This window comes from Notothenia rossii (genome assembly GCF_949606895.1).
Source record: "Notothenia rossii genome assembly, contig: scaffold_41, whole genome shotgun sequence".
NCBI lineage: Eukaryota > Metazoa > Chordata > Actinopteri > Perciformes > Nototheniidae > Notothenia > Notothenia rossii.
Window position 1 is genome coordinate 414,148 of NW_027639660.1, and position 72,089 is coordinate 486,236.

At 47.1% G+C, this 72,089-nt stretch overlaps 2 protein-coding genes across 2 annotated transcripts; one reads left to right on the forward strand and one right to left on the reverse strand.

The window, feature by feature from the left end:
• Positions 1-29,666: 29,666 nt before the first annotated feature.
• LOC307027549 (uncharacterized protein) lies at positions 29,667-30,814 on the forward strand (the record flags this gene model as incomplete). The annotated part of the gene is made up of 2 exons (XM_079695822.1): positions 29,667-29,796; positions 30,114-30,814. The coding sequence occupies 2 exons, from the start codon at positions 29,667-29,669 to the stop codon at positions 30,704-30,706; spliced, it is 723 nt and encodes a 240-aa protein (XP_079551948.1). The 3' UTR covers positions 30,707-30,814.
• A 150-nt stretch (positions 30,815-30,964) lies between these two features.
• LOC307027548 (uncharacterized protein) lies at positions 30,965-32,746 on the reverse strand. The gene is made up of 2 exons (XM_079695821.1): positions 32,295-32,746; positions 30,965-32,057 (listed from the first exon to the last, which is right to left on the reverse strand). Exons 1-2 carry the CDS (start codon positions 32,588-32,590, stop codon positions 31,142-31,144), a joined length of 1,212 nt encoding a protein of 403 aa, XP_079551947.1. The 5' UTR covers positions 32,591-32,746; the 3' UTR covers positions 30,965-31,141.
• Between the last annotated feature and the right edge of the window lie 39,343 nt (positions 32,747-72,089).

The following is a 72,089-nucleotide window of genomic DNA, read 5'->3' on the forward strand; positions in this document are numbered from 1 at the left end:
ATCTACAGATCAAGACGAAGCGAATGGAAGCGGTCCCAGCCTCGTAGCTGTGAACAGCTGTGATCGCAGGAAAATGCTGTTACAAAGATTTCTCAGTATATCTCCGGGACATTTCCCTGGCTTTCCCACCGACACAATGGACAAACGAGACATGAAATAACATCAACAGATCAAGACGAAGCGAATGGAAGTACCCCCGGAGTCATAGCATGTGTAAATCGAGACGAAACATCTCTCTCTCCCCCGCCTGCTTGCGAATGGGAGGGGCAGTTTACACACACACACGCAGTTGCTGCATGCAGCAACGCACACACAGGGAGGAGATGGCAGAGAGAATGCACTCACCTGAAAACTCCCCTTGAATTCCTCCAGACTCAGAAAATGTAAAAGTTCACTTTTTGGAGATCCATAGAAAAAGGGTGAAAATGGAAAAAAGTATTCGAAAATAGTGCATCATAAGGCGGGTAGAGTCCCTTGAAAACTCCCCTTGAATTCCTCCAGACTCAGAAAAAGTCAAAGTTGACTTTTTGGAGATCCATAGAAAAAGGGTGAAAATGAAAAAAAGTATGCCACAGCATGGATTCGAACACGCGACCAACCGCATCCAGGGGCGAGCGTTAACGCTGTGAGCCACTGGACCTGAGTACCCAAATATGCCTACTTGTGCATCTTAGACACTCTGAATTCACTAAATGTACAACTTTTTCTCCATCAAAATGAACAAATGAGACATGAAATAACATCTACAGATCAAGACGAAGCGAATGGAAGCGGTCCTAGTCTCGTAGCTGTGAACAGCTGTGATCGCAGGAAAATGCTGTTACAAAGATTTCTCAGTATATCTCCGGGACATATCCCTGGCTTTCCAACCGTCACAATGGACAAACGAGACATGAAATAACATCAACAGATCAAGACGAAGCGAATGGAAGTAACCCCGGAGTCATAGCATGTGTAAATCGAGACGAAACATCTCTCTCTCACCCGCCTGCTTGCGAAGGGGAGGGGCAGTTTACACACACACACACACGCAGCTGCTGCATGCAGCAACGCACACACAGGGAGGAGATGGCAGAGAGAATGCACTCCCCTGAAAACTCCCCTTGAATTCCTCCAGACTCAGAAAATGTAAAAGTTCACTTTTTGGAGATCCATAGAAAAAGGGTGAAAATGAAAAAAAGTATGCCACAGCATGGATTCGAACACGCGACCAACCGCATCCAGGGGCGAGCGTTAACGCAGTGAGCCACTGGACCTGAGTACCCAAATATGCCTACTTGTGCATCTTAGACACTCTGAATTCACTAAATGTACAACTTTTTCTCCATCAAAATGAACAAATGAGACATGAAATAACATCTACAGATCAAGACGAAGCGAATGGAAGCGGTCCTAGTCTCGTAGCTGTGAACAGCTGTGATCGCAGGAAAATGCTGTTACAAAGATTTCTCAGTATATCTCCGGGACATATCCCTGGCTTTCCAACCGTCACAATGGACAAACGAGACATGAAATAACATCAACAGATCAAGACGAAGCGAATGGAAGTAACCCCGGAGTCATAGCATGTGTAAATCGAGACGAAACATCTCTCTCTCACCCGCCTGCTTGCGAAGGGGAGGGGCAGTTTACACACACACACACACGCAGCTGCTGCATGCAGCAACGCACACACAGGGAGGAGATGGCAGAGAGAATGCACTCCCCTGAAAACTCCCCTTGAATTCCTCCAGACTCAGAAAATGTAAAAGTTCACTTTTTGGAGATCCATAGAAAAAGGGTGAAAATGGAAAAAAGTATTCGAAAATAGTGCCTCATAAGGCGGGTAGAGTCCCTTGAAAACTCCCCTTGAATTCCTCCAGACTCAGAAAAAGTCAAAGTTGACTTTTTGGAGATCCATAGAAAAAGGGTGAAAATGAAAAAAAGTACACCACAGCATGGATTCGAACACGCGACCAACCGCATCCAGGGGCGAGTGTTAACGCAGTGAGCCACTGGACCTGAGTACTCAAACATGCCTACTTGTGCATCTTAGAAACTCTGAATTCACTAAATGTACAACTTTTTCTCCATCAAAATGAACAAATGAGACATTAAATAACATCTACAGATCAAGACGAAGCGAATGGAAGCGGTCCCAGCCTCGTAGCTGTGAACAGCTGTGATCGCAGGAAAATACTGTTACAAAGATTTCTCAGTATATCTCCGGGACATTTCCCTGGCTTTCCCACCGTCACAATGGACAAACGAGACATGAAATAACATCAACAGATCAAGACGAAGCGAATGGAAGTACCCCCGGAGTCATAGCATGTGTAAATCGAGACGAAACATCTCTCTCTCCCCCGCCTGCTTGCGAAGGGGAGGGGCAGTTTACACACACACACGCAGCTGCTGCATGCAGCAACACACACACAGGGAGGAGATGGCAGAGAGAACGCACTCCCCTGAAAACTCCCCTTGAATTCCTCCAGACTCAGAAAAAGTCAAAGTTGACTTTTTGGAGATCCATAGAAAAAGGGTGAAAATGAAAATAAGTATGCCACAGCATGGATTCGAACACGCGACCAACGGCATCCAGGGGCGAGCGTTAACGCAGTGAGCCACTGGACATGAGTACTCAAACATGCCTACTTTTGCATCTTAGACACTCTGAATTCACTAAATGTACAACTTTTTCTCCATCAAAATGAACAAATGAGACATGAAATAACATCTACAGATCAAGACGAAGCGAATGGAAGCGGTCCCAGCCTCGTAGCTGTGAACAGCTGTGATCGCAGGAAAATGCTGTTACAAAGATTTCTCAGTATATCTCCGGGACATTTCCCTGGCTTTGCCACCGTCACAATGGACAAACAAAACATGAAATAACATCAACAGATCAAGACGAAGCGAATGGAAGTACCCCCGGAGTCATAGCATGTGTAAATCGAGACGAAACATCTCTCTCTCCCCCGCCTGCTTGCGAAGGGGAGGGGCAGTTTACACACACACACGCAGCTGCTGCATGCAGCAACGCACACACAGGGAGGAGATGGCAGAGAGAATGCACTCCCCTGAAAACTCCCCTTGAATTCCTCCAGACTCAGAAAATGTAAAAGTTCACTTTTTGGAGATCCATAGAAAAAGGGTGAAAATGGAAAGAAGTATTCGAAAATAGTGCCTCATAAAGCGGGTAGAGTCCTTTGAAAACTCCTCTTGAATTCCTCCAGACTCAGAAAAAGTCAAAGTTGACTTTTTGGAGATCCATAGAAAAAGGGTGAAATTGAAAAAAAGTATGCCACAGCATGGATTCGAACACGCGACCAACCGCATCCAGGGGCGAGCATTAACGCAGTGAGCCACTGGACCTGAGTACTCAAACATGCCTACTTTTGCATCTTAGAAACTCTGAATTCACTAAATGTACAACATTTTCTCCATCAAAATGAACAAATGAGACATTAAATAACATCTACAGATCAAGACGAAGCGAATGGAAGCGGTCCCAGCCTCGTAGCTGTGAACAGCTGTGATCGCACGAAAATGCTGTTACAAAGATTTCTCAGTATATCTCCGGGACATTTCCCTGGCTTTCCCACCGTCACAATGGACAAACGAGACATGAAATAACATCAACAGATCAAGACAAAGCGAATGGAGGTACCCCCGGAGTCATAGCATGTGTAAATCGAGACGAAACATCTCTCTCTCCCCCGCCTGCTTGCGAGGGGGAGGGGCAGTTTACACACACACGCAGCTGCTGCATGCAGCAACACACACATAGGGAGGAGATGGCAGAGAGAACGCACTCCCCTGAAAACTCCCCTTGAATTCCTCCAGATTCAGAAAATGTAAAAGATCACTTTTTGGAGATCCATAGAAAAAGGGTGAAAATGAAAAAAAGTATGCCACAGCATGGATTCGAACACGCGACCAACCGCATCCAGGGGCGAGCATTAACGCAGTGAGCCACTGGACCTGAGTACTCAAACATGCCTACTTTTGCATCTTAGAAACTCTGAATTCACTAAATGTACAACTTTTTCTCCATCAAAATGAACAAATGAGACATGAAATAACATCTACAGATCAACACGAAGCGAATGGAAGCGGTCCCAGCCTCGTAGCTGTGAACAGCTGTGATCGCAGGAAAATGCTGTTACAAAGATTTCTCAGTATATCTCCGGGACATTTCCCTGGCTTTCCCACCGACACAATGGACAAACGAGACATTAAATAACATCAACAGATCAAGACGAAGCGAATGGAGGTACCCCCGGAGCCATAGCATGTGTAAATCGAGACGAAACATCTCTCTCTCCCCCGCCTGCTTGCGAGAGGGAGGGGCAGTTTACACACACACGCAGCTGCTGCATGCAGCAACACACACACAGGGAGGAGATGGCAGAGAGAACGCACTCCCCTGAAAACTCCCCTTGAATTCCTCCAGACTCAGAAAATGTAAAAGTTCACTTTTTGGAGATCCATAGAAAAAGGGTGAAAATGGAAAAAAGTATTCGAAAATAGTGCCTCATAAGGCGGGTAGAGTCCCTTGAAAACTCCCCTTGAATTCCTCCAGACTCAGAAAAAGTCAAAGTTGACTTTTTGGAGATCCATAGAAAAAGGGTGAAAATGAAAAAAAGTATGCCACAGCATGGATTCGAACACGCGACCAACCGCATCCAGGGGCAAGCGTTAACACAGTGAGCCACTGGACCTGAGTACTCAAACATGCCTACTTGTGCATCTTAGACACTCTGAATTTACTAAATATACAACTTTTTCTCCATCAAAATGAACAAATGAGACATTAAATAACATCTACAGATCAAGACGAAGCGAATGGAAGCGGTCCCAGCCTCGTAGCTGTGAACAGCTGTGATCGCAGGAAAATGCTGTTACAAAGATTTCTCAGTATATCTCCGGGACATTTCCCTGGCTTTCCCACCGTCACAATGGACAAACGAGACATGAAATAACATCAACAGATCAAGACGAAGCGAATGGAAGTACCCCCGGAGTCATAGCATGTGTAAATCGAGACGAAACATCTCTCTCTCCCCCGCCTGCTTGCGAGAGGGAGGGGCAGTTTACACACACACGCAGCTGCTGCATGCAGCAACACACACACAGGGAGGAGATGGCAGAGAGAACGCACTCCCCTGAAAACTCCCCTTGAATTCCTCCAGACTCAGAAAAAGTCAAAGTTGACTTTTTGGAGATCCATAGAAAAAGGGTGAAAATGAAAATAAGTATGCCACAGCATGGATTCGAACACGCGACCAACGGCATCCAGGGGCGAGCGTTAACGCAGTGAGCCACTGGACATGAGTACTCAAACATGCCTACTTTTGCATCTTAGACACTCTGAATTCACTAAATGTACAACTTTTTCTCCATCAAAATGAACAAATGAGACATGAAATAACATCTACAGATCAAGACGAAGCGAATGGAAGCGGTCCCAGCCTCGTAGCTGTGAACAGCTGTGATCGCAGGAAAATGCTGTTACAAAGATTTCTCAGTATATCTCCGGGACATTTCCCTGGCTTTGCCACCGTCACAATGGACAAACAAAACATGAAATAACATCAACAGATCAAGACGAAGCGAATGGAAGTACCCCCGGAGTCATAGCATGTGTAAATCGAGACGAAACATCTCTCTCTCCCCCGCCTGCTTGCGAAGGGGAGGGGCAGTTTACACACACACACGCAGCTGCTGCATGCAGCAACGCACACACAGGGAGGAGATGGCAGAGAGAATGCACTCCCCTGAAAACTCCCCTTGAATTCCTCCAGACTCAGAAAATGTAAAAGTTCACTTTTTGGAGATCCATAGAAAAAGGGTGAAAATGGAAAGAAGTATTCGAAAATAGTGCCTCATAAGGCGGGTAGAGTCCTTTGAAAACTCCTCTTGAATTCCTCCAGACTCAGAAAAAGTCAAAGTTGACTTTTTGGAGATCCATAGAAAAAGGGTGAAATTGAAAAAAAGTATGCCACAGCATGGATTCGAACACGCGACCAACCGCATCCAGGGGCGAGCATTAACGCAGTGAGCCACTGGACCTGAGTACTCAAACATGCCTACTTTTGCATCTTAGAAACTCTGAATTCACTAAATGTACAACATTTTCTCCATCAAAATGAACAAATGAGACATTAAATAACATCTACAGATCAAGACGAAGCGAATGGAAGCGGTCCCAGCCTCGTAGCTGTGAACAGCTGTGATCGCACGAAAATGCTGTTACAAAGATTTCTCAGTATATCTCCGGGACATTTCCCTGGCTTTCCCACCGTCACAATGGACAAACGAGACATGAAATAACATCAACAGATCAAGACAAAGCGAATGGAGGTACCCCCGGAGTCATAGCATGTGTAAATCGAGACGAAACATCTCTCTCTCCCCCGCCTGCTTGCGAGGGGGAGGGGCAGTTTACACACACACGCAGCTGCTGCATGCAGCAACACACACATAGGGAGGAGATGGCAGAGAGAACGCACTCCCCTGAAAACTCCCCTTGAATTCCTCCAGATTCAGAAAATGTAAAAGATCACTTTTTGGAGATCCATAGAAAAAGGGTGAAAATGAAAAAAAGTATGCCACAGCATGGATTCGAACACGCGACCAACCGCATCCAGGGGCGAGCATTAACGCAGTGAGCCACTGGACCTGAGTACTCAAACATGCCTACTTTTGCATCTTAGAAACTCTGAATTCACTAAATGTACAACTTTTTCTCCATCAAAATGAACAAATGAGACATGAAATAACATCTACAGATCAACACGAAGCGAATGGAAGCGGTCCCAGCCTCGTAGCTGTGAACAGCTGTGATCGCAGGAAAATGCTGTTACAAAGATTTCTCAGTATATCTCCGGGACATTTCCCTGGCTTTCCCACCGACACAATGGACAAACGAGACATTAAATAACATCAACAGATCAAGACGAAGCGAATGGAGGTACCCCCGGAGTCATAGCATGTGTAAATCGAGACGAAACATCTCTCTCTCCCCCGCCTGCTTGCGAGAGGGAGGGGCAGTTTACACACACACGCAGCTGCTGCATGCAGCAACACACACACAGGGAGGAGATGGCAGAGAGAACGCACTCCCCTGAAAACTCCCCTTGAATTCCTCCAGACTCAGAAAATGTAAAAGATCACTTTTTGGAGATCCATAGAAAAAGGGTGAAAATGGAAAAAAGTATTCGAAAATAGTGCCTCATAAGGTGGGTAGAGTCCCTTGAAAACTCCCCTTGAATTCCTCCAGACTCAGAAAAAGTCAAAGTTGACTTTTTGGAGATCCATAGAAAAAGGGTGAAAATGAAAAAAAGTATGCCACAGCATGGATTCGAACACGCGACCAACGGCATCCAGGGGCGAGCGTTAACGCAGTGAGCCACTGGACCTGAGTACTCAAACATGCCTACTTGTGCATCTTAGAAACTCTGAATTCACTAAATGTACAACTTTTTCTCCATCAAAATGAACAATTGAGACATTAAATAACATCTACAGATCAAGACGAAGCGAATGGAAGCGGTCCCAGCCTCGTAGCTGCGAACAGCGGTGATCGCAGGAAAATACTGTTACAAAGATTTATCAGTATATCTCCGGGACATTTCCCTGGCTTTCCCACCGTCACAATGGACAAACGAGACATGAAATAACATCAACAGATCAAGACGAAGCGAATGGAGGTACCCCCGGAGTCATAGCATGTGTAAATCGAGACGAAACATCTCTCTCTCCCCCGCCTGCTTGCGAAGGGGAGGGGCAGTTTACACACACACACGCAGCTGCTGCATGCAGCAACGCACACACAGGGAGGAGATGGCAGAGAGAATGCACTCCCCTGAAAACTCCCCTTGAATTCCTCCAGACTCAGAAAATGTAAAAGATCACTTTTTGGAGTTCCATAGAAAAAGGGTGAAAATGGAAAAAAGTATTCGAAAATAGTGCCTCATAAGGCGGGTAGAGTCCCTTGAAAACTCCCCTTGAATTCCTCCAGACTCAGAAAAAGTCGAAGTTGACTTTTTGGAGATCCATAGAAAAAGGGTGAAAATGAAAAAAAGTATGCTACAGCATGGATTCGAACACGCGACCAACCGCATCCAGGGGCGAGCGTTAACGCAGTGAGCCACTGGACATGAGTACTCAAACATGCCTACTTTTGCATCTTAGACACTCTGAATTCACTAAATGTACAACTTTTTCTCCATCAAAATGAACAAATGAGACATGAAATAACATCTACAGATCAAGACGAAGCGAATGGAAGCGGTCCCAGCCTCGTAGCTGTGAACAGCTGTGATCGCAGGAAAATGCTGTTACAAAGATTTCTCAGTATATCTCCGGGACATTTCCCTGGCTTTGCCACCGTCACAATGGACAAATGAGACATGAAATAACATCAACAGATCAAGACGAAGCGAATGGAAGTACCCCCGGAGTCATAGCATGTGTAAATCGAGACGAAACATCTCTCTCTCCCCCGCCTGCTTGCGAAGGGGAGGGGCAGTTTACACACACACACGCAGCTGCTGCATGCAGCAACGCACACAGAGGGAGGAGATGGCAGAGAGAATGCACTCCCCTGAAAACTCCCCTTGAATTCCTCCAGACTCAGAAAATGTAAAAGTTCAGAAAAAAGTATTCGAAAATAGTGCCTCATAAGGCGGGTAGAGTCCCTTGAAAACTCCCCTTGAATTCCTCCAGACTCAGAAAAAGTCAAAGTTGACTTTTTGGAGATCCATAGAAAAATGGTGAAAATGAAAAAAAGTACACCATAGCATGGATTCGAACACGCGACCAACCGCATCCAGGGGCGAGTGTTAACGCAGTGAGCCAATGGACCTGAGTACTCAAACATGCCTACTTGTGCATCTTAGAAACTCTGAATTCACTAAATGTACAACTTTTTCTCCATCAAAATGAACAAATGAGACATTAAATAACATCTACAGATCAAGACGAAGCGAATGGAAGCGGTCCCAGCCTCGTAGCTGTGAACAGCTGTGATCGCAGGAAAATACTGTTACAAAGATTTCTCAGTATATCTCCGGGACATTTCCCTGGCTTTCCCACCGTCACAATGGACAAACGAGACATGAAATAACATCAACAGATCAAGACGAAGCGAATGGAGGTACCCCCGGAGTCATAGCATGTGTAAATCGAGACGAAACATCTCTCTCTCCCCCGCCTGCTTGCGAAGGGGAGGGGCAGTTTACACACACACACGCAGCTGCTGCATGCAGCAACGCACACACAGGGAGGAGATGGCAGAGAGAATGCACTCCCCTGAAAACTCCCCTTGAATTCCTCCAGACTCAGAAAATGTAAAAGTTCACTTTTTGGAGATCCATAGAAAAAGGGTGAAAATGGAAAAAAGTATTCGAAAATAGTGCCTCATAAGGCGGGTAGAGTCCCTTGAAAACTCCCCTTGAATTCCTCCAGACTCAGAAAAAGTCAAAGTTGACTTTTTGGAGATCCATAGAAAAAGGGTGAAAATGAAAAAAAGTATGCCACAGCATGGATTCGAACACGCGACCAACCGCATCCAGGGGCAAGCGTTAACACAGTGAGCCACTGGACCTGAGTACTCAAACATGCCTACTTGTGCATCTTAGACACTCTGAATTTACTAAATGTACAACTTTTTCTCCATCAAAATGAACAAATGAGACATTAAATAACATCTACAGATCAAGACGAAGCGAATGGAAGCGGTCCCAGCCTCGTAGCTGTGAACAGCTGTGATCGCAGGAAAATGCTGTTACAAAGATTTCTCAGTATATCTCCGGGACATTTCCCTGGCTTTCCCACCGTCACAATGGACAAACGAGACATGAAATAACATCAACAGATCAAGACGAAGCGAATGGAAGTACCCCCGGAGTCATAGCATGTGTAAATCGAGACGAAACATCTCTCTCTCCCCCGCCTGCTTGCGAGAGGGAGGGGCAGTTTACACACACACGCAGCTGCTGCATGCAGCAACACACACACAGGGAGGAGATGGCAGAGAGAACGCACTCCCCTGAAAACTCCCCTTGAATTCCTCCAGACTCAGAAAAAGTCAAAGTTGACTTTTTGGAGATCCATAGAAAAAGGGTGAAAATGAAAATAAGTATGCCACAGCATGGATTCGAACACGCGACCAACGGCATCCAGGGGCGAGCGTTAACGCAGTGAGCCACTGGACATGAGTACTCAAACATGCCTACTTTTGCATCTTAGACACTCTGAATTCACTAAATGTACAACTTTTTCTCCATCAAAATGAACAAATGAGACATGAAATAACATCTACAGATCAAGACGAAGCGAATGGAAGCGGTCCCAGCCTCGTAGCTGTGAACAGCTGTGATCGCAGGAAAATGCTGTTACAAAGATTTCTCAGTATATCTCCGGGACATTTCCCTGGCTTTGCCACCGTCACAATGGACAAACAAAACATGAAATAACATCAACAGATCAAGACGAAGCGAATGGAAGTACCCCCGGAGTCATAGCATGTGTAAATCGAGACGAAACATCTCTCTCTCCCCCGCCTGCTTGCGAAGGGGAGGGGCAGTTTACACACACACACGCAGCTGCTGCATGCAGCAACGCACACACAGGGAGGAGATGGCAGAGAGAATGCACTCCCCTGAAAACTCCCCTTGAATTCCTCCAGACTCAGAAAATGTAAAAGTTCACTTTTTGGAGATCCATAGAAAAAGGGTGAAAATGGAAAGAAGTATTCGAAAATAGTGCCTCATAAGGCGGGTAGAGTCCTTTGAAAACTCCTCTTGAATTCCTCCAGACTCAGAAAAAGTCAAAGTTGACTTTTTGGAGATCCATAGAAAAAGGGTGAAATTGAAAAAAAGTATGCCACAGCATGGATTCGAACACGCGACCAACCGCATCCAGGGGCGAGTGTTAACGCAGTGAGCCACTGGACCTGAGTACTCAAACATGCCTACTTGTGCATCTTAGAAACTCTGAATTCACTAAATGTACAACTTTTTCTCCATCAAAATGAACAAATGAGACATTAAATAACATCTACAGATCAAGACGAAGCGAATGGAAGCGGTCCCAGCCTCGTAGCTGTGAACAGCTGTGATCGCAGGAAAATACTGTTACAAAGATTTCTCAGTATATCTCCGGGACATTTCCCTGGCTTTCCCACCGTCACAATGGACAAACAAGAGATGAAATAACATCAACAGATCAAGACGAAGTGAATGGAAGTACCCCCGGAGTCATAGCATGTGTAAATCGAGGCGAAACATCTCTCTCTCCCCCGCCTGCTTGCGAGGGGGAGGGGCAGTTTACACACACACACACACACAGCTGCTGCATGCAGCAACGCACACACAGGGAGGAGATGGCAGAGAGAACGCACTCCCCTGAAAACTCCCCTTGAATTCCTCCAGACTCAGAAAATGTAAAAGTTCACTTTTTGGAGATCCATAGAAAAAGGGTGAAAATGGAAAAAAGTATTCGAAAATAGTGCCTCATAATGCGGGTAGAGTCCCTTGAAAACTCCCCTTGAATTCCTCCAGACTCAGAAAAAGTCAAAGTTGACTTTTTGGAGATCCATAGAAAAAGGGTGAAAATGAAAAAAAGTATGCCACAGCATGGATTCGAACACGCGACCAACCGCATCCAGGGGCGAGCATTAACGCAGTGAGCCACTGGACCTGAGTACTCAAACATGCCTACTTTTGCATCTTAGAAACTCTGAATTCACTAAATGTACAACATTTTCTCCATCAAAATGAACAAATGAGACATTAAATAACATCTACAGATCAAGACGAAGCGAATGGAAGCGGTCCCAGCCTCGTAGCTGTGAACAGCTGTGATCGCAGGAAAATGCTGTTACAAAGATTTCTCAGTATATCTCCGGGACATTTCCCTGTCTTTCCCACCGTCACAATGGACAAACGAGACATGAAATAACATCAACAGATCAAGACGAAGCGAATGGAGGTACCCCCGGAGTCATAGCATGTGTAAATCGAGACGAAACATCTCTCTCTCCCCCGCCTGCTTGCGAGGGGGAGGGGCAGTTTACACACACACGCAGCTGCTGCATGCAGCAGCACACACACAGGGAGGAGATGGCAGAGAGAACGCACTCCCCTGAAAACTCCCCTTGAATTCCTCCAGACTCAGAAAATGTAAAAGATCACTTTTTGGAGATCCATAGAAAAAGGGTGAAAATGAAAAAAAGTATGCCACAGCATGGATTCGAACACGCGACCAACCGCATCCAGGGGCGAGCATTAACGCAGTGAGCCACTGGACCTGAGTACTCAAACATGCCTACTTTTGCATCTTAGAAACTCTGAATTCACTAAATGTACAACTTTTTCTCCATCAAAATGAACAACTGAGACATTAAATAACATCTACAGATCAAGACGAAGCGAATGGAAGCGGTCCCAGCCTCGTAGCTGCGAACAGCTGTGATCGCAGGAAAATGCTGTTACAAAGATTTCTCAGTATATCTCCGGGACATTTCCCTGGCTTTCCCACCGTCACAATGGACAAACAAGACATGAAATAACATCAACAGATCAAGACGAAGCGAATGGAGGTACCCCCGGAGTCATAGCATGTGTAAATCGAGACGAAACATCTCTCTCTCACCCGCCTGCTTGCGAAGGGGAGGGGCAGTTTACACACACACACACGCAGCTGCTGCATGCAGCAACGCACACACAGGGAGGAGATGGCAGAGAGAATGCACTCCCCTGAAAACTCCCCTTGAATTCCTCCAGACTCAGAAAATGTAAAAGTTCACTTTTTGGAGATCCATAGAAAAAGGGTGAAAATGGAAAAAAGTATTCGAAAATAGTGCCTCATAAGGCGGGTAGAGTCCCTTGAAAACTCCCCTTGAATTCCTCCAGACTCAGAAAAAGTCAAAGTTGACTTTTTGGAGATCCATAGAAAAAGGGTGAAAATGAAAAAAAGAATGCCACAGCATGGATTCGAACACGCGACCAACCGCATCCAGGGGCGAGCGTTAACACAGTGAGCCACTGGACCTGAGTACTCAAACATGCCTACTTGTGCATCTTAGACACTCTGAATTTACTAAATGTACAACTTTTTCTCCGTCAAAATGAACAAATGAGACATTAAATAACATCTACAGATCAAGACGAAGCGAATGGAAGCGGTCCCAGCCTCGTAGCTGTGAACAGCTGTGATCGCAGGAAAATGCTGTTACAAAGATTTCTCAGTATATCTCCGGGACATTTCCCTGGCTTTCCCACCGTCACAATGGACAAACGAGACATGAAATAACATCAACAGATCAAGACGAAGCGAATGGAGGTACCCCCGGAGTCATAGCATGTGTAAATCGAGACGAAACATCTCTCTCTCCCCCGCCTGCTTGCGAGGGGGAGGGGCAGTTTACACACACACGCAGCTGCTGCATGCAGCAACACACACATAGGGAGGAGATGGCAGAGAGAACGCACTCCCCTGAAAACTCCCCTTGAATTCCTCCAGACTCAGAAAATGTAAAAGATCACTTTTTGGAGATCCATAGAAAAAGGGTGAAAATGAAAAAAAGTACACCACAGCATGGATTCGAACACGCGACCAACCGCATCCAGGGGCGAGTGTTAACGCAGTGAGCCACTGGACCTGAGTACTCAAACATGCCTACTTGTGCATCTTAGAAACTCTGAATTCACTAAATGTACAACTTTTTCTCCATCAAAATGAACAAATGAGACATTAAATAACATCTACAGATCAAGACGAAGCAAATGGAAGCGGTCCCAGCCTCGTAGCTGCGAACAGCTGTGATCGCAGGAAAATGCTGTTACAAAGATTTCTCAGTATATCTCCGGGACATTTCCCTGGCTTTCCCACCGTCACAATGGACAAACAAGACATGAAATAACATCAACAGATCAAGACGAAGCGAATGGAGGTACCCCCGGAGTCATAGCATGTGTAAATCGAGACGAAACATCTCTCTCTCACCCGCCTGCTTGCGAAGGGGAGGGGCAGTTTACACACACACACACGCAGCTGCTGCATGCAGCAACGCACACACAGGGAGGAGATGGCAGAGAGAATGCACTCCCCTGAAAACTCCCCTTGAATTCCTCCAGACTCAGAAAATGTAAAAGTTCACTTTTTGGAGATCCATAGAAAAAGGGTGAAAATGGAAAAAAGTATTCGAAAATAGTGCCTCATAAGGCGGGTAGAGTCCCTTGAAAACTCCCCTTGAATTCCTCCAGACTCAGAAAAAGTCAAAGTTGACTTTTCGGAGATCCATAGAAAAAGGGTGAAAATGAAAAAAAGAATGCCACAGCATGGATTCGAACACGCGACCAACCGCATCCAGGGGCGAGCGTTAACACAGTGAGCCACTGGACCTGAGTACTCAAACATGCCTACTTGTGCATCTTAGACACTCTGAATTTACTAAATGTACAACTTTTTCTCCGTCAAAATGAACAAATGAGACATTAAATAACATCTACAGATCAAGACGAAGCGAATGGAAGCGGTCCCAGCCTCGTAGCTGTGAACAGCTGTGATCGCAGGAAAATGCTGTTACAAAGATTTCTCAGTATATCTCCGGGACATTTCCCTGGCTTTCCCACCGTCACAATGGACAAACGAGACATGAAATAACATCAACAGATCAAGACGAAGCGAATGGAGGTACCCCCGGAGTCATAGCATGTGTAAATCGAGACGAAACATCTCTCTCTCCCCCGCCTGCTTGCGAGGGGGAGGGGCAGTTTACACACACACGCAGCTGCTGCATGCAGCAACACACACATAGGGAGGAGATGGCAGAGAGAACGCACTCCCCTGAAAACTCCCCTTGAATTCCTCCAGACTCAGAAAATGTAAAAGATCACTTTTTGGAGATCCATAGAAAAAGGGTGAAAATGAAAAAAAGTACACCACAGCATGGATTCGAACACGCGACCAACCGCATCCAGGGGCGAGTGTTAACGCAGTGAGCCACTGGACCTGAGTACTCAAACATGCCTACTTGTGCATCTTAGAAACTCTGAATTCACTAAATGTACAACTTTTTCTCCATCAAAATGAACAAATGAGACATTAAATAACATCTACAGATCAAGACGAAGCGAATGGAAGCGGTCCCAGCCTCGTAGCTGTGAACAGCTGTGATCGCAGGAAAATACTGTTACAAAGATTTCTCAGTATATCTCCGGGACATTTCCCTGGCTTTCCCACCGTCACAATGGACAAACGAGACATGAAATAACATCAACAGATCAAGACGAAGCGAATGGAGGTACCCCCGGAGTCATAGCATGTGTAAATCGAGACGAAACATCTCTCTCTCCCCCGCCTGCTTGCGAAGGGGAGGGGCAGTTTACACACACACACGCAGCTGCTGCATGCAGCAACACACACACAGGGAGGAGATGGCAGAGAGAATGCACTCCCCTGAAAACTCCCCTTGAATTCCTCCAGACTCAGAAAATGTAAAAGTTCACTTTTTGGAGATCCATAGAAAAAGGGTGAAAATGGAAAAAAGTATTCGAAAATAGTGCCTCATAAGGCGGGTAGAGTCCCTTGAAAACTCCCCTTGAATTCCTCCAGACTCAGAAAAAGTCAAAGTTGACTTTTTGGAGATCCATAGAAAAAGGGTGAAAATGAAAAAAAGAATGCCACAACATGGATTCGAACACGCGACCAACCGCATCCAGGGGCGAGCGTTAACGCAGTGAGCCACTGGACCTGAGTACTCAAACATGCCTACTTTTGCATCTTAGAAACTCTGAATTCACTAAATGTACAACTTTTTCTCCATCAAAATGAACAAATGAGATATGAAATAACATCTACAGATCAAGACGAAGCGAATGGAAGCGGTCCCAGCCTCGTAGCTGTGAACAGCTGTGATCGCAGGAAAATGCTGTTACAAAGATTTCTCAGTATATCTCCGGGACATTTCCCTGGCTTTGCCACCGTCACAATGGACAAACAAAACATGAAATAACATCAACAGATCAAGACGAAGCGAATGGAAGTACCCCCGGAGTCATAGCATGTGTAAATCGAGACGAAACATCTCTCTCTCCCCCGCCTGCTTGCGAAGGGGAGGGGCAGTTTACACACACACACGCAGCTGCTGCATGCAGCAACGCACACACAGGGAGGAGATGGCAGAGAGAATGCACTCCCCTGAAAACTCCCCTTGAATTCCTCCAGACTCAGAAAATGTAAAAGTTCACTTTTTGGAGATCCATAGAAAAAGGGTGAAAATGGAAAGAAGTATTCGAAAATAGTGCCTCATAAGGCGGGTAGAGTCCTTTGAAAACTCCTCTTGAATTCCTCCAGACTCAGAAAAAGTCAAAGTTGACTTTTTGGAGATCCATAGAAAAAGGGTGAAATTGAAAAAAAGTATGCCACAGCATGGATTCGAACACGCGACCAACCGCATCCAGGGGCGAGTGTTAACGCAGTGAGCCACTGGACCTGAGTACTCAAACATGCCTACTTGTGCATCTTAGAAACTCTGAATTCACTAAATGTACAACTTTTTCTCCATCAAAATGAACAAATGAGACATTAAATAACATCTACAGATCAAGACGAAGCGAATGGAAGCGGTCCCAGCCTCGTAGCTGTGAACAGCTGTGATCGCAGGAAAATACTGTTACAAAGATTTCTCAGTATATCTCCGGGACATTTCCCTGGCTTTCCCACCGTCACAATGGACAAACAAGAGATGAAATAACATCAACAGATCAAGACGAAGTGAATGGAAGTACCCCCGGAGTCATAGCATGTGTAAATCGAGGCGAAACATCTCTCTCTCCCCCGCCTGCTTGCGAGGGGGAGGGGCAGTTTACACACACACACACACACAGCTGCTGCATGCAGCAACGCACACACAGGGAGGAGATGGCAGAGAGAACGCACTCCCCTGAAAACTCCCCTTGAATTCCTCCAGACTCAGAAAATGTAAAAGTTCACTTTTTGGAGATCCATAGAAAAAGGGTGAAAATGGAAAAAAGTATTCGAAAATAGTGCCTCATAATGCGGGTAGAGTCCCTTGAAAACTCCCCTTGAATTCCTCCAGACTCAGAAAAAGTCAAAGTTGACTTTTTGGAGATCCATAGAAAAAGGGTGAAAATGAAAAAAAGTATGCCACAGCATGGATTCGAACACGCGACCAACCGCATCCAGGGGCGAGCATTAACGCAGTGAGCCACTGGACCTGAGTACTCAAACATGCCTACTTTTGCATCTTAGAAACTCTGAATTCACTAAATGTACAACATTTTCTCCATCAAAATGAACAAATGAGACATTAAATAACATCTACAGATCAAGACGAAGCGAATGGAAGCGGTCCCAGCCTCGTAGCTGTGAACAGCTGTGATCGCAGGAAAATGCTGTTACAAAGATTTATCAGTATATCTCCGGGACATTTCCCTGTCTTTCCCACCGTCACAATGGACAAACGAGACATGAAATAACATCAACAGATCAAGACGAAGCGAATGGAGGTACCCCCAGAGTCATAGCATGTGTAAATCGAGACGAAACATCTCTCTCTCCCCCGCCTGCTTGCGAGGGGGAGGGGCAGTTTACACACACACGCAGCTGCTGCATGCAGCAGCACACACACAGGGAGGAGATGGCAGAGAGAACGCACTCCCCTGAAAACTCCCCTTGAATTCCTCCAGACTCAGAAAATGTAAAAGATCACTTTTTGGAGATCCATAGAAAAAGGGTGAAAATGAAAAAAAGTATGCCACAGCATGGATTCGAACACGCGACCAACCGCATCCAGGGGCGAGCATTAACGCAGTGAGCCACTGGACCTGAGTACTCAAACATGCCTACTTTTGCATCTTAGAAACTCTGAATTCACTAAATGTACAACTTTTTCTCCATCAAAATGAACAACTGAGACATTAAATAACATCTACAGATCAAGACGAAGCGAATGGAAGCGGTCCCAGCCTCGTAGCTGCGAACAGCTGTGATCGCAGGAAAATGCTGTTACAAAGATTTCTCAGTATATCTCCGGGACATTTCCCTGGCTTTCCCACCGTCACAATGGACAAACAAGACATGAAATAACATCAACAGATCAAGACGAAGCGAATGGAGGTACCCCCGGAGTCATAGCATGTGTAAATCGAGACGAAACATCTCTCTCTCACCCGCCTGCTTGCGAAGGGGAGGGGCAGTTTACACACACACACACGCAGCTGCTGCATGCAGCAACGCACACACAGGGAGGAGATGGCAGAGAGAATGCACTCCCCTGAAAACTCCCCTTGAATTCCTCCAGACTCAGAAAATGTAAAAGTTCACTTTTTGGAGATCCATAGAAAAAGGGTGAAAATGGAAAAAAGTATTCGAAAATAGTGCCTCATAAGGCGGGTAGAGTCCCTTGAAAACTCCCCTTGAATTCCTCCAGACTCAGAAAAAGTCAAAGTTGACTTTTTGGAGATCCATAGAAAAAGGGTGAAAATGAAAAAAAGAATGCCACAGCATGGATTCGAACACGCGACCAACCGCATCCAGGGGCGAGCGTTAACACAGTGAGCCACTGGACCTGAGTACTCAAACATGCCTACTTGTGCATCTTAGACACTCTGAATTTACTAAATGTACAACTTTTTCTCCGTCAAAATGAACAAATGAGACATTAAATAACATCTACAGATCAAGACGAAGCGAATGGAAGCGGTCCCAGCCTCGTAGCTGTGAACAGCTGTGATCGCAGGAAAATGCTGTTACAAAGATTTCTCAGTATATCTCCGGGACATTTCCCTGGCTTTCCCACCGTCACAATGGACAAACGAGACATGAAATAACATCAACAGATCAAGACGAAGCGAATGGAGGTACCCCCGGAGTCATAGCATGTGTAAATCGAGACGAAACATCTCTCTCTCCCCCGCCTGCTTGCGAGGGGGAGGGGCAGTTTACACACACACGCAGCTGCTGCATGCAGCAACACACACATAGGGAGGAGATGGCAGAGAGAACGCACTCCCCTGAAAACTCCCCTTGAATTCCTCCAGACTCAGAAAATGTAAAAGATCACTTTTTGGAGATCCATAGAAAAAGGGTGAAAATGAAAAAAAGTACACCACAGCATGGATTCGAACACGCGACCAACCGCATCCAGGGGCGAGTGTTAACGCAGTGAGCCACTGGACCTGAGTACTCAAACATGCCTACTTGTGCATCTTAGAAACTCTGAATTCACTAAATGTACAACTTTTTCTCCATCAAAATGAACAAATGAGACATTAAATAACATCTACAGATCAAGACGAAGCAAATGGAAGCGGTCCCAGCCTCGTAGCTGCGAACAGCTGTGATCGCAGGAAAATGCTGTTACAAAGATTTCTCAGTATATCTCCGGGACATTTCCCTGGCTTTCCCACCGTCACAATGGACAAACAAGACATGAAATAACATCAACAGATCAAGACGAAGCGAATGGAGGTACCCCCGGAGTCATAGCATGTGTAAATCGAGACGAAACATCTCTCTCTCACCCGCCTGCTTGCGAAGGGGAGGGGCAGTTTACACACACACACACGCAGCTGCTGCATGCAGCAACGCACACACAGGGAGGAGATGGCAGAGAGAATGCACTCCCCTGAAAACTCCCCTTGAATTCCTCCAGACTCAGAAAATGTAAAAGTTCACTTTTTGGAGATCCATAGAAAAAGGGTGAAAATGGAAAAAAGTATTCGAAAATAGTGCCTCATAAGGCGGGTAGAGTCCCTTGAAAACTCCCCTTGAATTCCTCCAGACTCAGAAAAAGTCAAAGTTGACTTTTCGGAGATCCATAGAAAAAGGGTGAAAATGAAAAAAAGAATGCCACAGCATGGATTCGAACACGCGACCAACCGCATCCAGGGGCGAGCGTTAACACAGTGAGCCACTGGACCTGAGTACTCAAACATGCCTACTTGTGCATCTTAGACACTCTGAATTTACTAAATGTACAACTTTTTCTCCGTCAAAATGAACAAATGAGACATTAAATAACATCTACAGATCAAGACGAAGCGAATGGAAGCGGTCCCAGCCTCGTAGCTGTGAACAGCTGTGATCGCAGGAAAATGCTGTTACAAAGATTTCTCAGTATATCTCCGGGACATTTCCCTGGCTTTCCCACCGTCACAATGGACAAACGAGACATGAAATAACATCAACAGATCAAGACGAAGCGAATGGAGGTACCCCCGGAGTCATAGCATGTGTAAATCGAGACGAAACATCTCTCTCTCCCCCGCCTGCTTGCGAGGGGGAGGGGCAGTTTACACACACACGCAGCTGCTGCATGCAGCAACACACACATAGGGAGGAGATGGCAGAGAGAACGCACTCCCCTGAAAACTCCCCTTGAATTCCTCCAGACTCAGAAAATGTAAAAGATCACTTTTTGGAGATCCATAGAAAAAGGGTGAAAATGAAAAAAAGTACACCACAGCATGGATTCGAACACGCGACCAACCGCATCCAGGGGCGAGTGTTAACGCAGTGAGCCACTGGACCTGAGTACTCAAACATGCCTACTTGTGCATCTTAGAAACTCTGAATTCACTAAATGTACAACTTTTTCTCCATCAAAATGAACAAATGAGACATTAAATAACATCTACAGATCAAGACGAAGCGAATGGAAGCGGTCCCAGCCTCGTAGCTGTGAACAGCTGTGATCGCAGGAAAATACTGTTACAAAGATTTCTCAGTATATCTCCGGGACATTTCCCTGGCTTTCCCACCGTCACAATGGACAAACGAGACATGAAATAACATCAACAGATCAAGACGAAGCGAATGGAGGTACCCCCGGAGTCATAGCATGTGTAAATCGAGACGAAACATCTCTCTCTCCCCCGCCTGCTTGCGAAGGGGAGGGGCAGTTTACACACACACACGCAGCTGCTGCATGCAGCAACACACACACAGGGAGGAGATGGCAGAGAGAATGCACTCCCCTGAAAACTCCCCTTGAATTCCTCCAGACTCAGAAAATGTAAAAGTTCACTTTTTGGAGATCCATAGAAAAAGGGTGAAAATGGAAAAAAGTATTCGAAAATAGTGCCTCATAAGGCGGGTAGAGTCCCTTGAAAACTCCCCTTGAATTCCTCCAGACTCAGAAAAAGTCAAAGTTGACTTTTTGGAGATCCATAGAAAAAGGGTGAAAATGAAAAAAAGAATGCCACAACATGGATTCGAACACGCGACCAACCGCATCCAGGGGCGAGCGTTAACGCAGTGAGCCACTGGACCTGAGTACTCAAACATGCCTACTTTTGCATCTTAGAAACTCTGAATTCACTAAATGTACAACTTTTTCTCCATCAAAATGAACAAATGAGATATGAAATAACATCTACAGATCAAGACGAAGCGAATGGAAGCGGTCCCAGCCTCGTAGCTGTGAACAGCTGTGATCGCAGGAAAATGCTGTTACAAAGATTTCTCAGTATATCTCCGGGACATTTCCCTGGCTTTCCCATCGTCACAATGGACAAACGAGACATGAAATAACATCAACAGATCAAGACGAAGCGAATGGAGGTACCCCCGGAGTCATAGCATGTGTAAATCGAGACGAAACATCTCTCTCTCCCCCGCCTGCTTGCGAGGGGGAGGGGCAGTTTACACACACACGCAGCTGCTGCATGCAGCAACGCACACAGAGGGAGGAGATGGCAGAGAGAATGCACTCCCCTGAAAACTCCCCTTGAATTCCTCCAGACTCAGAAAATGTAAAAGTTCAGAAAAAAGTATTCGAAAATAGTGCCTCATAAGGCGGGTAGAGTCCCTTGAAAACTCCCCTTGAATTCCTCCAGACTCAGAAAAAGTCAAAGTTGACTTTTTGGAGATCCATAGAAAAAGGGTGAAAATGAAAAAAAGTATGCCACAGCATGGATTCGAACACGCGACCAACCGCATCCAGGGGCGAGCATTAACGCAGTGAGCCACTGGACCTGAGTACTCAAACATGCCTACTTTTGCATCTTAGAAACTCTGAATTCACTAAATGTACAACTTTTTCTCCATCAACATGAACAACTGAGACATTAAATAACATCTACAGATCAAGACGAAGCGAATGGAAGCGGTCCCAGCCTCGTAGCTGCGAACAGCTGTGATCGCAGGAAAATGCTGTTACAAAGATTTCTCAGTATATCTCCGGGACATTACCCTGGCTTTCCCACCGTCACAATGGACAAACAAGACATGAAATAACATCAACAGATCAAGACGAAGCGAATGGAAGTACCCCCGGAGTCATAGCATGTGTAAATTGAGACGAAACATCTCTCTCTCCCCCACCTGCTTGCGTGGTGGAGGGGCAGTTTACACACACACGCGCAGCTGCTGCATGCAGCAACACACACACAGGGAGGAGATGGCAGAGAGAATGCACTCCCCTGAAAACTCCCCTTGAATTCCTCCAGACTCAGAAAATGTAAAAGTTCACTTTTTGGAGATCCATAGAAAAAGGGTGAAAATGGAAAAAAGTATTCGAAAATAGTGCCTCATAAGGCGGGTAGAGTCCCTTGAAAACTCCCCTTGAATTCCTCCAGACTCAGAAAAAGTCAAAGTTGACTTTTTGGAGATCCATAGAAAAAGGGTGAAAATGAAAAAAAGAATGCCACAACATGGATTCGAACACGCGACCAACCGCATCCAGGGGCGAGCGTTAACGCAGTGAGCCACTGGACCTGAGTACTCAAACATGCCTACTTTTGCATCTTAGAAACTCTGAATTCACTAAATGTACAACTTTTTCTCCATCAAAATGAACAAATGAGATATGAAATAACATCTACAGATCAAGACGAAGCGAATGGAAGCGGTCCCAGCCTCGTAGCTGTGAACAGCTGTGATCGCAGGAAAATGCTGTTACAAAGATTTCTCAGTATATCTCCGGGACATTTCCCTGGCTTTCCCATCGTCACAATGGACAAACGAGACATGAAATAACATCAACAGATCAAGACGAAGCGAATGGAGGTACCCCCGGAGTCATAGCATGTGTAAATCGAGACGAAACATCTCTCTCTCCCCCGCCTGCTTGCGAGGGGGAGGGGCAGTTTACACACACACGCAGCTGCTGCATGCAGCAACGCACACAGAGGGAGGAGATGGCAGAGAGAATGCACTCCCCTGAAAACTCCCCTTGAATTCCTCCAGACTCAGAAAATGTAAAAGTTCAGAAAAAAGTATTCGAAAATAGTGCCTCATAAGGCGGGTAGAGTCCCTTGAAAACTCCCCTTGAATTCCTCCAGACTCAGAAAAAGTCAAAGTTGACTTTTTGGAGATCCATAGAAAAAGGGTGAAAATGAAAAAAAGTATGCCACAGCATGGATTCGAACACGCGACCAACCGCATCCAGGGGCGAGCATTAACGCAGTGAGCCACTGGACCTGAGTACTCAAACATGCCTACTTTTGCATCTTAGAAACTCTGAATTCACTAAATGTACAACTTTTTCTCCATCAACATGAACAACTGAGACATTAAATAACATCTACAGATCAAGACGAAGCGAATGGAAGCGGTCCCAGCCTCGTAGCTGCGAACAGCTGTGATCGCAGGAAAATGCTGTTACAAAGATTTCTCAGTATATCTCCGGGACATTACCCTGGCTTTCCCACCGTCACAATGGACAAACAAGACATGAAATAACATCAACAGATCAAGACGAAGCGAATGGAAGTACCCCCGGAGTCATAGCATGTGTAAATTGAGACGAAACATCTCTCTCTCCCCCACCTGCTTGCGTGGTGGAGGGGCAGTTTACACACACACGCAGCTGCTGCATGCAGCAACACACACACAGGGAGGAGATGGCAGAGAGAATGCACTCCCCTGAAAACTCCCCTTGAATTCCTCCAGACTCAGAAAATGTAAAAGTTCACTTTTTGGAGATCCATAGAAAAAGGGTGAAAATGAAAAAAAGTATGCCACAGTATGGATTCGAACACGCGACCAACCGCATCCAGGGGCGAGCATTAACGCAGTGAGCCACTGGACCTGAGTACTCAAACATGCCTACTTTTGCATCTTAGAAACTCTGAATTCACTAAATGTACAACTTTTTCTCCATCAAAATGAACAAATGAGACATTAAATAACATCTACAGATCAAGACGAAGCGAATTGAAGCGGTCCCAGCCTCGTAGCTGTGAACAGCTGTGATCGCAGGAAAATGCTGTTACAAAGATTTCTCAGTATATCTCCGGGACATTTCCCTGGCTTTCCCACCGTCACAATGGACAAACGAGACATGAAATAACATCAACAGATCAAGACGAAGCGAATGGAGGTACCCCCGGAGTCATAGCATGTGTAAATCGAGACGAAACATCTCTCTCTCCCCCGCCTGCTTGCGAAGGGGAGGGGCAGTTTACACACACACGCAGCTGCTGCATGCAGCAACGCACACACAGGGAGGAGATGGCAGAGAGAACGCACTCCCCTGAAAACTCCCCTTGAATTCCTCCAGACTCAGAAAATGTAAAAGTTCACTTTTTGGAGATCCATAGAAAAAGGGTGAAAATGGAAAAAAGTATTCGAAAATAGTGCCTCATAAGGCGGGTAGAGTCCCTTGAAAACTCCCCTTGAATTCCTCCAGACTCAGAAAAAGTCAAAGTTGACTTTTTGGAGATCCATAGAAAAAGGGTGAAAATGAAAAAAAGTATGCTACAGCATGGATTCGAACACGCGACCAACCGCATCCAGGGGCGAGCGTTAACGCAGTGAGCCACTGGACCTGAGTACTCAAACATGCCTACTTGTGCATCTTAGAAACTCTGAATTCACTAAATGTACAACTTTTTCTCCATCAAAATGAACAAATGAGACATTAAATAACATCTACAGATCAAGACGAAGCGAATGGAAGCGGTCCCAGCCTCGTAGCTGCGAACAGCTGTGATCGCAGGAAAATGCTGTTCCAAAGATTTCTCAGTATATCTCCGGGACATTTCCCTGGCTTTGCCACCGTCACAATGGACAAATGAGACATGAAATAACATCAACAGATCAAGACGAAGCGAATGGAAGTACCCCCGGAGTCATAGCATGTGTAAATCGAGACGAAACATCTCTCTCTCCCCCGCCTGCTTGCGAGGGGGAGGGGCAGTTTACACACACACACAGCTGCTGCATGCAGCAACGCACACACAGGGAGGAGATGGCAGAGAGAACGCACTCCCCTGAAAACTCCCCTTGAATTCCTCCAGACTCAGAAAATGTAAAAGTTCACTTTTTGGAGATCCATAGAAAAAGGGTGAAAATGGAAAAAAGTATTCGAAAATAGTGCCTCATAAGGCGGGTAGAGTCTCTTGAAAACTCCCCTTGAATTCCTCCAGACTCAGAAAAAGTCAAAGTTGACTTTTTGGAGATCCATAGAAAAAGGGTGAAAATGAAATAAAGTATGCCACAGGATGGACTCGAACACGCGACCAACCGCATCCAGGGGCGAGCGTTAACGCAGTGAGCCACTGGACCTGAGTACTCAAACATGCCTACTTGTGCATCTTAGAAACTCTGAATTCACTAAATGTACAACTTTTTCTCCATCAAAATGAACAAATGAGACATTAAATAACATCTACAGATCAAGACGAAGCGAATGGAAGCGGTCCCAGCCTCGTAGCTGTGAACAGCTGTGATCGCAGGAAAATGCTGTTCCAAAGATTTCTCAGTATATCTCCGGGACATTTCCCTGGCTTTGCCACCGTCACAATGGACAAATGAGACATGAAATAACATCAACAGATCAAGACGAAGCGAATGGAAGTACCCCCGGAGTCATAGCATGTGTAAATCGAGACGAAACATCTCTCTCTCCCCCGCCTGCTTGCGAGGGGTTAGGGAATGTTCCGGTATTTGGACAACATTAACATGGGATCACTCCGGTCAATGTACGTACTTCGTCTCACTGGAATATTAATGGCCAGATTGAATACAAAATCGACCCAAATTCTCCGGTCAATGACAGGAGAGTTTTGAAAGTGACAAAACACTGTTCCACACATTTAAAAACACTTAATCAATGTTTACCCAGGATCCATGCACCTTTCCTGGCTTGTAAAATGTGGTGATGCGCCCTGGAGGTAGCGGGTAGGCTCTGTGCGTGGTGCTGAACCCCAGCCTGTCTATGTGGAATACAAAAACAAACAAAGACAAACACCTTTAAGGTCACCAGGGTCGTGAGGTTCTGGTTCTGGCGGTGGGCATGGAGGGGTTTAGTCCGAGTGAGGAGTGCTCGAGCGTGGGAGGATGTGTAAGGCAGAGGAGGGGAACAAAAGGTGTGTGCAGGAGCAGGGAGAAAAGAGAAAATAAAAAGACTCAAAGTGTTCCACCTTCCAGCAGCAGCAGCAGCAGCAGCGGGCCCGCGGTGCTGAACACCTGCCTGTCTATGTGGAGTACAAAAACAAACAAAGACAAACACCTTTAAGGTCACCAGGGTCGTGAGGTTCTGGTTCTGGCGGTGTGCATGGAGGGGTTTGACCTGGCTCCCCGACACAATGCACATAGTCTGGAGCAGCGGAGCAGCGGCTGGGCCGTGTTCCCCCTTCTGTCCATTTGCCTTTCAGTTTGTTAACGAAGTGGACAGAGGCTGTTTTTTGCCCCTAAAAGTGACTTTTAATGGTGTTTTTGGCATTTAAATGATGTGTTTTATCTTTCTCCAGGGTCCCCGACGCAATGCACATAGTCTGGAGCTCGCTGGGGTCCCGCAAAATGCTTTAATCACGATTTTGTCCTTTTCCCCATCACTTTGTTAACGAAGTGGACAGAGGCTGTTTTTTGCCCCTAAAAGTGACTTTTAATGGTGTTTTTTGTATTTAAATGATGTGTTTTATCTTTCTCCAGGGTCCCCGACGCAATGCACATAGTCTGGAGCTCGCTGGGGTCCCGCAAAATGCTTTAATCACGATTTTGTCCTTTTCCCCATCACTTTGTTAACGAAGTGGACAGAGGCTGTTTTTTGCCCCTAAAAGTGACTTTTAATGGTGTTTTTTGTATTTAAATGATGTGTTTTATCATTATCCAGGGTCCCCGACACAATGAAACTAGTCTGGAGCTCGCTGGGGTCCCGCAAAATGCTTTAATCACGATTTGGTCCATTTCCCCATCAGTTTGTTAACGAAGTGGACAGAGGCTGTTTTTTGCCCCTAAAAGTGACTTTTAATGGTGTTTTTTGTATTTAAATGATGTGTTTTATCTTTCTCCAGGGTCCCCGACGCAATGCACATAGTCTGGAGCTCGCTGGGGTCCCGCAAAATGCTTTAATCACGATTTTGTCCTTTTCCCCATCACTTTGTTAACGAAGTGGACAGAGGCTGTTTTTTGCCCCTAAAAGTGACTTTTAATGGTGTTTTTGGCATTTAAATGATGTGTTTTATCATTCTCCAGGGTCCCCGACACAATGAAACTAGTCTGGAGCTCGCTGGGGTCCCGCAAAATGCTTTAATCACGATTTGGTCCTTTTCCCCATCACTTTGTTAACGAAGTGGACAGAGGCTGTTTTTTGCCCCTAAAAGTGACTTTTAATGGTGTTTTTTGTATTTAAATGATGTGTTTTATCTTTCTCCAGGGTCCCCGACGCAATGCACATAGTCTGGAGCTCGCTGGGGTCCCGCAAAATGCTTTAATCACGATTTTGTCCTTTTCCCCATCACTTTGTTAACGAAGTGGACAGAGGCTGTTTTTTGCCCCTAAAAGTGACTTTTAATGGTGTTTTTTGTATTTAAATGATGTGTTTTATCATTATCCAGGGTCCCCGACACAATGAAACTAGTATGGAGCTCGCTGGGGTCCCGCAAAATGCTTTAATCACGATTTGGTCCATTTCCCCATCAGTTTGTTAACGAAGTGGACAGAGGCTGTTTTTTGCCCCTAAAAGTGACTTTTAATGGTGTTTTTTGTATTTAAATGATGTGTTTTATCTTTCTCCAGGGTCCCCGACGCAATGCACATAGTCTGGAGCTCGCTGGGGTCCCGCAAAATGCTTTAATCACGATTTTGTCCTTTTCCCCATCACTTTGTTAACGAAGTGGACAGAGGCTGTTATTTGCCCCTAAAAGTGACTTTTAATGGTGTTTTTGGCATTTAAATGATGTGTTTTATCATTATCCAGGGTCCCCGACACAATGAAACTAGTCTGGAGCTCGCTGGGGTCCCGCAAAATGCTTTAATCACGATTTGGTCCATTTCCCCATCACTTTGTTAACGAAGTGGACAGAGGCTGTTTTTTGCCCCTAAAAGTGACTTTTAATGGTGTTTTTTGTATTTAAATGATGTGTTTTATCATTATCCAGGGTCCCCGACACAATGCACATAGTCTGGAGCTCGCTGGGGTCCCGCAAATGCTTTAATCAGGCGTTTTAACACTTTTCCCCACGAAAATGATTTTTAATTATTTTTTGGGGGCTATATAAATCAAATTCCGGTTAATGCCGAGCACAATCGTACCTTTTACTATTTTAATGTATTTGCATGATATATCTTTGGGCGATAAAAGCGACATATTTGGATGACTTTGTCAGTTTATGGAGCTTATCCCACAAATCCCGGATGATCCGGGCCAAATTTGGGAGCTCATAGGCAGCCTGCCATAGGCCCCCACCCGTGGAATGAAAAAAAAATGAAAGAAAACGGTCAATTATATGTTAAAATAATCAAAAAATGAACTTTTAAAATTACATGGGAGAGGGGATCTGAAAAATTGGAGAAGGGGAAAAGTGTTCGGCGCTTCGGGACGAAGCGCCGAACACTTTTCCCCTACCCCGTTGCAAGGTACAACGGAGAGGGGAATCCAGACTTCCCCTCCTCCGTTGTAAAAAACCGTTCATGTTTTACAAGCTACCTTCTGCACGAAATCGGAAACCCGGTTTTTGAGAGGACTCAGAAAAAAAACGGCTGTGTAACTTCATGGAGGAATTCATCCGCTGTATGTGCACTTTGGCTCGGATACATTTTGTTGCCTGGAGACCCCCCAGCATGGTTCTTACCAAACTTAAAGTTTTTGAACTGGGCTCTGGAGGAAGGTAAGGGGAGTTGACAGGGGACTCAATCCGCCTCATGAGGCACTATTTTCGGATACATTTCAACACTTTTAGCCCTTTTTGATGGTTCTCCAAAAATAACTCTGACTTTTTCAGAGTGTGGAGGAAGGTGAGGGGAGTTGACAGGGGACTTTATCCGCCTTATGGGGCACTATTCTCGGATACATTTCAACACTTTTAGCCCTTTTTGATGGTTCTCCAAAAAATAACTCTGACTTTTTCAGAGTGTGGAGGAAGGTAAGGGGAGTTGACAGGGGACTCAATCCGCCTTACGGTACATCTACACTACAGGCATCAAAAAATGCTTTCAACGCTTCGCCCATTCACTTGAATGGGGTGACGTAGGAGATTTTGAATCTTCGCCGAACTGCATTGTGGGGAGCATGGCATGGCTTTGCAAGCATCACGAGCATCTATCGGCATCAAAAGTTGAACATTGTTCAACTTTTGAGGCTTGATGCTTGGCATCAGCCAATCAAATCCCGTTTATGCAATTCCCGCCAGTACAAGCGCAAGCCAATCAAACCGCGTGTATGCTGATACCGCAGGTCTTGACTATTTTCCATATGTCATAAAATGGAGGATAAATTAATCATTGCCGTGGCAAGTGTCCCAGTACTGTATGACTGTACTCTGTTCACATACCGGGACCTAAACCGGAGGAACCAGGCATGGCGGGAGGTGGCAGAGACAGTTGGTGAAACTGGTAGGTTTTCAACTCTTTGGGGAGTTTATATCCAGTTTACTTCTTTTTAACATTGAATGGACAGCTAGTAATGTAGCATAACATATAATATATATTAATATAATAATAAAATAATAATATATATAATATATATATAATATAATAAGTATAAGCAAAATATATAACATAACGTATAATACATGCACAGCTATCAAGCATAGACAGTATATTTAGCCAGCATGTAGCATAAAAATAGCATTCATTATTGGAGGAATAATTTAGTAAATTCAAGAAATTAACTTATTTATTAACTTTATTATTTTATTTCATTTTATTAGAGGATGTGTGCAAAAAGAGATGGAAGACTCTGAGGGACAGGTTCCGCAAGGAGAAGAATATGGAGAAGGAGGCAAAAAGAAGCGGGGCAGGGTCTGCAGGGTGGTACAAACCCTGGCGTTTCATGGCAGTGATGGGGTTTTTAACCCCATTCATCATAGACCGTGCGACGTCCAGCAATGTCCCCCGGCAGACCCTGCCTCCATCCACCCTGGTGGAAGAGGAAGAGAGCCAGGTAGAGAGTGAGCCAGCCAGCCAGTCCACCAGCCAGTCCACCAGCCAGTCCACCAGCCAGTCCACCAGTCAGCCCACCAGTCAGCCAGCAGCAGCCAGCCAGGAGGAGAATGCTGAGGTCCGGGGCAAAAAACGGGGGAGGGAGAGGGAGATGTCCTCGTTTGAACGAAGTCTGCTGTCTGCTGTCAGCAATTACCCAGCAATTGCCCAGCCAACCCCACCAGTGGTGGAGGAGGACGAGGACTTGCAGTTCTTTAAGAGCCTCTTGCCCACCATGAGGCTGATGACAAGGGGACAGAGGGCAAGAGTCCGCCTCGGGATACACCAGCTAATTTTTGAGGTGGATCAGGACAATTTATAATTAAAAAATTTTTTCACACATACTGATCCACATTACATTTTTTTACACTCATCACACACACTTCACTCACAACATTACCAAATAAAACATTAAAGTATGTTATGACTATACTGTTTCTTCACTTGTTCATGTGGTTTGTCAGTTGCAACATACCAGAAGCTTCATGTATGTCGGTATATATATGTATATATATATATATGTGCTTTCTTCTGTAATTTTTCTTGTGAAAACCTATTGAAATTATGAGTGGTTTATCAGTAAAAACAGGGCTGAAAGAAAAAGGTTGTTAGTCATCTCATAATATAATAATATCAATTCAAGAAACATGTTTATTAGGAATGTTTGATTTTAAAATGGCTCATTTGGAATATTTGCTCTTTAAAGAAAATGGGTAGCTCTTAAAAGAGCTTTTGGTTTGGAGGAGCCATGGTGACCCTACACAACTTTATGCTGCCATGACACTACACCCTCCTCATTCAAATAGGAGCAGAAGGTCTCCCGCAGTTGGATGGATCGGCGTGTGGCGTTGTTTGAGCCCATCCTAGGTGCATCGCGCAGGGTTGGAGCGTCATCACTCGACTCTGCGACTACAGGGACGACAGGTGTGCGTGATGGCTTTCCTATTGTCTTCCTGCGGAGGAAGTTGTGCAACACACAGGTGGCCTTCACACACAACTCTGTTACCTCCGGGCTGGTGTTGATGACACGCCGGAACATTCTCCACTGTGATGCAAGGACGCCAAACGCACATTCAACAACCAACCTGGCCCGGCTGAGGCGGTAATTGAACAGCCTCCTTTCACGCGTGAGCTGACGTCCAGGGAATGGACGCAGCAGGTTGTCCAGCAGCGGAAAAGCCTCATCCCCAACAAACACATGGGGAAGAAGGCCCAGCCGCTCTGCTCCTGGGATGACGCTGTCAGCTGGTAGCTGCAGACTGCCATCTCGGAGGCCCTCTCCAAAAGCGGAATTTCGCAGGCTCCCACCGTCGCTGCTCCTTCCAAAACCTCCGACATCCACTACCGTGAAGAGGTACTGGGCATCCACGACAGCCAGCAGTACCAAGGAGTGGGAGGACTTGTAGTTGAAGTAGAGGGACCCAGAATTTGCCGGAGCCTGGATCACCACGTGCTTCCCATCAATGGCACCAACGCAATTCGGAAAGTTCCAGCGCTCCTGGAACCCAGCAGCGATGGCTCTCCAGTCCTCCGTCTGTGGTACTGGCATGGTCTCCTCAACCAGCGCGGTCCAGATGGCACTCGCAACCTCCTTCACGATGACAGCCACTGTTGCATGCCCGACCCGATAGCTGAATGCTATGGTCCTGTACGAGTCACCGGTTGCCAGGTACCTGAGAAAAAAGTAATATACATGATTAAAAAAAAAAAATGTCACACACACACACACACACACACACACACACACACACACACACACACACACACAATACTGTGTTTACCTAGCTATCTTAATTAATGTCATTCATCTGAACTAAATCACAGACTTCATTCATAATTCATCCATTGCATGCATTCTCTCTCTTTATATACAGAGTCATATTAAAGAAGTAGAAATACACAAAACGTACCGTAGGCAGATGGCGAGTCGCTCGGCGGGTCGGATTGACAAACGCATACGGGTGTCTGCCTTTGCAATCAGTGGACCCACTTTCCCGAGCAACTCGTTGAACACGTCTTTGCTCATCCTGAAGTACTGCTGAAACAGTACACCATCCAGGCGGAGCTCTTGGACAAGAACGTGGTATTCCCCCCGTTCCAGACGTTTTCTGAGTATCGGATGTACCCAACAGCGACGCACAATACGTGGCCTCCTGCGAGACATTGCATAAACCAACGCTACCCTTCCTACAAAACCGGCATCCATTTTGGCAATAGTGGAGAAGAAGAGGGCTTTTTTTTCGCTTTGTATGCCGGGGGCGGGCGGGAGATTCCTGATTGGCTGTTGGTCGCTTTGGGCGCGAGAAATCGCCAAGCTTCAGACACGCCCAGCTTCAAGATTTTTTGATGCCTGTAGTGTAGATGTACCGTTATGGGGCACTATTCTCGGATACATTTCAACACTTTTAGCCCTTTTTGATGGTTCTCCAAAAAATAACTCTGACTTTTTCAGAGTGTGGAGGAAGGTGAGGGGAGTTGACAGGGGACTTTACCCGCCTTATGGGGCACTATTCTCGGATACATTTTTTCATTTTCACCCATTTTTGATGGTTCTCCAAAAAATAACTCTGACTTTTTCAGAGTGTGGAGGAAGGTGAGGGGAGTTGACAGGGGACTTTACCCGCCTTATGGGGCACTATTCTCGGATACATTTCAACACTTTTAGCCCTTTTTGATGGTTCTCCAAAAAATAACTCTGACTTTTTCAGAGTGTGGAGGAAGGTGAGGGGAGTTGACAGGGGACTTTACCCGCCTTATGGGGCACTATTCTCGGATACATTTTTTCATTTTCACCCATTTTTGATGGTTCTCCAAAAAATAACTCTGACTTTTTCAGAGTGTGGAGGAAGGTGAGGGGAGTTGACAGGGGACTTTACCCGCCTTATGGGGCACTATTCTCGGATACATTTCAACACTTTTAGCCCTTTTTGATGGTTCTCCAAAAAATAACTCTGACTTTTTCAGAGTGTGGAGGAAGGTGAGGGGAGTTGACAGGGGACTTTACCCGCCTTATGGGGCACTATTCTCGGATACATTTCAACACTTTTAGCCCTTTTTGATGGTTCTCCAAAAAATAACTCTGACTTTTTCAGAGTGTGGAGGAAGGTGAGGGGAGTTGACAGGGGACTTTACCCGCCTTATGGGGCACTATTCTCGGATACATTTTTTCATTTTCACCCATTTTTGATGGTTCTCCAAAAAGACAAGTTAGTCTTTTTTCTTCCCCCTTCCTCTTCTGATTTCTCACTGATCGAATGGCAAACGCGACCCGCCATCGGAGGGCCTCCGCCGGCCCGGCCTCGTGCCGGTGCTCTGGCGGTCGGTTCCTCCGAACTGCGGGTTCGACTCTGATGGCCGGGAGGGACGAGGGAAACGTCGGGGGGGTCTGCTGGAGGCTCCTGCTGGAGTCTTGCGTTCACTGGGACCTGGCTCGAAAAACTCGAAACCCTGACTCCAGTGCGGTGTTGCGGCCATGCGCCTCCGGGTACCAGACTCCCCTGCCTCCTCCGTGTTGCGTGGGCTGCGTGGGGGTAACCCTGCGTGTCCGTTACCCTGCGTGTCTCTTACCTCCCAGGCCGACCGATATGAAGCGTTTCCAAGACGAACCGTCTGACTCAGGGGTCCCACCACAGGTTCCGTAGCGGGGTGGAAGTTCCACCTCCCCTCTTTGCCGCGGAATGCAAAACAAACACCTGTTTCTCTCATCCTCCACTGTGGCATAGCGGCCTTAGTCGGCTGTGGCATTCAGCAATTGGCCTTGCTCCGGGCACAGGACCCTACTTCATCAAACTACCTATTTGATCCTGCGTAACAACCACATATATGCTTGTCTGCAAAGACATTGATCGAATGGCAAACGCGACCCGCCATCGGAGGGCCTCCGCCGGCCCGGCCTCGTGCCGGTGCTCTGGCGGTCGGTTCCTCCGAACTGCGGGTTCGACTCTGATGGCCGGGAGGGACGAGGGAAACGTCGGGGGGGTCTGCTGGAGGCTCCTGCTGGAGTCTTGCGTTCACTGGGACCTGGCTCGAAAAACTCGAAACCCTGACTCCAGTGCGGTGTTGCGGCCATGCGCCTCCGGGTACCAGACTCCCCTGCCTCCTCCGTGTTGCGTGGGCTGCGTGGGGGTAACCCTGCGTGTCCGTTACCCTGCGTGTCTCTTACCTCCCAGGCCGACCGATATGAAGCGTTTCCAAGACGAACCGTCTGACTCAGGGGTCCCACCACAGGTTCCGTAGCGGGGTGGAAGTTCCACCTCCCCTCTTTGCCGCGGAATGCAAAACAAACACCTGTTTCTCTCATCCTCCACTGTGGCATAGCGGCCTTAGTCGGCTGTGGCATTCAGCAATTGGCCTTGCTCCGGGCACAGGACCCTACTTCATCAAACTACCTATTTGATCCTGCGTAACAACCACATATATGCTTGTCTGCAAAGACATTGATCGAATGGCAAACGCGACCCGCCATCGGAGGGCCTCCGCCGGCCCGGCCTCGTGCCGGTGCTCTGGCGGTCGGTTCCTCCGAACTGCGGGTTCGACTCTGATGGCCGGGAGGGACGAGGGAAACGTCGGGGGGGTCTGCTGGAGGCTCCTGCTGGAGTCTTGCGTTCACTGGGACCTGGCTCGAAAAACTCGAAACCCTGACTCCAGTGCGGTGTTGCGGCCATGCGCCTCCGGGTACCAGACTCCCCTGCCTCCTCCGTGTTGCGTGGGCTGCGTGGGGGTAACCCTGCGTGTCCGTTACCCTGCGTGTCTCTTACCTCCCAGGCCGACCGATATGAAGCGTTTCCAAGACGAACCGTCTGACTCAGGGGTCCCACCACAGGTTCCGTAGCGGGGTGGAAGTTCCACCTCCCCTCTTTGCCGCGGAATGCAAAACAAACACCTGTTTCTCTCATCCTCCACTGTGGCATAGCGGCCTTAGTCGGCTGTGGCATTCAGCAATTGGCCTTGCTCCGGGCACAGGACCCTACTTCATCAAACTACCTATTTGATCCTGCGTAACAACCACATATATGCTTGTCTGCAAAGACATTGATCGAATGGCAAACGCGACCCGCCATCGGAGGGCCTCCGCCGGCCCGGCCTCGTGCCGGTGCTCTGGCGGTCGGTTCCTCCGAACTGCGGGTTCGACTCTGATGGCCGGGAGGGACGAGGGAAACGTCGGGGGGGTCTGCTGGAGGCTCCGGGCACAGGACCCTACTTCATCAAACTACCTATTTGATCCTGCGTAACAACCACATATATGCTTGTCTGCAAAGACATTGATCGAATGGCAAACGTGACCCGCCATCGGAGGGCCTCCGCCGGCCCGGCCTCGTGCCGGTGCTCTGGCGGTCGGTTCCTCCGAACTGCGGGTTCGACTCTGATGGCCGGGAGGGACGAGGGAAACGTCGGGGGGGTCTGCTGGAGGCTCCTGCTGGAGTCTTGCGTTCACTGGGACCTGGCTCGAAAAACTCGAAACCCTGACTCCAGTGCGGTGTTGCGGCCATGCGCCTCCGGGTACCAGACTCCCCTGCCTCCTCCGTGTTGCGTGGGCTGCGTGGGGGTAACCCTGCGTGTCCGTTACCCTGCGTGTCTCTTACCTCCCAGGCCGACCGATATGAAGCGTTTCCAAGACGAACCGTCTGACTCAGGGGTCCCACCACAGGTTCCGTAGCGGGGTGGAAGTTCCACCTCCCCTCTTTGCCGCGGAATGCAAAACAAACACCTGTTTCTCTCATCCTCCACTGTGGCATAGCGGCCTTAGTCGGCTGCGGCATTCAGCAATTGGCCTTGCTCCGGGCACAGGACCCTACTTCATCAAACTACCTATTTGATCCTGCGTAACAACCACATATATGCTTGTCTGCAAAGACATTGATCGAATGGCAAACGTGACCCGCCATCGGAAGGCCTCCGCCGGCCCGGCTTCGTGCCGGTGCTCTGGCGGTCGGTTCTTCCAAACTGCGGGTTTGACTCTGCTCCTGGGAGCACATATGCTTGTCTGCAAAGAGGGACATGCCTGGTCCCGCCCAGGTGTTCTTCTACGGCTAGTGTCCAGCCAGCTGCGGTATCATCAACTTTGACCCGCCATCGGAGGGCCTCCTCCCCGGGTCCAGCTTCCGGTGCTTGGCGGTCGGTTCCTCCAAACTGTGGGTTTGACTCTGCTCCTGGGAGCACATATGCTTGTCTGCAAAGAGGGACATGCCTGGTCCCGCCCAGGTGTTCTTCTACGGCTAGTGTCCAGCCAGCTGCGGTATCATCAACTTTGACCCGCCATCGGAGGGCCTCCTCCCCGGGTCCAGCTTCCGGTGCTAGGCGGTCGGTTCCTCCAAACTGTGTGATTGACTCTGCTCCTGGGAGCACATATGCTTGTCTGCAAAGAGGGACATGCCTGGTCCCGCCCAGGTGTTCTTCTACGGCTAGTGTCCAGCCAGCTGCGGTATCATCAACTTTGACCCGCCATCGGAGGGCCTCCTCCCCGGGTCCAGCTTCCGGTGCTAGGCGGTCGGTTCCTCCAAACTGTGTGATTGACTCTGCTCCTGGGAGCACATATGCTTGTCTGCAAAGAGGGACATGCCTGGTCCCGCCCAGGTGTTCTTCTACGGCTAGTGTCCAGCCAGCTGCGGTATCATCAACTTTGACCCGCCATCGGAGGGCCTCCTCCCCGGGTCCAGCTTCCGGTGCTTGGCGGTCGGTTCATCCAAACTACGGGTAATCCTGGAGCGGACATAAACAAAGAATGATATTTTACAGGACATGATGGATATGTGTTTTTTCCAGGCTTTTTGGAAATAAACCAAATGTGATTTTGCAGTGCATGATATAGCTCATTTTACCCATGTGATGTTGTGCAGTACATTACTGAGCTCATTTAACGATATTGGTCTACCAGGTGAAGTGGGATGCTGCCATTTCCCAACTGGTCTCCGGAGGAATATAAGGAGAGTTGACAGGGGACTCTGCCCAGTGCTCATGAACCAAATGAGGGGTGTGTTAGAGGGGAAAGGCTCTGGCTGTTTCTGCAGCCTCTGCATCTACCTTCTCTCCCCACCCCGATACCAGCGCGTGCCTGCTGTAAAAGGCAGGTGCACGGGCTCTCACTTCCACTAACTCTGAGCCTGGCTCCCGAGCAGCACGTTCTCCCCGGCAGTCCGCCAGCAGATGAAAAACACCCACCTCTCCGCCTCTTCCGAGGGACGAGGGAACCGCGCGGGGGGGTCTGCTGGAGGTTCCTGCCGGGTGCTCCGTACTGCGTTTCACCGGGACCTGGCTCGAAAAACTCGGAACTCTGACTCCAGTGCGGTGTGGCGGTCTCGCCCTGGCCGTCCACCGTGCGCCTCCGGGTACCTGACTCCCCTGCCTCCTCCGGGGGCAGGTGCGAGGGGTTCAATGCCTCCTCCCCCCGCTGCGGCGAAAGCCGGAGCGGAACGGAGCGCCCGGAGGTACTGTTACCCCCACGTTTTGTACCCAAAACTGTCTTGTGAGTTCGTGGCAGAACCATGAAACAAAAAACAATCAATGTATCGGACCCATCGCCAGTCGCGTTGGTGCGGAGGTGGGACCATTTTAACCAGGTGGTAACCCAAGTCCTCCCCTTGGTCCGTGTTCCCTGCATTGAAGCATCGGACCCATGGTTGCAATCAGCAGTTGGCTAACGCATATAAACGGAGAAACAGAAAACCATTTAAATATAATTCATTGTGTGTGTTTTTGGAAGGATGTTGACCGAATGCCCGGTGTGCAGCCTCCGCTATCTGGCTTTGAATAAGCACCTTAAGCACAAACATGCAGTGCGGAACCTGGATGAAAGAGGCATCATTCTTAAAATGGCCAGTGGTAGAATAAATGTTCGGACCAAACCCTGTCCCATCACAGGGTGTTCGTATGCTGGGAGGAAACTACACCGTCATGTAACTCGTGACCACCCTGAGTTCTCCCGAGATGAGGCACATCAGGTCATGGCAAGGCTGAAGCATAGTGTGGCCCTGCAGTTGCTCCATGACCTCCGAGAGACTAATCCCATCATTGGAATGGCTACATCATTGGATATAGACAATGAGGAGGAATACCCGGTGCACCCTCCACCCTTCTCCCCACATACCGAGTGTGACGAAGAGGACTGCATGCAGGTGAGGCTGGACAATGTGGCATTGAGGGCTCAGAAGGATGCCCTCATTGATGAGGTGAAGACCCTGCGCTCCAGGCTAAAACAGGGTCTAAAACCCAGGAAGCAGAATGCCACTGCTGCTCTGCTTGAGGAAGACGAAGAATGTATACGATTTAAGGGCGTAGCAATCCCAAGTACCCCCGACATGAACTCAGTAGCCTCCGGCAGCAATACCCCTCTCAAGACCCCGGTGAAGACTGTCATGCGGTCCATAGAAGCCTCTGCGAGTGAGACCCCCCTCAAGTCTGTGATGCGGTCCCCAGAAGCCTCCGGAAGCAAGACCCCGGTGAAGACTGTCATGCGGTCCGACAAAGCCTCCGGTAGTGAGACCCCGGTGAACACTGTCATGCGGTCCCCAGAAGCCTCCGGAAGCAAGACCCCGGTGAAGACTGTCATGCGGTCCAACAAAGCCTCCGGTAGAGAGACCCCTCTCAAGTCTGTGATGCGGTCCCCAGAAGCCTCCGGAAGCAAGACCCCAGTGAAGACTGTCATGTGGTCCCCAGAAGCCTCCGGTAGTGAGACCCCAGTGAAGACTGTCATGCGGTCCATAGAAGCCTCTGCGAGTGAGATCCCTCTCAAGTCTGTGATGCGGTCCCCAGAAGCCTCCGGAAGCAAGACCCCGATGCAGACTGTCATGCGGTCCGTAGAAGCCTCCTGTAGTGAGACCCCTGTATGCCAGAAGACCCGTGCGTCTGTCTCCAATAAGCTGAAAGCTAATCTGGCTAAGGACTGGCCCTCTTCCCAAAATCAATGGTGCACTGGGAAGGGACTGCGGAATACCATGCGTGAAATCACGTTGCCTAAAAGCATGGAGACGTACATTCAGACATACAGAGGTCATTGTGAGGGTCTTGCACCGACAGTAAAACGGAAAGAGAATTGTATGTCCAATGTCAGCCGGATAAAGAACTTCATAGTATTCATGGCCCATGGTTTTGACCGGCTGTCAGACTGGCTGTTTCTAAAAGACACAAAGAGGGTCCGTGGCTGGAGCAAGTATATTTCAGAGTCGGGCCGGACAGTCACAACATCGCTGTTGTTCCTGAAGACTGTGAACCATTTCCTGAGGTACTTGTCTGCATCAAAGCTCCGGGGGTGCAGGCTCACCCAGTCTGATATGACCAACATCATCAGAGAGGTGAAAGCCAACATTAACGATTTGAAAAAGTCTGTCACTCTCCACCAGTTTAAGGTGAAGAGGGACAAGCTGGATCGTCTGCCGAGCCAGGCGGAGCTTCTCGCCGCCATGGCGGCCGCTGAGAAGCGCATCCCTGATCTCCTTGACCTGATGGCTAGCAATCCGACCACAATGACCCAGTACCTGCTATATGGCTATCTAACCCTCCATTGGAGCCTCCTGTATGGCCACCGTCTGGGTGTGTATGCAAACATGACCAACACGGAGGTCTTTGAGGCGGACAGAAGGGGCACTGCTGAGGGCTACATCATCCACGTGCAGGATCACAAGACTGCCAAGACATTTGGTGAAGCACAGCTGGTGCTTACAATAAAGGAGTTTAGCTGGGTCATGCGGTGGATGGGGATAAAAGAGGGCTTGTCGGGTCCTCAGAATGAATTCTTCCTTTTCACATCGGGGAAGCAGGCTTCCAAGAACCTGAACGCTCACTTGAAGAGGGCTTGGGCTGATGCTGGGCTAGAAACAGCCGTCACCTTCACCATCTTGCGCACTGCCCTGGCTGACAATATCAAGCATCACCAAGATCCAGAAAGCAGGTCGATTCTGGCTAGGTTTATGTGCCACGACGTAAGCACTGCAGACCGGTTCTACGCGAATACGCCTGGAATAAAGGAGGCATTGAAGATCCGCTCCATGTTCAGGGCGGCGGCAGCAGCTGCAGCAGCATCATCATCAGAAGGAGGTCTACCACCGTCAGCTACCTCCGAAGAGGATTCAGGGGCGGAGAGCAGCGATACCTCTTCTTCAGGACCGATTGGTACTCCTGATGAGGGGAAAGGGGCCGTGGACTCAACCTTTTTTCCCCGGTGCACTGTACAAGTTAGACGGCTAATATGGCCCCAAGGCCCCTGTTAATCATGTTGTTATTATGTTTATTTTGTATACTGTTTTTGTAAAAGTGGTGTGATAATTAAATAAAAAATAAAAAAAAAACATTAGTATAACCTTGAAGGTTCCCAGGGGCAAATACAGTGCCTGTCATTTTGCAGGATATAATTTAACATGTAACCTCTCCTGGAAATGGACATACTCTGTGCATTTCCAGGAGAGGTTCCATGTTAAATTATATCCTGCAATATCCTCCAAAGAAGGGGTGGTAGTGTCATGAATAAGGCCGAATATGTATGCCGATGTGCGGACGGTAAAGCACCGCAAAATCCACCCCTTTAGGGTAACCAGGGGCATGAAGTTCTGTAGGGTGTGAACATCTGGGTTTAGTCCGAGTGAGGAGTGCTCGAGCGTGGGAGGATGTGTAAGGCAGAGGAGGGGAACAAAAGGTGTGTGCAGGAGCAGGGAGAAAAGAGAAAATAAAAAGCCTCAAAGTGTTCCACCTTCCAGCAGCAGCAGCAGCAGCGGGCAGGCTCTGTCCGTGGTGCTGAACACCTGCCTGTCTATGTGGAATACAAAAACAAACAAAGACAAACACCTTTAAGGTCACCAGGGGCGTGAGGTTCTGGTTCTGGCGGTGTGCATGGAGGGGTTTAGTCCGAGTGAGGAGTGCTCGAGCATGGGAGGATGTGTAAGGCAGAGGAGGGGAACAAAAAAAAACGAATACAAATAAGTTAAAGTGTGAACCTCCAGCAGGGCAGGTGCTGCTGCTGCTGCTGCTGCTGCTGCTGCTGTGAAGGAGGACGAATATTGATGCTTGTGTTCGGACGGTAAAGCACCGCAAAATCCACCCCCCCTTAAAGGTGACCAGGGGCATGAGATTCTGCAGGGTGTGAACATCTGGGTTTAGTCCGTGGGGGAGTGCTTAAGTCCGGGGGCCCGGGGTCTCACGGTGCACGAGGTTATGGAAGTGCAGCAGGGCAGGTGCTGCTGCTGCTGCTGCTGCTGCTGCTGCTGCTGCTGCTGCTGCTGCTGCTGCTGTGAAGGAGGACGAATATTGATGCTTGTGTTCGGACGGTAAAGCACCGCAAAATCCACCCCCCCTTAAAGGTGACCAGGGGCATGAGATTCTGCAGGGTGTGAACATCTGGGTTTAGTCCGTGGGGGAGTGCTTAAGTCCGGGGGCCCGGGGTCTCACGGTGCACGAGGTTATGGAAGTGCCACTGTTGCCGGAGGTCCTTAGTCCGTCCTTTGGGGCTCTGTCAGGGGCTACAGAGAGGTGGTTTTCCCGGTCCCTCTCCTGGAGGTATGAAATAACCTGAGCTCCATGTGAGGGAGCCGTGCTGGAGCTGCTTAGTCCGTCCTTTGGTGGTCTTTGAGGGGCTAATGAGAGGTGTTTTCCCCGGTCTATTTGATGGAAGTCTGACACGAGCAGAGTGTGCATGCTTTGAAACTAATCCACCCACACTTAGCATGCTATTTTAGGGTATAAATCGTACCTTGTCACCATGCACTGTGCTCCCTGGGACGACGCGCCCTCCTGTGGGGACACATGAGAACTGCACTCAAATCACTTTGTGCTTTTTAAACAGTTTAACATATTTTTTTCCACATTTAAAAAACGCTTTCTGCCCTGGAAATCATTTCTAATCATTATTACCGTTATGGAGGGGCTGCAGGAACACTTTCCCCGCCTTGCAAACATTTATTCCTGGTTCAAATAATCAATTTGTTCCGCCTGCTTTGCGTCAGCACCTCTGCGGCTGTCGGATTAACACAGATGAATGCACTTTTAACACTCACGCAGCCAGAATTCCTGCTCTTTTCCTGGGTTACAAAGTGAGGTGACGCAGCCTGTCCTCTGAGTCTCCCCGCCTCTCATAGACTTATTTCTGGGTAAAAAAAGCCATGTGCTCCGCCCCCTGGATCTCTGCATGTGTGTGTGTGTGCCTGTGAGTCTGTGGCTACTGTCCACATGCCCGCATTAGGAGGCACTATTTTCGGATACATTTTCTCATTTTCACCACTTTTCATGTTTTTATTATGTATATTGTTATATTATTATTATTATTATTATTGTATATATGTATACTGTGTATACTGTTTTTGTAAAAATCATGTGATTATTAATTAAATAATAAAACATGAATATAACCTTGAAGTTTCCCAGGGGCAAATACAGTGCCAGGTGTCAGACTATTTAAACAATGTTTACCCAGGATTCCGACACCTTCCCTGGCTTGTAAAATGCGGTGATGCGCCCTGGAGGTATCAGAGTATTTTAAACAACTTTTCCCCGCCTTTCAAACACTTTTTCCTGGCTTATAGCCTGTCATTTTGCAGGATATAATTTAACATGGAACCTCTCCCAGGGGCAAATACAGTGCCAGGTGTCAGACTATTTAAACAATGTTTACCCAGGATTCCGACACCTTCCCTGGCTTGTAAAATGCGGTGATGCGCCCTGGAGGTATCAGAGTATTTTAAACAACTTTTCCCCGCCTTTCAAACACTTTTTCCTGGCTTATAGCCTGTCATTTTGCAGGATATAATTTAACATGGAACCTCTCCCAGGGGCAAATACAGTGCCAGGTGTCAGACTATTTAAACAATGTTTACCCAGGATTCCGACACCTTCCCTGGCTTGTAAAATGCGGTGATGCGCCCTGGAGGTATCAGAGTATTTTAAACAACTTTTCCCCGCCTTTCAAACACTTTTTCCTGGCTTATAGCCTGTCATTTTGCAGGATATAATTTAACATGGAACCTCTCCCAGGGGCAAATACAGTGCCAGGTGTCAGACTATTTAAACAATGTTTACCCAGGATTCCGACACCTTCCCTGGCTTGTAAAATGCGGTGATGCGCCCTGGAGGTATCAGAGTATTTTAAACAACTTTTCCCCGCCTTTCAAACACTTTTTCCTGGCTTATAGCCTGTCATTTTGCAGGATATAATTTAACATGGAACCTCTCCCAGGGGCAAATACAGTGCCAGGTGTCAGACTATTTAAACAATGTTTACCCAGGATTCCGACACCTTCCCTGGCTTGTAAAATGCGGTGATGCGCCCTGGAGGTATCAGAGTATTTTAAACAACTTTTCCCCGCCTTTCAAACACTTTTTCCTGGCTTATAGCCTGTCATTTTGCAGGATATAATTTAACATGGAACCTCTCCCAGGGGCAAATACAGTGCCAGGTGTCAGACTATTTAAACAATGTTTACCCAGGATTCCGACACCTTCCCTGGCTTGTAAAATGCGGTGATGCGCCCTGGAGGTATCAGAGTATTTTAAACAACTTTTCCCCGCCTTTCAAACACTTTTTCCTGGCTTATAGCCTGTCATTTTGCAGGATATAATTTAACATGGAACCTCTCCTGGAAATGGACATACTCTGCGCATTTCCAGGAGAGGTTCCCTGTTAAATTATATCCTGCAAAATGACAGGCAACAACTCTCTTCCAGACGTTTAAAAACACTTTTCCGACTATTTTAAACAACTTTTCCCCGCCTTTCAAACACTTTTTCCTGGCTTATAGCCTGTCATTTTGCAGGATATAATTTAACATGGAACCTCTCCTGGAAATGGACATACTCTGCGCATTTCCAGGAGAGGTTCCATGTTAAATTATATCCTGCAAAATGACAGGCAACAACTCTCTTCCAGACGTTTAAAAACACTTTTCCGACTATTTTAAACAACTTTTCCCCGCCTTTCAAACACTTGTTCCTGGCTTATAGCCTGTCATTTTGCAGGATATAATTTAACATGGAACCTCTCCTGGAAATGGACATACTCTGCGCATTTCCAGGAGAGGTTCCATGTTAAATGATATCCTGCAAAATGACAGGCAACAACTCTCTTCCAGACGTTTAAAAACACTTTTCCGACTATTTTAAACAACTTTTCCCCGCCTTTCAAACACTTTTTCCTGGCTTATAGCCTGTCATTTTGCAGGATATAATTTAACATGGAACCTCTCCTGGAAATGGACATATTCTGTGCATTTCCAGGAGAGGTTACATGTTAAATGATATCCTGCAAAATGACAGGCTACAACTCTCTTCCAGACGTTTAAAAACACTTTTCCGACTATTTTAAACAACTTTTCCCCGCCTTTCAAACACTTTTTCCTGGCTTATAGCCTGTCATTTTGCAGGATATAATTTAACATGGAACCTCTCCTGGAAATGGACATAGTCTGTGCATTTCCAGGAGAGGTTACATGTTAAATGATATCCTGCAAAATGACAGGCTACAACTCTCTTCCAGACGTTTAAAAACACTTTTCCGACTATTTTAAACAACTTTTCCCCGCCTTTCAAACATTTTTTCCTGGCTTATAGCCTGTCATTTTGCAGGATATAATTTAACATGGAACCTCTCCTGGAAATGGACATATTCTGTGCATTTCCAGGAGAGGTTACATGTTAAATGATATCCTGCAAAATGACAGGCTACAACTCTCTTCCAGACGTTTAAAAACACTTTCCCCGACCATTTAAACATTATGTATGGCTTGTAAAGTGCGGTGATGAGCCCTGACAGTATCAGACTATTTAAAGGGTTACCAGGAGCATGAGAATATCCTCCACAGAAGGGGTGGTGGTGCCGTGAATAAGGCCGAATATGGATACCGATGTGCCGACGGTAAAGCACCGCAAAATCCACCCCCTTTAGGTTAACCAGGGGCATGGAGTTCTGTAGGGTGTGAACATCTGGGTTTAGTCCGTGGGGGAGTGCTTAAGTCCGGGAGTCCGGGGACTCACGGTGTGCAAGGTTATGGAGGTGCCCATGTCAGGGACACATGCTGGAGGTCTGTGGTCCGTCCTTTGGGGGTCTTGGAGGGGCCACAGAGAGGAGATTTCCCCGGTCTCTGTCCTGGATGAGTGAAATAAACAGAGTCTCCATGTCAGGGACACATGCTGGAGGTCTCTCTCCCGAGAGTGGACGTCCATTGCCTGTAAATTGGTCTAACATTAGGTCTGTCACTTTGGCTAACCGCACCACTGTCTGTCGTCTCCCGCAAGTGGACATCCATTGTCACTTTGGCTAACCGCACCACTGTCTGTCGTCTCCCGCAAGTGGACATCCATTGCCCCTAAATAGGGGAGGGGCAGTTTACACACACACGCAGCTGCTGCATGCAGCAACGCACACACAGGAAGGAGATGGCAGAGAGAACGCACTCCCCTGAAAACTCCCCTTGAATTCCTCCAGACTCAGAAAATGTAAAAGTTCACTTTTTGGAGATCCATAGAAAAAGGGTGAAAATGAAAAAAAGTATGCCACAGCATGGATTCGAACACGCGACCAACCGCATCCAGGGGCGAGCGTTAACGCAGTGAGCCACTGGACCTGAGTACTCAAACATGCCTGCTTGTGCACCTTAGACACTCTGAATTCACTAAATGTACAACTTTTTCTCCATCAAAATGAACAAATGAGACATGAAATAACATCTACAGATCAAGACGAAGCGAATGGAAGCAGTCCCAGCCTCGTAGCTGTGAACAGCTGTGATTGCAGGAAAATGCTGTTACAAAGATTTCTCAGTATATCTCCGGGACTTTTCCCTGGCTTTACCACCGTCGCAATGGACAAACGAGACATGAAATAACATCAACAGATCAAGACAAAGCGAATGGAAGTACCCCCGGAGTCATAGCATGTGTAAATCGAGACGACAGATCTCTCTCTCCCCCGCCTGCTTGCGAGGGGGAGGGGCCGTTTACACACACACGCAGCTGCTGCATGCAGCAACGCACACACAGGGAGGAGATGGCAGAGAGAACGCACTCCCCTCAAAACTCCCCTTGAATTCCTCCAGACTCAGAAAATGTAAAAGTTCACTTTTTGGAGATCCATAGAAAAAGGGTGAAAATGAATTTTTTTTTGCCACAGCATGGATTCGAACACGCGACCAACCGCATCCAGGGGAGAGCGTTAACACAGTGAGCCACTGGACCTGAGTACTCAAACATGCCTACTTGTGTAGCTTAGACACTCTGAATTCACTAAATGTACAACTTTTTCTCCATCAAAATGAACAAATGAGACATGAAATAACATCTACAGATCAAGACGAAGCGAATGGAAGTGGTCACAGCCTCGTAGCTGTGAACAGCTGTGATCGCAGGAAAATTCTGTTTCAAAGATTTCTCAGTAGCCTATATCTCCGGGACATTTCCCTGACTTTACCACCGTCACAATGGACAAACGAGACATGAAATAACATCAACAGATCAAGACGAAGCGAATGGAAGTACCCCCGGAGTCATAGCATGTGTAAATCGAGACGAAAGATCTCTCTCTCCCCCGCCTGCTTGCGAGGGGGAGGGGCAGTTTACACACACACGCAGCTGCTGCATGCAGCAACGCACACACAGGGAGGAGATGGCAGAGAGAACGCACTCCCCTGAAAACTCCCCTTGAATTCCTCCAGACTCAGAAAATGTAAAAGTTCACTTTTTGGAGATCCATAGAAAAAGGGTGAAAATGAAAAAAAGTATGCCACAGCATAGATTCGAACACGAGACCAACCGCATCCAGGGGCGAGCGTTAACGCAGTGAGCCACTGGACCTGAGTACTCAAACATGCCTGCTTGTGCAGCTTAGACACTCTGAATTCACTAAATGTACAACTTTTTCTCCATCAAAATGAACAAATGAGACATGAAATAACATCTACAGATCAAGACGAAGCGAATGGAAGCGGTCCCAGCCTCGTAGCTGTGAACAGCTGTGATCGCAGGAAAATGCTGTTATAAAGATTTATCAGTATATCTCCGGGATATTTCCCTGGCTTTACCACCATCCAAATGGACAAACGAGACATGAAAGAACATCAACAGATCAAGACGAAGCAAATGGAAGTACCCCCGGAGTCATAGCATGTGTAAATCGAGACGAAAGATCTCTCTCTCCCCCGCCTGCTTGCGAGGGGGAGGGGCAGTTTACACACACACGCAGCTGCTGCATGCAGCAACGCACACACAGGGAGGAGATGGCAGAGAGAACGCACTCCCCTGAAAACTCCCCTTGAATTCCTCCAGACTCAGAAAATGTAAAAGTTCACTTTTTGGAGATCCATAGAAAAAGGGTGAAAATGAATTTTGTTTTGCCACAGCATGGATTCGAACACGCGACCAACCGCATCCAGGGGAGAGCGTTAACGCAGTGAGCCACTGGACCTGAGTACTCAAACATGCCTACTTGTGTAGCTTAGACACTCTGAATTCACTAAATGTACAACTTTTTCTCCATCAAAATGAACAAATGAGACATGAAATAACATCTACAGATCAAGACGAAGCGAATGGAAGTGGTCCCAGCCTCGTAGCTGTGAACAGCTGTGATCGCAGGAAAATTCTGTTTCAAAGATTTCTCAGTAGCCTATATCTCCGGGACATTTCCCTGACTTTACCACCGTCACAATGGACAAACGAGACATGAAATAACATCAACAGATCAAGACGAAGCGAATGGAAGTACCCCCGGAGTCATAGCATGTGTAAATCGAGACAAAAGATCTCTCTCTCCCCCGCCTGCTTGCGAGGGGGAGGGGCAGTTTACACACACACGCAGCTGCTGCATGCAGCAACGCACACACAGGGAGGAGATGGCAGAGAGAACGCACTCCCCTGAAAACTCCCCTTGAATTCCTCCAGACTCAGAAAATGTAAAAGTTGACTTTTTGGAGATCCATAGAAAAAGGGTGAAAATGATTTTTTTTTTGCCACAGCATGGATTCGAACACGCGACCAACCGCATCCAGGGGCGAGCGTTAACGCAGTGAGCCACTGGACCTGAGTACTCAAACATGCCTGCTTGTGCAGCTTAGACACTCTGAATTCACTAAATGTACAACTTTTTCTCCATCAAAATGAACAAATGAGACATGAAATAACATCTACAGATCAAGACGAAGCGAATGGAAGCGGTCCCAGCCTCGTAGCTGTGAACAGCTGTGATCGCAGGAAAATGCTGTTACAAAGATTTATCAGTATATCTCCGGGATATTTCCCTGGCTTTACCACCATCACAATGGACAAACGAGACATGAAATAACATCAACAGATCAAGACGAAGCGAATGGAAGTACCCCCGGAGTCATAGCATGTGTAAATCGAGACGAAAGATCTCTCTCTCCCCCGCCTGCTTGCGAGGGGGAGGGGCAGTTTACACACACACGCAGCTGCTGCATGCAGCAACGCACACACAGGGAGGAGATGGCAGAGAGAACGCACTCCCCTGAAAACTCCCCTTGAATTCCTCCAGACTCAGAAAATGTAAAAGTTCACTTTTTGGAGATCCATAGAAAAAGGGTAAAAATGAAAAAAAGTATGCCACAGCATGGATTCGAACACGCGACGAACCGCATCCAGGGGCGAGCGTTAACGCAGTGAGCCACTGGACCTGAGTACTCAAACATGCCTGCTTGTGCAGCTTAGACACTCTGAATTCACTAAATGTACAACTTTTTCTCCATCAAAATGAACAAATGAGACATGAAATAACATCTACAGATCAAGACGAAGCGAATGGAAGCGGTCCCAGCCTCGTAGCTGTGAACAGCTGTGATCGCAGGAAAATGCTGTTATAAAGATTTATCAGTATATCTCCGGGATATTTCCCTGGCTTTACCACCGTCCAAATGGACAAACGAGACATGAAATAACATCAACAGATCAAGACGAAGCGAATGGAAGTACCCCCGGAGTCATAGCATGTGTAAATCGAGACGAAAGATCTCTCTCTCCCCCGCCTGCTTGCGAGGGGAAGGGGCAGTTTACACACACACGCAGCTGCTGCATGCAGCAACGCACACACAGGGAGGAGATGGCAGAGAGAACGCACTCCCCTGAAAACTCCCCTTGAATTCCTCCAGACTCAGAAAATGTAAAAGTTCACTTTTTGGAGATCCATAGAAAAAGGGTGAAAATGAAAAAAAGTATGCCACAGCATGGATTCGAACACGCAACCAACCGCATCCAGGGGCGAGCGTTAACGCAGTGAGCCACTGGACCTGAGTACTCAAACATGCCTGCTTGTGCAGCTTAGACACTCTGAATTCACTAAATGTACAACTTTTTCTCCATCAAAATGATCAAATGAGACATGAAATAACATCTACAGATCAAGACGAAGCGAATAGAAGCGGTCCCAGCCTCGTAGCTGTGAACAGCTGTGATCGCAGGAAAATGCTGTTCCAAAGATTTCTCAGTATATCTCCGGGACATTTCCCTGGCTTTACCACCGTCACAATGGACAAACGAGACATGAAATAACATCAACAGATCAAGACGAAGCGAATGGGAGTACCCCCGGAGTCATAGCATGTGTAAATCGAGACGACAGATCTCTCTCTCCCCCGCCTGCTTGCGAGGGGGAGGGGCAGTTTACACACACACGCAGCTGCTGCATGCAGCAACGCACACACAGGGAGGAGATGGCAGAGAGAACGCACTCCCCTGAAAACTCCCCTTGAATTCCTCCAGACTCAGAAAATGTAAAAGTTCACTTTTTGGAGATCCATAGAAAAAGGGTGAAAATGAATTTTGTTTTGCCACAGCATGGATTCGAACACGCGACCAACCGCATCCAGGGGAGAGCGTTAACGCAGTGAGCCACTGGACCTGAGTACTCAAACATGCCTACTTGTGTAGCTTAGACACTCTGAATTCACTAAATGTACAACTTTTTCTCCATCAAAATGAACAAATGAGACATGAAATAACATCTACAGATCAAGACGAAGCGAATGGAAGTGGTCCCAGCCTCGTAGCTGTGAACAGCTGTGATCGCAGGAAAATTCTGTTTCAAAGATTTCTCAGTAGCCTATATCTCCGGGACATTTCCCTGACTTTACCACCGTCACAATGGACAAACGAGACATGAAATAACATCAACAGATCAAGACGAAGCGAATGGAAGTACCCCCGGAGTCATAGCATGTGTAAATCGAGACGAAAGATCTCTCTCTCCCCCGCCTGCTTGCGAGGGGGAGGGGCAGTTTACACACACACGCAGCTGCTGCATGCAGCAACGCACACACAGGGAGGAGATGGCAGAGAGAACGCACTCCCCTGAAAACTCCCCTTGAATTCCTCCAGACTCAGAAAATGTAAAAGTTCACTTTTTGGAGATCCATAGAAAAAGGGTGAAAATGAATTTTGTTTTGCCACAGCATGGATTCGAACACGCGACCAACAGCATCCAGGGGAGAGCGTTAACGCAGTGAGCCACTGGACCTGAGTACTCAAACATGCCTACTTGTGTAGCTTAGACACTCTGAATTCACTAAATGTACAACTTTTTCTCCATCAAAATGAACAAATGAGACATGAAATAACATCTACAGATCAAGACGAAGCGAATGGAAGTGGTCCCAGCCTCGTAGCTGTGAACAGCTGTGATCGCAGGAAAATTCTGTTTCAAAGATTTCTCAGTAGCCTATATCTCCGGGACATTTCCCTGACTTTACCACCGTCACAATGGACAAACGAGACATGAAATAACATCTACAGATCAAGACGAAGCGAATGGAAGCGGTCCCAGCCTCGTAGCTGTGAACAGCTGTGAACGCAGGAAAATGCTGTTATAAAGATTTATCAGTATATCTCCGGGATATTTCCCTGGCTTTACCACCGTCCAAATGGACAAACGAGACATGAAATAACATCAACAGATCAAGACGAAGCGAATGGAAATACCCCCGGAGTCATAGCATGTGTAAATCGAGACGAAAGATCTCTCTCTCCCCCGCCTGCTTGCGAGGGGGAGGGGCAGTTTACACACACACGCAGCTGCTGCATGCAGCAACGCACACACAGGGAGGAGATGGCAGAGAGAACACACTCCCCTGAAAACTCCCCTTGAATTCCTCCAGACTCAGAAAATGTAAAAGTTCACTTTTTGGAGATCCATAGAAAAAGGGTGAAAATGAAAAAAAGTATGCCACAGCATGGATTCGAACACGAGACCAAACGCATCCAGGGGCGAGCGTTAACGCAGTGAGCCACCGGACCTGAGTACTCAAACATGCCTGCTTGTGCAGCTTAGACACTCTGAATTCAATAAATGTACAACTTTTTCTCCATCAAAATGAACAAATGAGACATGAAATAACATCTACAGATCAAGACGAAGCGAATGGAAGCGGTTCCAGCCTCGTAGCTGTGAACAGCTGTGATCGCAGGAAAATGCTGTTATAAAGATTTATCAGTATATCTCCGGGATATTTCCCTGGCTTTACCACCGTCCAAATGGACAAACGAGACATGACATAACATCAACAGATCAAGACGAAGCGAATGGAAGTACCCCCGGAGTCATAGCATGTGTAAATCGAGACGAAAGATCTCTCTCTCCCCCGCCTGCTTGCGAGGGGGAGGGGCAGTTTACACACACACGCAGCTGCTGCATGCAGCAACGCACACACAGGGAGGAGATGGCAGAGAGAACGCACTCCCCTGAAAACTCCCCTTGAATTCCTCCAGACTCAGAAAATGTAAAAGTTCACTTTTTGGAGATCCATAGAAAAAGGGTGAAAATGAATTTTGTTTTGCCACAGCATGGATTCGAACACGCGACCAACCGCATCCAGGGGAGAGCGTTAACGCAGTGAGCCACTGGACCTGAGTACTCAAACATGCCTACTTGTGTAGCTTAGACACTCTGAATTCACTAAATGTACAACTTTTTCTCCATCAAAATGAACAAATGAGACATGAAATAACATCTACAGATCAAGACGAAGCGAATGGAAGTGGTCCCAGCCTCGTAGCTGTGAACAGCTGTGATCGCAGGAAAATTCTGTTTCAAAGATTTCTCAGTAGCCTATATCTCCGGGACATTTCCCTGACTTTACCACCGTCACAATGGACAAACGAGACATGAAATAACATCTACAGATCAAGACGAAGCGAATGGAAGCGGTCCCAGCCTCGTAGCTGTGAACAGCTGTGATCGCAGGAAAATGCTGTTATAAAGATTTATCAGTATAACTCCGGGATATTTCCCTGGCTTTACCACCGTCCAAATGGACAAACGAGACATGAAATAACATCAACAGATCAAGACGAAGCGAATGGAAATACCCCCGGAGTCATAGCATATGGAAATCGAGACGAAAGATCTCTCTCTCCCCCGCCTGCTTGCGAGGGGGAGGGGCAGTTTACACACACACGCAGCTGCTGCATGCAGCAACGCACACACAGGGAGGAGATGGCAGAGAGAACGCACTCCCCTGAAAACTCCCCTTGAATTCCTCCAGACTCAGAAAATGTAAAAGTTCACTTTTTGGAGATCCATAGAAAAAGGGTGAAAATGATTTTTTTTTTGCCACAGCATGGATTCGAACACGCGACCAACCGCATCCAGGGGCGAGCGTTAGCGCAGTGAGCCACTGGACCTGAGTACTCAAACATGCCTGCTTGTGCATCTTAGACACTCTGAATTCACTAAATGTACAACTTTTTCTCCATCAAAATGAACAAATGAGACATGAAATAACATCTACAGATCAAGACGAAGCGAATGGAAGCGGTCCCAGCCTCGTAGCTGTGAACAGCTGTGATCGCAGGAAAATGCTGTTACAAAGATTTCTCAGTATATCTCCGGGACTTTTCCCTGGCTTTACCACCGTTACAATGGACAAACGAGACATGAAATAACATCAACAGATCAAGACGAAGCGAATGGAAGTACCCCCGGAGTCATAGCATGTGTAAATCGAGACGAAAGATCTCTCTCTCCCCCGCCTGCTTGCGAGGGGGAGGGGCAGTTTACACACACACGCAGCTGCTGCATGCAGCAACGCACACACAGGGAGGAGATGGCAGAGAGAACGCACTCCCCTGAAAACTCCCCTTGAATTCCTCCAGACTCAGAAAATGTAAAAGTTCACTTTTTGGAGATCCATAGAAAAAGGGTGAACATTAATTTTGTTTTGCCACAGCATGGATTCGAACACACGACCAACCGCATACAGGGGCGAGCGTTAACGCAGTGAGCCACTGGACCTGAGTACTCAAACATGCCTGCTTGTGCATCTTAGACACTCTGAATTCACTAAATGTACAACTTTTTCTCAATCAAAATGAACAAATGAGACATGACATAACATCTACAGATCCAGACGAAGCGAATGGAAGCGGTCCCAGCCTCGTAGCTGTGAACAGCTGTGATTGCAGGAAAATGCTGTTACAAAGATTTCTCAGTAGCTATATCTCCGGGACTTTTCCCTGGCTTTACCAGCGTCACAATGGACAAACGAGACATGAAATAACATCAACAGATCAAGACGAAGCGAATGGAAGTACCCCCGGAGTCATAGCATGTGTAAATCGAGACGAAAGATCTCTCTCTCCCCCGCCTGCTTGCGAGGGGGAGGGGCAGTTTACACACACACGCAGCTGCTGCATGCAGCAACGCACACACAGGGAGGAGATGGCAGAGAGAACGCACTCCCCTGAAAACTCCCCTTGAATTCCTCCAGACTCAGAAAATGTAAAAGTTCACTTTTTGGAGATCCATAGAAAAAGGGTGAAAATGATTTTTTTTTTGCCACAGCATGGATTCGAACACGCGACCAACCGCATCCAGGGGCGAGCGTTAACGCAGTGAGCCACTGGACCTGAGTACTCAAACATGCCTGCTTGTGCATCTTAGACACTCTGAATTCACTAAATGTACAACTTTTTCTCAATCAAAATGAACAAATGAGACATGAAATAACATCTACAGATCAAGACGAAGCGAATGGAAGCGGTCCCAGCCTCGTAGCTGTGAACAGCTGTGATCGCAGGAAAATGCTGTTCCAAAGATTTCTCAGTATATCTCCGGGATTTTTCCCTGGCTTTACCACCGTCACAATGGACAAACGAGACATGAAATAACATCAACAGATCAAGACGAAGCGAATGGTAGAACCCCCGGAGTCATAGCATGTGTAAATCGAGACGAAAGATCTCTCTCTCCCCCGCCTGCTTGCGAGGGGGAGGGGCAGTTTACACACACACGCAGCTGCTGCATGCAGCAACGCACACACAGGGAGGAGATGGCAGAGAGAACGCACTCCCCTGAAAACTCCCCTTGAATTCCTCCAGACTCAGAAAATGTAAAAGTTCACTTTTTGGAGATCCATAGAAAAAGGGTGAAAATGATTTTTTTTTTGCCACAGCATGGATTCGAACACGCGACCAACCGCATCCAGGGGCGAGCGTTTTTTTTTTTTTTTTTTTTTTTTTTTATTATTCATTATCAAAATGTTTTCACACAGATTAAACAAACACTCACATTGCATAACAAATCCCCCAAAAAGAAGAGGACCCCAATGCATTTAATACAAAGTATACATCACAGTCCTATCTTGTCTTTCACTTCCCCGACATCCCTAATCCACCATTCTTTTACATTTATTCCCCTTTCACAGGTCATCATTCCTTATTTTTCAAAATTATACTTAAGCTTTCCATCATTCACTTCTATCAGTGTACAACCATCAACATGTTCTTTCATGAACATCTCATTATCTTTGTACACATATAACATTCCAACAACCCTCATTATATTCCTCTTCATAATTCCCCACACTCCATCCATTCTCCCCTCATAGTGTGCTACATTCCTTCTTATTTTCACCGCATATCTTGCCTGGCTTAAACATAGATTTAACATATCAACATTGCACCCATCCCTTCTCCCACTCAACCCAAACAACCACAATTCTTTCCACTCTAGACATTTTAACACCCCTTCATCCCAGCACCTGCATATCAATTCTTTTATTTTCCCAAAGAACCCCCTTAATTCCCCACACTCAAAAAACTCATGCATACAATTCTCCACTCCCACCTTACACACATCACATTCTCTCTTAACCTCTTTGTCAAACATACTTATTATTAAATTGTTGAACACCCTGTTGTGCCTTAAACAGAAATCAAAGTGCTCACCCTCCACACTATTCCCTTTCACTCTCAGATTCACCCACATCTTTTTCACATCCATTCCCCCCATCACCTTTTCCCATACCTTTTCTGATGCTGGTCTCCTTGCATCCCCCTTCCCAAGGGTTTTGTATATCCTTTTCGTGCTAAGGTCTCCCAGCTTCACCCCTTCACCCACATATAGCGCTACCTCACTTTCGCCCCCTCCCACCTTCTTGCTCTCCACCATCCTCCTCCATTCCACCGGCATCCCCTCTTTGATGCTCTCCATCATGCCTTCTGCTGTCCTTCCCCCCATTAACAGATTATTTTCCCTTGTCCCATCAACAATAACTTGAGCCCTCATGAACCCCGGAACATACTCATAGACTAGGTCTCTTATTACCCTAAATCCAGCCCTCCACATTGGTAAATTAAATAATACTTCGCCCTCTTTCATTATCCTATAGTTTTGGAATATGGGTTGTTTCCATACCTGCTGCGCATTCTCACATTCATACTTCACATTCCCCAAGAACTCTCCCCACGCATTCATCACCTCCCTTTGAAAATCATTCATTCCATTCATCCACCCTTTCTTAAAGCGCATAAATATCCCACTGTCCCCACACCCCCCTCCTTTATTTATACTGTCTCTCAAAAATTCTTTCCACACATGCTTATTTCCCTTATTTAGATATTTTATCATCGTTTTGACCCTCATTGCTTTCATCTTCCTTTCCACATTTATTAGTTTTAGCCCCCCATCTTTATAGTCATTCTCTAGAACCTCCCTAGCTATCCTCACTCCCTTCCCCTCCCACATGAACTCACTCACTATTTTATTTACCTCTTTTATTACTCTGTCTGGCACCTCCATTACACTCATTACATAAACTAGCTTGCTCATGATGAGACCATTTACTACTATAACTTTCCCCCTCAGTTTTAATCTCCTCAGTTTCCAGAAGCTTAGGGTCTTTTTTAAACTACCCACCACTCCCTCATATTGCACATCCCTCCCCTCTCTGTCCTTCAAACCCACATTAATACCCAGTACCCTAATATATTCCTTATTCTCTTTTAAACCTAACTCCTCTCTCCCTACATCACCATTTCCCAGCACCATGTACTCTGACTTTTCCATATTAATTTTAGCCCCTGAAGCTCTTCCATATATCTCCACACTCTCTAAGACCCCTCTTACACTTTCCATGTCTCTTACGGTGATTGTATTATCATCCGCATATTGGAATACTACACTTATCCCTCCCCCCGGCACCATCACCCCCTTTACCCTCTCATTCTGTTGTAGCAAAGCCGCAAGGGGCTCCGCTGATAATGCATAGAGCATCGCTGATAGAGGGCATCCCTGCCGGACGGATCTCCCAAACTTAAATACATTTGTGATGATCCCATTAACCTTAACGCAACTCATGGCTTTCCTATATATTCTCCTTATCCACCCAACAAACCCCCTCCCAAACCCTGCTTTTACCAAAACCCTGAATAAATAAACGTGATTAACCCTATCGAACGCCTTGTTCAGATCTAAGCTTACCAACACCCCTCCTTCTCCACCCTTCATATGATTTACCGTGTCCCTAATACTACAAACTGTGTCACATATATCCCTTCCAGGAATACTATATGCCTGGGTGCTCCCCACCACCGCACCAATAACCCTCTTCATTCTATTGGATAACACCCGTGCCATAATCTTATAATCCCCATTCAACATACTTAACGGCCTATAGTTCCCTAATTTATCCCTACTACCCTTTTTGTACAATATGCTAATCACCCCTGTTGACAATCCGTCCGGCAGTTCATCCTTCTCTTCGAAGCTCTTAAACAACTCCTTCAACATTGGGACTAGCACAGCCTTAAATTCCATGTAGAACTCTGCAGTTAGGCCATCTAGTCCCGGGCTTTTATTTTTGCCCATGCCATCTATTGCTGCCTCTATTTCCTCTTTTCCCATCTCCCCTTCGCACAACTCTCTTCCTTCTTCTGTCAACACCGCCCTCATGCTCCCCAGAGTCTTTTCCAGGCTCTCTTTTTCATTAACTTCCTCCTGGAAGAGCTCTCTATAAAACTCTTCCACCCTCTTAACTATCCCTACTAAGTCTTTAATAATCTCACCCCCCTTACCCTCTATCTGCCTAATCTGATTGTTCCCCTGCTTCCTATTCTCCATCCCTAAGAAAAAACCTGTACATTTTTCCCCTTCAACTAAATATCTTGCCCTACTCCTGACGATTGCCCCCATACACCTCTCTCTTTCCACTATCCCTAACTCATCCCTAAGACTATTGTAGACCCCTAAATCTCTCCCTACCTCTCCCTCTATCTTCTCTGCTTCTTTATTTAGTTCCTCTTTTAACCTCTCCTCCCTCTCTCTCCCTCTTTTATTTCTTCCACAACTGAACTTTATGCTCATTTTTTTTATTTCTCTTTTTAGGCCCTCCCACCATTCTCCTTCATCCTCACCATCCATTTTCTCTTGCTTCCTTAACCATTCATTCATCATCTTTTTGTATTTCTCATCCTTAAGCAGAGCAGCGTTTAGGCACCACACCCCTCCCCCTCTTCCCTTACATCCATCATCCAGCTTAAAGCCAAGGATAACATGATCACTCAAGCTAGTCGTTGTATGTTTAAAAGTCCCCACCTTCCCACCTATCCTTCCCTTGCACAGCACCAAGTCTATCCTACTCTGCTTCAACACACCCCCCACCACCTGTTTTCTAGTATATACCCTCTCATCCAAATTCCTTTCTCTCCACACATCTCTTAAGCCGTTCTCCCTCATCAGTTTCTCCAATGCACCTCGTGAGGAGTCATTTCTATAACTCATCCCACCCGCCACATCAATCCTTCCACACCTCACATTGAAATCACCCACCACCACACAATTTCCCCCACACTTCCCATCCAGACCCTCAAAAAAACTCTTTCTTTCTTTCTCCACATTAGGCGCATGAATATTCATCAGTCTATACATTTCCCCCATATAACCAAACTCTGCAATAATCATCCTTCCTTTTCCATCATCCTCCACCTTTTTCACACTTTCCACTTTTCCCATTCTAAACAATATTGCCACCCCTCTTGCATTCAAACCACCATTATTGAAAAATACCCTCCCCATCCATCCCATTATCACATCACCCACACTTTCATTGTCCCAGTGTGTCTCCTGTAGGCATATGACATCAGCTGTACATAGCAGTAAAGCCCTGTCCCTTCTGTCCTTTGTTTTTAGCCCCCGGCCATTAAATGTACATATCGTCACCATTGCATGTAAAGTTTGAAAAAAATTTTCTGTTCCCACTTGTCCTTCTTTTCCAGGCCACAGCCGTTGACAGAAACAATCTTCACCATTGTTATTTAAAGGGGATTAGCGTTGGAGTATTCCAAAAGTTCTCCTTCAGCTCACCTTTCGCTGTCCAGTTCATCTCCACCGACTCCTTTCACATTCTTCTCCACTTGTGAACGTGTTTTCACTTTCCCTCTCACGGTTATTCCTGATGGTTTTGAGTCACCTCCTCCGACCCTCGATCCATCTCTCCCAGGCGTCATCGGACTCCTACTCCGTCCCCTGGTCCTCGGAACCTCGACCCGCTCCTCGATCTCCTGCTCTCCCACCGTCACCTCTATGATTTCGTCATCGTCCTTCAAGAGCAACGTAATTTCATCTTCCACTCTCTGCTCCCCCACATTCTCCGCTTCTTCTCTCTCCTCCGCCACCATCACCGATTCTCCTCTCTCCTCCACCGCCGTCACCTCCTCCTTCTTCTCCACACCTTCGCCGTTCGGACTTTTCTTTCTCTCCGTCTTTGTTTTCTTCTTTTTCACCTTCCCTTTCCCCACTGTCTGTGTCCCCTCATTTCCCTCCTCCGCTACCCCCTCATGTTGTCTTTTCTTCCCTCCTTCCTTCTGTTCCCCCCCTATTTCTTTCTGCCCCACCGCCACCACCACTACCTTCTCTCCCTCTATCACTTCCTCAGCCTCCTCATCCTCCCCCCCCCCCTCTTCTTTATCCACCTCTTCCACCTCCTGCTCCGCTTCCTCCTCCACATTGTACCTCTCCCTCTCCCCCTCCTTTTCAGGCCTGGCCTGTTCTCTCCTTCTCACCCTCTCTTCCCCAGCACAATCCCTCGCAAAATGCCCAACACCTCCACACCTGTAACATTTTATCTCCGGACACTCCCTAAAAATGTGCCCCGCCCTTAGACAGTTTCTGCACACCGCCACCTGTCTGTCATGTATGACCCTTACGTATTCCGCCCCCCCCTCCACTCTAAATTGTGTCGAGTACGGCAGTGATGTTACCTTCTCATTAAGAGAAACTTTGAGGAAGCGTGTCCCGTCCGCTATCCTCATCCCCTCCCTGGTGTTCTTTACATAACGTCTTTTGATGGGCGAAACCGCCTTAACCCCCCACTCAAACAGCCTCCTCAGGATCTGGTCATCCTCGATATATATCGGCATGTACATAAAGGACACCATCACCTCCATCGCAGTTAACTCCTCTGCCTTTATAACCACCCCCTTCACCCTCAGCCCCTCCAGCAATCTCTTCTTTCCCTCCACATATCTCATTGTCACCTCATACCTTTCCCCCTTCAGCCTGCATCCCAGCACCTCCCCACACTCATCCTGTATTTCACACAGCATGTCCAACATTGTAATCTTTCCCAAGCCCCCCTCCACCGTCACCGCCAGTGTCAGATCCGCCCGGTAACTAATGTCCTCATTCCCTTCTCCCACCCTTCCCCCCCTCTCTTTTACTTGGCTACTGCCCTGTTTCAAACTGTTTCTCTCTTTTTCTCCGTCCGTTTTCTTTCTTTGTCCAGGACCCTCCTCTTTCCTTCCGTCGTCTCCATTCACGAACTTTTGTCCTTCTCCCGTGTTCTCCCGGCTTTCCTCCTCTTCTGTTCTTCTCTGCGCACTCTCCTGTGCATTTTCTGACCCTCCGCTTGTCTTTAGAGCCTCGCCGCTCTTCCCTGCGCGTTCCTTAATGCCTCCGCTGCTATTCCTCGCGCCCTCTTCCGGGTTCTGTTCCGCTCCGCAATGTTCTCCTCCCAGTCTCTTTGAAGCCGTTGTTGTGCTTGTTCCGGATTGAAATGCACCCAGCTCCTCTTCTCTCTCCATAATTCCCTTCTTTCCAGCCTTTCCTTTCATTAGTCCGGCTTTTTCCGCCTCTCTTTCCTCCCGGCTCCTCTCATCCAGCTTCCTCTCCAGCAGCAGCTTCGCTTTCTCCTCTTCATTCCTTATATTTCCCATCATGCAGGCCGCCTCTCTTACATCCTTTCCTTGTGTAGAGCCCTCAGTATCCGTCTGCATTGTCGGTTTTCCTCCCGTTTCTCCAGCATGCTCCGCTGCATTCAGCTCGGCTTCTCCCGCTTTCTTCGCCGCCCCCCGCATTCCAGACATTCCAGACATTCCAGGATTCACGTCCTTATTCTCCGTTCTTTTCTCCATTTTCTCCACAACGCACCTTCAATGTTTGTCCCCCCAGACAGCTGAGCTGTTTGGGGGGGGGTTTTGCCGGAAAAGATCGCGATTAAAACGCTTGTTTTAAACACTTTGTCCCGTTTCCTCAGCAAACAATTGACCTGCTTCCTCCAGCACTCTCGCTGCGTTCGCGCTGTTGCTCCTCGTATTTTCTCCTCTGATGTTCACAAAACACGGTTTGAAAGTATCCCCCCCGACAGCAGAGCTGTTTGGGGGGCTGTTTGTCCAAAAATAAAGTGCAAAAACCGTCTTATTTGCTCCACTTTGTCCAAATTCGTCCCAAACTTTTGCGTCCACACATACACTGCTCACTCTCAATGCGCTCCTAGCGGGCGTGATCAGAGCGTTAGCGCAGTGAGCCACTGGACCTGAGTACTCAAACATGCCTGCTTGTGCATCTTAGACACTCTGAATTCACTAAATGTACAACTTTATCTCCATCAAAATGAACAAATGAGACATGAAATAACATCTACAGATCAAGACGAAGCGAATGGTAGTACCCCCGGAGTCATAGCATGTGTAAATCGAGACGAAAGATCTCTCTCTCCCCCGCCTGCTTGCGAGGGGGAGGGGCAGTTTACACACACACGCAGCTGCTGCATGCAGCAACGCACACACAGGGAGGAGATGGCAGAGAGAACGCACTCCCCTGAAAACTCCCCTTGAATTCCTCCAGACTCAGAAAATGTAAAAGTTCACTTTTTGGAGATCAATAGAAAAAGGGTGAAAATGATTTTTTTTTTGCCACAGCATGGATTCGAACACGCGACTATCCGCATCAAGGGGAGAGCTTTAACGCAGTGAGCCACTGGACCTGAGTACTCAAACATGCCTACTTGTGCAGCTTAGAAACTCTGAATTCACTAAATGTACAACTTTTTTTCCATCAAAATGAACAGATGAGACATGAAATAACATCTACAGATCAAGACGAAGCGAATGGAAGCGGTCCCAGCCTCGTAGCTGTGAACAGCTGTGATCGCAGGAAAATGCTGTTCCAAAGATTTCTCAGTATATCTCCGGGACTTTTCCCTGGCTTTACCACCATCACAATGGACAAACGAGACATGAAATAACATCAACAGATCAAGACGAAGCGAATGGAAGTACCCCCGGAGTCATAGCATGTGTAAATCGAGACGACAGATCTCTCTCTCCCCCGCCTGCTTGCGAGGGGGAGGGGCAGTTTACACACACACGCAGCTGCTGCATGCAGCAACGCACACACAGGGAGGAGATGGCAGAGAGAACGCACTCCCCTGAAAACTTCCCTTGAATTCCTCAAGACTCAGAAAATGTAAAAGTTCACTTTTTGGAGATCCATAGAAAAAGGGTGAAAATGAAAAAAAGCATGCCACAGCATGGATTCGAACACGCGACCAACCGCATCCAGGGGCGAGCGTTAACGCAGTGAGCCACTGGACCTGAGTACTCAAACATGCCTGCTTGTGCAGCTTAGACACTCTGAATTCACTAAATGTACAACTTTTTCTCCATCAAAATGAACAAATGAGACATGAAATAACATCTACAGATCAAGACGAAGCGAATGGAAGCGGTCCCAGCCTCGTAGCTGTGAACAGCTGTGATCGCAGGAAAATGCTGTTATAAAGATTTCTCAGTATATCTCCGGGATATTTCCCTGGCTTTACCACCGTCCAAATGGACAAACGAGACATGAAATAACATCAACAGATCAAAACGAAGCGAATGGAAGTACCCCCGGAGTCATGGCATGTGTAAATCGAGACGACAGATCTCTCTCTCCCCCGCCTGCTTGCGAGGGGGAGGGGCAGTTTACACACACACGCAGCTGCTGCATGCAGCAACGCACACACAGGGAGGAGATGGCAGAGAGAACGCACTCCCCTGAAAACTCCCCTTGAATTCCTCCAGACTCAGAAAATGTAAAAGTTCACTTTTTGGAGATCCATAGAAAAAGGGTGAAAATGAAAAAAAGGATGCCACAGCATGGATTCGAACACGCGACCAACCGCATCAAGGGGCGAGCGTTAACGCAGTGAGCCACTGGACCTGAGTACTCAAACATGCCTGCTTGTGCAGCTTAGACACTCTGAATTCACTAAATGTACAACTTTTTCTCCATCAAAATGAACAAATGAGACATGAAATAACATCTACAGATCAAGACGAAGCGAATAGAAGCGGTCCCAGCCTCGTAGCTGTGAACAGCTGTGATCGCAGGAAAATGCTGTTACAAAGATTTCTCAGTATATCTCCGGGACATTTCCCTGGCTTTACCACCGTCACAATGGACAAACGAGACATGAAATAACATAAACAGATCAAGACGAAGCGAATGGAAGTACCCCCGGAGTCATAGCATGTGTAAATCGAGACGAAAGATCTCTCTCTCCCCCGCCTGCTTGCGAGGGGGAGGGGCAGTTTACACACACATGCAGCTGCTGCATGCAGCAACGCACACACAGGGAGGAGATGGCAGAGAGAACGCACTCCCCTGAAAACTCCCTTTGAATTCCTCCAGACTCAGAAAATGTAAAAGTTCACTTTTTGGAGATCCATAGAAAAAGGGTGAAAATGAAAAAAAGTATGCCACAGCATGGATTCGAACACGCGACCAACCGCATCCAGGGGCGAGCGTTAACGCAGTGAGCCACTGGACCTGAGTACTCAAACATGCCTGCTTGTGCAGCTTAGACACTCTGAATTCACTAAATGTACAACTTTTTCTCCATCAAAATGAACAAATGAGACATGAAATAACATCTACAGATCAAGACGAAGAGAATGGAAGCGGTCCCAGCCTCGTAGCTGTGAACAGCTGTGATCGCAGGAAAATGCTGTTACAAAGATTTCTCAGTATATCTCCGGGACTTTTCCCTGGCTTTACCACCGTCACAATGGACAAACGAGACATGAAATAACATCAACAGATCAAAACGAAGCGAATGGAAGTACCCCCGGAGTCATGGCATGTGTAAATCGAGACGACAGATCTCTCTCTCCCCCGCCTGCTTGCGAGGGGGAGGGGCAGTTTACACACACACGCAGCTGCTGCATGCAGCAACGCACACACAGGGAGGAGATGGCAGAGAGAATGCACTACCCTGAAAACTCCCCTTGAATTCCTCCAGACTCAGAAAATGTAAAAGTTCACTTTTTGGAGATCCATAGAAAAAGGGTGAAAATGAAAAAAAGTATGCCACAGCATGGATTCGAACACTCGACCAACCACATCCAGGGGCGAGCGTTAACGCAGTGAGCCACTGGACCTGAGTACTCAAACATGCCTGCTTGTGCAGCTTAGACACTCTGAATTCACTAAATGTACAACTTTTTCTCCACCAAAATGAACAAATGAGACATGAAATAACATCTACAGATCAAGACGAAGCGAATGGAAGCGGTCCCAGCCTCGTAGCTGTGAACAGCTGTGATTGCAGGAAAATGCTGTTACAAAGATTTCTCAGTATATCTCCGGGACTTTTCCCTGGCTTTACCACCGTCACAATGGACAAACGAGACATGAAATAACATCAACAGATCAAGACAAAGCGAATGGAAGTACCCCCGGAGTCATAGCATGTGTAAATCGAGACGACAGATCTCTCTCTCCCCCGCCTGCTTGAGAGGGGGAGGGGCCGTTTACACACACACGCAGCTGCTGCATGCAGCAACGCACACACAGGGAGGAGATGGCAGAGAGAACGCACTCCCCTCAAAACTCCCCTTGAATTCCTCCAGACTCAGAAAATGTAAAAGTTCACTTTTTGGAGATCCATAGAAAAAGGGTGAAAATGAAAAAAAGTATGCCACAGCATGGATTCGAACACGCGACCAACCGCATCCAGGGGCGAGCGTTAACGCAGTGAGCCACTGGACCTGAGTACTCAAACATGCCTGCTTGTGCATCTTAGACACTCTGAATTCACTAAATGTACAACTTTTTCTCAATCAAAATGAACAAATGAGACATGAAATAACATCTACAGATCAAGACGAAGCGGTCCCAGCCTCGTAGCTGTGAACAGCTGTGATTGCAGGAAAATGCTGTTACAAAGATTTCTCAGTATATCTCCGGGACTTTTCCCTGGCTTTACCACCGTCACAATGGACAAACGAGACATGAAATAACATCAACAGATCAAGACGAAGCGAATGGAAGTACCCCCGGAGTCATAGCATGTGTAAATCGAGACGAAAGATCTCTCTCTCCCCCGCCTGCTTGCGAGGGGGAGGGGCAGTTTACACACACACGCAGCTGCTGCATGCAGCAACGCGCACACAGGGAGGAGATGGCAGAGATAACGCACTCCCCTGAAAACTCCCCTTGAATTCCTCCAGACTCAGAAAATGTAAAAGTTCACTTTTTGGAGATCCATAGAAAAAGGGTGAACATGAATTTTGTTTTGCCACAGCATGGATTCGAACACGCGACCAACCGCATCCAGGGGCGAGCGTTAACGCAGTGAGCCACTGGACCTGAGTACTCAAACATGCCTGCTTGTGCAGCTTAGACACTCTGAATTCACTAAATGTACAACTTTTTCTCCATCAAAATGAACAAATTATACATGAAATAACATCTACAGATCAAGACGAAGCGAATGGAAGCGGTCCCAGCCTCGTAGCTGTGAACAGCTGTGATCGCAGGAAAATGCTGTTTCAAAGATTTCTCAGTATATCTCCGGGACATTTCCCTGGCTTTACCACCGTCACAATGGACAAACGAGACATGAAATAACATCAACAGATCAAGACGAAGCGAATGGAAGTACCCCCGGAGTCATAGCATGTGTAAATCGAGACGAAAGATCTCTCTCTCCCCCGCCTGCTTGCGAGGGGGAGGGGCAGTTTACACACACACGCAGCTGCTGCATGCAGCAACGCACACACAGGGAGGAGATGGCAGAGAGAACGCACTCCCCTGAAAACTCCCCTTGAATTCATCCAGACTCAGAAAATGTAAAAGTTCACTGTTTGGAGATCCATAGAAAAAGGGTGAAAATGATTTTTTTTTGCCACAGCATGGATTCAAACACGCGACCAACCGCATCCAGGGGCGAGCGTTAACGCAGTGAGCCACTGGACCTGAGTACTCAAACATGCCTGCTTGTGCAGCTTACACACTCAATTCACTAAATGTACAACTTTTTCTCCATCAAAATGAACAAATGAGACATGAAATAACATCTACAGATCAAGACGAAGCGAATGGAAGCGGTCCCAGCCTCGTAGCTGTGAACAGCTGTGATCGCAGGAAAATGCTGTTATAAAGATTTATCAGTATATCTCCGGGATATTTCCCTGGCTTTACCACCGTCCAAATGGACAAACGAGACATGAAATAACATCAACAGATCAAGACGAAGCGAATGGAAGTACCCCCGGAGTCATAGCATGTGTAAATCGAGACGAAAGATCTCTCTCTCCCCCGCCTGCTTGCGAGGGGGAGGGGCAGTTTACACACACACGCAGCTGCTGCATGCAGCAACGCACACACAGGGAGGAGATGGCAGAGAGAACGCACTCCCCTGAAAACTCCCCTTGAATTCCTCCAGACTCAGAAAATGTAAAAGTTCACTTTTTGGAGATCCATAGAAAAAGGGTGAAAATGATTTTTTTTTTGCCACAGCATGGATTCGAACACGAGACCAACCGCATCCAGGGGAGAGCGTTAACGCAGTGAGCCACTGGACCTGAGTACTCAAACATGCCTACTTGTGCAGCTTAGACACTCTGAATTCACTAAATGTACAACTTTTTCTCCATCAAAATGAACAAATGAGACATGAAATAACATCTACAGATCAAGACGAAGCGGTCCCAGCCTCGTAGCTGTGAACAGCTGTGATTGCAGGAAAATGCTGTTACAAAGATTTCTCAGTATATCTCCGGGACTTTTCCCTGGCTTTACCACCGTCACAATGGACAAACGAGACATGAAATAACATCAACAGATCAAGACGAAGCGAATGGAAGTACCCCCGGAGTCATAGCATGTTTAAATCGAGACGAAAGATCTCTCTCTCCCCCGCCTGCTTGCGAGGGGGAGGGGCCGTTTACACACACACGCAGCTGCTGCATGCAGCAACGCACACACAGGGAGGAGATGGCAGAGAGAACGCACTCCCCTGAAAACTCCCCTTGAATTCCTCCAGACTCAGAAAATGTAAAAGTTCACTTTTTGGAGATCCATAGAAAAAGGGTGAAAATGAAAAAAAGTATGCCACAGCATGGATTCGAACACGCGACCAACCGCATCCAGGGGCGAGCGTTAACGCAGTGAGCCACTGGACCTGAGTACTCAAACATGCCTGCTTGTGCAGCTTAGACACTCTGAATTCACTAAATGTACAACTTTTTCTCCATCAAAATGAACAAATGAGACATGAAATAACATCTACAGATCAAGACGAAGCGAATGGAAGCGGTCCCAGCCTCGTAGCTGTGAACAGCTGTGATTGCAGGAAAATGCTGTTACAAAGATTTCTCAGTATATCTCCGGGACATTTCCCTGGCTTTAACACCGTCACAATGGACAAACGAGACATGAAATAACATCAACAGATCAAGACGAAGCGAATGGAAGTACCCCCGGAGTCATAGCATGTGTAAATCGAGACGAAAGATCTCTCTCTCCCCCGCCTGCTTGCGAGGGGGAGGGGCAGTTTACACACACACGCAGCTGTTGCATGCAGCAACGCACACACAGGGAGGAGATGGCAGAGAGAACGCACTCCCCTGAAAACTCCCCTTGAATTCCTCCAGACTCAGAAAATGTAAAAGTTAACTTTTTGGAGATCCATAGAAAAAGGGTGAAAATGAAAAAAAGTATGCCACAGCATGGATTCGAACACGCGACCAACCGCATCCAGGGGCGAGCGTTAACGCAGTGAGCCACTGGACCTGAGTACTCAAACATGCCTGCTTGTGCATCTTAGACACTCTGAATTCACTAAATGTACAACTTTTTCTCAATCAAAATGAACAAATGAGACATGAAATAACATCTACAGATCAAGACGAAGCGGTCCCAGCCTCGTAGCTGTGAACAGCTGTGATTGCAGGAAAATGCTGTTACAAAGATTTCTCAGTATATCTCCGGGACTTTTCCCTGGCTTTACCACCGTCACAATGGACAAACGAGACATGAAATAACATCAACAGATCAAGACGAAGCGAATGGAAGTACCCCCGGAGTCATAGCATGTTTAAATCGAGACGAAAGATCTCTCTCTCCCCCGCCTGCTTGCGAGGGGGAGGGGCAGTTTACACACACACGCAGCTGCTGCATGCAGCAACGCACACACAGGGAGGAGATGGCAGAGAGAACGCACTCCCCTGAAAACTCCCCTTGAATTCCTCCAGACTCAGAAAATGTAAAAGTTCACTTTTTGGAGATCCATAGAAAAAGGGTGAACATGAATTTTGTTTTGCCACAGCATGGATTCGAACACGCGACCAACCGCATCCAGGGGCGACCGTTAACGCAGTGAGCCACTGGACCTGAGTACTCAAACATGCCTGCTTGTGCAGCTTAGACACTCTGAATTCACTAAATGTACAACTTTTTCTCCATCAAAATGAACAAATGAGACATGAAATAACATCTACAGATCAAGACAAAGCGAATGGAAGCGGTCCCAGCCTCGTAGCTGTGAACAGCTGTGATCGCAGGAAAATGCTGTTCCAAAGATTTCTCAGTATATCTCCGGGACTTTTCCCTGGCTTTACCACCGTCACAATGGACAAACGAGACATGAAATAACATCAACAGATCAAGACGAAGCGAATGGAAGTACCCCCGGAGTCATAGCATGTGTAAATCGAGACGACAGATCTCTCTCTCCCCCGCCTGCTTGCGAGGGGGAGGGGCAGTTTACACACACACGCAGCTGCTGCATGCAGCAACGCACACACAGGGAGGAGATGGCAGAGAGAACGCACTCCCCTGAAAACTCCCCTTGAATTCCTCCAGACTCAGAAAATGTAAAAGTTCACTTTTTGGAGATCCATAGAAAAAGGGTGAAAATGAAAAAAAGTATGCCACAGCATGGATTCGAACACGCGACCAACCGCATCCAGGGGCGAGCGTTAACGCAGTGAGCCACTGGACCTGAGTACTCAAACATGCCTGCTTGTGCATCTTAGACACTCTGAATTCACTAAATGTACAACTTTTTCTCAATCAAAATGAACAAATGAGACATGAAATAACATCTACAGATCAAGACGAAGCGGTCCCAGCCTCGTAGCTGTGAACAGCTGTGATTGCAGGAAAATGCTGTTACAAAGATTTCTCAGTATATCTCCGGGACTTTTCCCTGGCTTTACCACCGTCACAATGGACAAACGAGACATGAAATAACATCAACAGATCAAGACGAAGCGAATGGAAGTACCCCCGGAGTCATAGCATGTTTAAATCGAGACGAAAGATCTCTCTCTCCCACGCCTGCTTGCGAGGGGGAGGGGCAGTTTACACACACACGCAGCTGCTGCATGCAGCAACGCACACACAGGGAGGAGATGGCAGAGAGAACGCACTCCCCTGAAAACTCCCCTTGAATTCCTCCAGACTCAGAAAATGTAAAAGTTCACTTTTTGGAGATCCATAGAAAAAGGGTGAACATGAATTTTGTTTTGCCACAGCATGGATTCGAACACGCGACCAACCGCATCCAGGGGCGACCGTTAACGCAGTGAGCCACTGGACCTGAGTACTCAAACATGCCTGCTTGTGCAGCTTAGACACTCTGAATTCACTAAATGTACAACTTTTTCTCCATCAAAATGAACAAATGAGACATGAAATAACATCTACAGATCAAGACAAAGCGAATGGAAGCGGTCCCAGCCTCGTAGCTGTGAACAGCTGTGATCGCAGGAAAATGCTGTTCCAAAGATTTCTCAGTATATCTCCGGGACTTTTCCCTGGCTTTACCACCGTCACAATGGACAAACGAGACATGAAATAACATCAACAGATCAAGACGAAGCGAATGGAAGTACCCCCGGAGTCATAGCATGTGTAAATCGAGACGACAGATCTCTCTCTCCCCCGCCTGCTTGCGAGGGGGAGGGGCAGTTTACACACACACGCAGCTGCTGCATGCAGCAACGCACACACAGGGAGGAGATGGCAGAGAGAACGCACTCCCCTGAAAACTCCCCTTGAATTCCTCCAGACTCAGAAAATGTAAAAGTTCACTTTTTGGAGATCCATAGAAAAAGGGTGAAAATGAAAAAAAGTATGCCACAGCATGGATTCGAACACGCGACCAACCGCATCCAGGGGCGAGCGTTAACGCAGTGAGCCACTGGACCTGAGTACTCAAACATGCCTGCTTGTGCATCTTAGACACTCTGAATTCACTAAATGTACAACTTTTTCTCAATCAAAATGAACAAATGAGACATGAAATAACATCTACAGATCAAGACGAAGCGGTCCCAGCCTCGTAGCTGTGAACAGCTGTGATTGCAGGAAAATGCTGTTACAAAGATTTCTCAGTATATCTCCGGGACTTTTCCCTGGCTTTACCACCGTCACAATGGACAAACGAGACATGAAATAACATCAACAGATCAAGACGAAGCGAATGGAAGTACCCCCGGAGTCATAGCATGTTTAAATCGAGACGAAAGATCTCTCTCTCCCCCGCCTGCTTGCGAGGGGGAGGGGCAGTTTACACACACACGCAGCTGCTGCATGCAGCAACGCACACACAGGGAGGAGATGGCAGAGAGAACGCACTCCCCTGAAAACTCCCCTTGAATTCCTCCAGACTCAGAAAATGTAAAAGTTCACTTTTTGGAGATCCATAGAAAAAGGGTGAACATGAATTTTGTTTTGCCACAGCATGGATTCGAACACGCGACCAACCGCATCCAGGGGCGAGCGTTAACGCAGTGAGCCACTGGACCTTAGTACTCAAACATGCCTGCTTGTGCAGCTTAGACACTCTGAATTCACTAAATGTACAACTTTTTCTCCATCAAAATGAACAAATGAGACATGAAATAACATCTACAGATCAAGACAAAGCGAATGGAAGCGGTCCCAGCCTCGTAGCTGTGAACAGCTGTGATCGCAGGAAAATGCTGTTCCAAAGATTTCTCAGTATATCTCCGGGACTTTTCCCTGGCTTTACCACCGTCACAATGGACAAACGAGACATGAAATAACATCAACAGATCAAGACGAAGCGAATGGAAGTACCCCCGGAGTCATAGCATGTGTAAATCGAGACGACAGATCTCTCTCTCCCCCGCCTGCTTGCGAGGGGGAGGGGCAGTTTACACACACACGCAGCTGCTGCATGCAGCAACGCACACACAGGGAGGAGATGGCAGAGAGAACGCACTCCCCTGAAAACTCCCCTTGAATTCCTCCAGACTCAGAAAATGTAAAAGTTCACTTTTTGGAGATCCATAGAAAAAGGGTGAAAATGATTTTTTTTTTGCCAGAGCATGGATTCGAACACGCGACCAACCGCATCCAGGGGCGAGCGTTAACGCAGTGAGCCACTGGACCTGAGTACTCAAACATGCCTGCTTGTGCATCTTAGACACTCTGAATTCACTAAATGTACAACTTTTTCTCAATCAAAATGAACAAATGAGACATGAAATAACATCTACAGATCAAGACGAAGCGAATAGAAGCAGTCCCAGCCTCGTAGCTGTGAACAGCTGTGATCGCAGGAAAATGCTGTTACAAAGATTTCTCAGTATATCTCCGGGACATTTCCCTGGCTTTACCACCGTCACAATGGACAAACGAGACATGAAATAACATCAACAGATCAAGACGAAGCGAATGGAAGTACCCCCGGAGTCATAGCATGTGTAAATCGAGACGAAAGATCTCTCTCTCCCCCGCCTGCTTGCGAGGGGGAGGGGCAGTTTACACACACACGCAGCTGCTGCTTGCAGCAACGCACACACAGGGAGGAGATGGCAGAGAGAACGCACTCCCCTGAAGACTCCCCTTGAATTCCTCCAGACTCAGAAAATGTAAAAGTTCACTTTTTGGAGATCCATAGAAAAAGGGTGAAAATGAAAAAAAGTATGCCACAGCA

Bases quoted from the DNA above. Each gene is read 5' to 3' on its own strand.
- LOC307027548 (XM_079695821.1), bottom strand. From the start codon at position 32,590: ATGGATGCCGGTTTTGTAGGAAGGGTAGCGTTGGTTTATGCAATGTCT. The intron at 32,058-32,294 runs GTACGTTTTGTG...CTTTTTTCTCAG, and splicing joins CGACTCGCCATCTGCCTACG to GTACCTGGCAACCGGTGACT.